The 72,089-nt window shown below is 43.5% G+C and overlaps 1 protein-coding gene across 1 annotated transcript; it reads right to left on the bottom strand.

Annotated features, from left to right (window-relative positions):
- Window positions 1-15,761: 15,761 nt before the first annotated feature.
- On the bottom strand, window positions 15,762-70,340 carry LOC143770434 (sialic acid-binding Ig-like lectin 13). The gene is made up of 11 exons (XM_077260056.1): window positions 70,181-70,340; window positions 53,565-53,686; window positions 50,556-50,900; window positions 47,980-48,273; window positions 39,063-39,092; window positions 28,540-28,785; window positions 27,410-27,451; window positions 24,733-24,984; window positions 21,231-21,333; window positions 18,618-18,708; window positions 15,762-16,586 (listed from the first exon to the last, which is right to left on the bottom strand). Exons 2-11 carry the CDS (start codon window positions 53,626-53,628, stop codon window positions 16,410-16,412), a joined length of 1,644 nt encoding a protein of 547 aa, XP_077116171.1. The 5' UTR covers window positions 53,629-53,686; window positions 70,181-70,340; the 3' UTR covers window positions 15,762-16,409.
- Window positions 70,341-72,089: the final 1,749 nt, after the last annotated feature.

The raw sequence follows: 72,089 nt of genomic DNA, 5'->3' as shown, positions 1-72,089 counted from the left end.
CCCATTAAATGTCACCTGCTTAACCCAGCAGGAAGTACAGCGGCGTCTAAAAATCACTAAAATTGACAAATCTCCGGGCCCGGATGGGATACACCCCCGAGTACTGCAGGAACTAAGTACAGTCATTGATATACCATTATTTTTAATCTTTAAAGACTCCATAATAACAGGGTCTGTACCACAGGACTGGCGTATAGCAAATGTGGTGCCAATATTCAAAAAAGGGGCAAAAACTGAACTCGGTAATTATAGGCCAGTAAGCTTAACCTCTACTGTGGGTAAAATCCTGGAGGGCATTCTAAGGGATGCTATACTGGAGTATCTGAAGAGGAATAACCTCATGACCCAGTATCAGCACGGGTTTACTAGGGACCGTTCATGTCAGACTAATTTGATCAGCTTCTATGAAGAGGTAAGTTCCGGACTGGACCAAGGGAACCCAGTGGACGTAGTGTATATGGACTTTTCCAAAGCTTTTGATACGGTGCCACACAAAAGGTTGTTACATAAAATGAGAGTAATGGGGATAGGGGAAAATATGTGTAAGTGGGTTGAGAGCTGGCTCAGGGATAGGAAACAAAGGGTGGTTATTAATGGAGCACACTCGGACTGGGTTGCGGTTAGCAGTGGGGTACCACAGGGGTCAGTATTGGGCCCTCTTCTTTTTAACATATTTATTAATGACCTTGTAGGGGGCATTCAGAGTAGAATTTCAATATTTGCAGATGACACTAAACTCTGCAGGGTAATCAATACAGGGGAGGACAATTTTATATTACAGGATGATTTATGTAAACTAGAAGCTTGGGCTGATAAATGGCAAATGAGCTTTAATGGGGATAAATGTAAGGTCATGCACTTGGGTAGAAGTAATAAGATGTATAACTATGTGCTTAATTCTAAAACTCTGGGCAAAACCGTCAATGAAAAAGACCTGGGTATATGGGTGGATGACAAACTCATATTCAGTGGCCAGTGTCAGGCAGCTGCTACAAAGGCAAATAAAATAATGGGAGGTATTAAAAGAGGCATAGATGCTCATGAGGAGAACATAATTTTACCTCTATACAAGTCACTAGTTCGACCACACTTAGAATACTGTGCACAGTTCTGGTCTCCGGTGTATAAGAAAGACATAGCTGAACTGGAGCGGGTGCAGAGAAGAGCGACCAAGGTTATTAGAGGACTGGGGGGTCTGCAATACCAAGATAGGTTATTACACTTGGGGCTATTTAGTTTGGAAAAACGAAGACTAAGGGGTGATCTTATTTTAATGTATAAATATATGAGGGGACAGTACAAAGACCTTTTCTGATGATCTTTTTAATCATAGACCTGAGACAGGGACAAGGGGGCATCCTCTACGTCTGGAGGAAAGAAGGTTTAAGCATAATAACAGACGCGGATTCTTTACTGTAAGAGCAGTGAGACTATGGAACTCTCTGCCGTATGATGTTGTAATGAGTGATTCATTAATTAAATTTAAGAGGGGACTGGATACCTTTCTGGAAAAGTATAATGTTACAGGGTATATACACTAGATTCCTTGATAAGGCGTTGATCCAGGGAACTAGTCTGATTGCCGTATGTGGAGTCGGGAAGGAATTTTTTTCCCCATGGTGGAGTTACTCTTTGCCACATGGGTTTTTTTTGCCTTCCTCTGGATCAACATGTTAGGGCATGTTAGGTTAGGCTATGGGTTGAACTAGATGGACTTACAGTCTTCCTTCAACCTTAATAACTATGTAACTATAGTCTCAAAAAATCGAAACGGATATCCCGAATCAGTTCCCTCACTGGTTTTGCTCCCAAATCATTTCCTCCGAGATGGACCACAACAATGTCAGGGGATCGATCCAAACGAGCGGCGCGACAAAATTCAGACAACAACCTACGCCATAACATACCCCGCAAACCCAACCATCTGATGACTACTTCATCCCTACTAAAACCTAATTGCCTACCATTCGGTCAGGCATCAGCCCGGAGAGAACCCCAATAAACGAACGAATGTCCAACAATCCAAGCCAACAGGGGGGTCCGACCTGGAAAAACATAACACAATTAACACCAGGCCCAAATTTTGCCCTCAGCCCTCCTGGCTTAAGGCCTAATATAAGACAAATAACAGTTCGAACTCCATCTGACAATTCTCTTAATAACCTCCGCCCCCAAGCCCAAACCGTCAGCTTCAGACGCAGCCCCAATTCTAAACGAGTGCGACCCGTAGCTATCTGGGTTAACACCAAGTAACCGCAAACCTTTTTTTAATATCTCCGTAAACTGAAAACGCAACAGAAAACCCCCACTTTGGTGTCGTAACAAAGGGCCTGACCGCCCCAACCAAAGCCCCCAGTAGGCCTCCAAACAATGTTGTGGGCACATTAAGCCACCGCCGACCCTTCCCAACACAACCCGCTTTCCCCTACCCAACTGATCAGTCTTTGAGTATCTGATCCAAAAAACAATGCCTCTTGCCCAAAAATCCACATCTTCCGCTAAAAGTCCCCCAGCCCTTCCTTTATTCGGGGACACCAATTCCCTAAAGCGCAAAGCCCGAAAAAATGCTAACAAAAAAGCCAACCTGAAAAGGACTGCCTCGAAATGAGAACAACAAATGCTCTCCAAGGCTGCGCCCAAACGCTCCAACATCCCAAAAGAAATCAAAAGTCGCCCTGCCTTTCCGAAAACCCTTCAATGCTTGCCTTATCACAAAATCCTTTGTTACATCGACCACCCCTTGAAGCTTAAAACTGAAGGCCAAACCCGCAATAAATTTATTTAACTTCGATACAGACCAACCCCAATCAGCAACCTTGCCTATCAACACTAATAACGCCAGAGTCGTATCGCTGTCAGACTCAACAGGGCCGCATTGGCCCACCCAACTTTCCCACATGTCCCATGCCACCTCATAATCTGACCATGTCCGTCTCGACACTGAAGCTTGGATCAACCGACCTCCCTGTCCGCAACAATCTGCCACAAATGCGAAGGACATCCTGTTCCTGTAGTCTCCGAGTCTGGTGCCAACTCCCGAAAATGCTCCCACTGCAAACGAGACAAAGCATCGACTATAGAGTTTTGAACACCAGGCACATGCACAGCCGAAATCCACGCATTCAATTCCAGACACCGCAACACCAATGCCCTGACCAACCTGATTACCGGGGGGGAGGAAGAAGATAGGCTGTTAATCACCAACACAACACTCAAGTTATCACAATGAAAACGCACGCGGCGATCCCTAAAATTGTCACCCCAAATAAAAACCGACACCACAATCAGAAACAACTCCAGCAACGCCAAATTCTTGGTAAATCCATTTTCGTGCCAACCCTCTGGCCACACCCCGACACTCCATTTACCTCCACAATAGGCACCATAACCAACTCCTCCCACTGCGTCCGTGTAAATTTCGCAATCAAAATCATTAAAATCCTCCTGCTGAATTAACGTCCTGCCATTATAATTCTCCAAAAAATGCTGCCAAACGAGCAAATCTTCCTTATGTTCCCTACTCCAATGGATGAAATGATGTGCCGCCCTAACTCCCACAGTAGCACCGGACAACCGACGGCAAAAAATTCTACCCATCAGCATGATTCGGCAAGCAAAATTCAAGCGACCCAACAACGACTGCAACTCCTTTAATGTCACGTTCTGTAATTTTCCAATTCTGAACACCTCCTGCTTAAGCAACAACTTATCGTCCAGCAACCTACACTCCATTTTCTCCGAATCAATAAGAATCCAGAGAAAAATTAAAACCTTGCAGGGGCCCTCCGTCTTCTCCTCCGCCAAAGGCACGCCAAATTGGCCCGCCACCCATTCCATGGTAGCCAATAAATTTCCACATAAGGCAGAGTCCGGCGGACCTACAAACAAAAAATCATCCAAGTAGTGAATGACGGAAGGAACATTAGAAACATCTCTGACCACCCATTCAAGAAAAGAACAGAAAGTCTCAAACAACAAACAAGAAATTGAACAGCCCATAGTCTAACACCTGTCCAAATAGAAACCCCCCATTCCACCAGCAGCCCAATAAAGGAATACTCTCTGTGTGCACCGGGAGCAGCCGAAAGGCTGATTCGATATCCGTCTTTGCCAGCAACGCCCCTTCCCCATATCGCCGCACCCATTGTACTGCCACGTCAAACGATGTGTATACTATGGAGCACAACTCTTCCGCAATGCCATCATTCATGGAGCACCCCTTGGGATATGACAGATGCTGGATCAAACAAAACTTATTTGGCTCTTTCTCAGGTACCACTCCCAACGGGGAAACAATCACCCCCTCCATGGACAAAGAACTAAAAGGCCCCACCATTCTCCCCAACTCCACTTCCTGCACCAACTTGGCCGTAACGGCATCCGCCTGCCAACTTGCCGACCTCAAATTCTTTATAGAAAAGGGGACCTTGTGAACAGGGCGAGGAATCCTAAAACCGTCCAAAAAAACATCCCGAATAACCTTTGCCTTTGAACAATCCGGGTACCTACTTAGATAGGGGGCCATCTTTTGCAGCCTCAATGGCGTCACCCCCTTGACCGCTACCCACTGCTGGCTTTCCCCTTGCTTTTTTGAAACATTTAGATGCCCCATGCGAAGTCCCGTTACAATGAGAACACACGTGTTTAAATTTACAGGTGCTACCGTACTTGCACTGGCCGTCGTTAAATTGCCAGCACGTTCCCGTTTTCTCTTTTGCACCCTGTGTCCCTTGTCCTCCTCCCCCTTGTCCTGACTGCTGACTGTTCCCCCCACCCCCATGAAAGGACTTCCCATACCGCACCGGGCCATCACCTTTAACCACAGACTAATGTCCTTTTGTTCCCATTTTATCTCCGGCCTACCCGCCTTCCGCTGCCGAAACTGCTCATCGTAGCGCAGCCACGCTTGGCCCCCATAAGTACGGTGCGCTTCCCCGATAGCATCAAAGTAGCAAAAAAGACCTGAGCAATTTTCCGGAGATTTCTCGCCTATAACACTTGCCAAAATGGCGAAAGCCTGCTGCCAGTTTACAAACGTCTGAGCTATCAGGTGCCACCGTCTTTTTTCTTCCTCCTCCTTTTTGCTATCGTCTTTCTTTCCTTTGTCCAAGTTAAATTTTTCCAAAGGAAGGAGGGAGAAAATCTCTACGTATTCATCCTTCCAAATCTTTTCCTTCATCTCTTTCTTTAAGTGTGCCCCTAGAGGACCCTCAAAGCACACGTATACCTCCCCTTTTGCTTCATCATCTAATTTCACCGAATCCCCTTTATCTTTTTCGGTTTGAACTGACACCGACACCCCAGCCGATTGTGCTGGTGCAAGGCCACCAGACCTCCCTGTCTCTTCAGCCCGCACTACTCCATGCCCTGCACCTGTCAACCAAGCCCCCGCAGGAGATGCCCCCACATTATCCGCCACCCCACCATCCAGTCTCCTCAAAATGTGCGACATGTCCGCCAAAAGCTCTCTAACGCCAGGTAAACCTGAGCTAACCTCCCCAACCCCCTCTCCTGCCCCCACCCCACCCAGTGCCCCAAAAAGACTAGACATATACTTATGAGGCTGCGCGTGTGCTGAGTCCCCACCAGCCGAGTCTCCGGAATCCTGCTGCTCTCCATCATCCTGGTGATCGCTCCCAGATCCAGAGTCATCATTGTTGGACTGTTGCCCCAGGCCCATGCCCCTGGCCTCCTCGTCACCAGGGGGGACCGAGGCTGGTGAAACATTCCAGTCCCTTAACCTCCTGGTGGATCGATACCTTGTGACTGCCGATTCTATGCTGGACCCTGCAGCAGATCTGGCCCCCCTGGTTTCTGCTCCCGCAGTGCGACCTATGCGTCCCGGACCCTGCTGGAGTGCAGAACTCCACCGGCCCATCGACCTGCTCTACCATCCTGCTAAGGTCCCCCGGCGGAACCAATACCGGGGTACCTGCTGCTGCATGCACTGCCTCTGTGTCCCGAGCTAACACCGACCCCGCTGGGCTCCTCACGCTGTCCGGTGCCACCGCTGTCACCTGCGCTGCTCCCCAGCGGGTCCTGCAGCCTCTGCCAGCTGCTGCAGGCCCACCGCGCTCTGTACTAGGCCACACTTCCGGTCCGGCCCTCACTTCCGGCCGCGCCCAAACTTTCGCCGCCGAGCGCTGCTGACCCGCGCTGCCGGGTGGATTCCTGCCGGAGGGGGGAGCAGGTGGGGGCACCACGCTGCATCCTGCAGCCCCCGCAGGGTCCCCGGAGGGGCTCTGCTGCCTGCATCTGCCGCGCGTCGCTACTTCGGGGGACAACCTTTCAGGAGGCCTCGTCCTCCTCGTCCTGCTTCCCCGGCTCCTGCTCTCGTTGAGCAGCGTGGATAGCTGCTCCTCCAGCCATCCATCTCTACTAGACCGAGCCTCCCTCCTCAGCTGCGCGACCAGGCCATCCACCGTGGTCATGGTGAGTGCTGTGGGTGACACGTCTTCTCAGCTCTCCTGGCAATGCGGTACTGGTATTCCCGCACTTTTCCCCAGCCCCCGCCTCCTCGCCTACTAATACGCCCTCCCTTTCCATTACCCCACCAATCCCATTACTCCTATTATTTTTAGTCAAAATTTCAACCCCTCCCCTTGGCAACGCAGTCATGGGGGCTTCCATCAAGCTTCACCCATTACAGCCCCCCCGCTTTACACTACTGATCCTAAGTTACATCCTGTATTACACCCCAGAGCTGCACTCACTATTCTGCTGGTGCAGTCACTGTTTACAAACATTGCATTACAGATCCTGAGTTACATCATGTATTATACTCCAGAGCTGCACTCACTATTCTAATGGTGCAGTCACTGTGTACATACATTACATTACTGATCCTGAGTTACATCCTGTAGATCTTTTATTATAAAAATGAAAAACATAACAACAATAATAGCAGAAAACATAACAAAAATATTAGCCAGAAAATAATCAGTATACTGAACACTGGTCCAGCCGCTCATTCTCTCCTCCCACACATATTATACAGTATATACAGAATAACTACTTTGACCTTCAGGTCCGGTCACCAAACAAAATAATAATAACAAATAAAATAAACAATGGAAAACAAAGACTATATACATGAACTTTTTTTTTTTTTTTTTTAGTTTTAAATAAAATAACTACAAATTTAACAAATATATACAATACTACAAGCTATCCTCCATTCCCAACCCCCCGCACTGACCTGAGAGCTGGTCCTGCATCTCATGCCTCAGTCCATGTCCAACGTCCATAGGCCAGATCAGGCAGTGCCAGTTTTTCCCCCAAACAACCCAGTGTCCCATAGTCCCACAAGATAAACCCACCTCCCCCCCTTTCCCACCACCCAACCTAACACCTACACCCAAATCTATATCCCCATATACAATATATACATTATATACAGCAGCACACACCACAATAATTACAAAACACGAAGCCCAAGTTCGGCGCCTGCAGCCCTACATCACTGTATAATGATCAAACAAAACAAAAATCTACAGTGTCAGCAGCAGCCCACCACCAGGAAAGGAGATGACCAGACTAGGGCACACTAAAAGAAAAGCCCCTCCAGAGGAGCGCGGCCCTCCGTGCGCCCAGTCTCCCATACTCCAGAGAGCGCACCTTCACCAGGTCACCGAGTATGGTCCTAAACACATCGTCCACTGGGAGGATTTTTCGTTGCGTCGATACTAAGCACCGTGCGTTCCACGTGTGATACCTAACCACTGCGCTAACTAGAAATAAGGTGCAGCGGTCCCGACCACCCAGGTCTCCGAATGCTCCATAGGCCCATTCCGCATAGGAGAGACCGGCCAGCCGAGACCAGCCAATGAAGGCGCCCACCCTGTTGTACACCTCTGTGTTGAAGGGACAATGAAGCAGGAAGTGGTCCATGCTTTCCAGCAAGGTACCACAATGCTCCCGAGGACAATTCCTGTCCTCAGAGCTCCTACACTTCAGATTGTCCCTCACACACAGTTTCCCATGGAAGCAGCGCCAAGCCAAGTCCCAAAACTTCGAGGGGATCCTGATAGAATTCAAAAGATGCAAACCCACCCCAAGATCCCGACTTGGGCAGTCCCTGAGCGCCAGAGGCCTCTGGAAATGGGTCAACAGAACCCTACTGTCAAGTAGTTTCCTTGGCAGAGTCCTGATCTCCCACATTCCCAGACCCCACCGACGAATTACCTTCAGAACCAAGGTAGCGTAAGCCGGAAGATGTCCATGCGGTGTGCGAAGATCCTTCACTTGCCCTCCTGTCTCCCATTCCTGGAAGAAAGGCTGAAACCATCCCCTACAGGAGAATACCCACGGAGGAGCCCTCTCTTTCCAGAGGTTTGCGATATTGATCTTAATGAAGGTATCCACAAGGAATACCACAGGGTTGACCATACCCAACCCTCCTAGTCTCCTCGTACGGTAAGTAACCTCCCTCTTGACCAGGTTCAGTCTATTCCCCCATAACAGTTGGAAGAACAAACTGTAGACCCGAGTCCAGAGAGATTCCGGCAAGATGCACACACTGCCCAGATAAATCAGTAAAGGGAGCAGGTAAGTTTTGCTCAGGTTTACCCTTTCCCTTAGGGTCAAAGACAAACCCTTCCATTGGTTCACCTTCTGAGTGGCGATCTCTAGCCTGCTGTCCCAATTTTGTTTGGGGTAATCCCCCTGGCCAAATTCGATGCCAAGGACTTTTGCAGAGACTTTGGGTCCTGGAAGGGTGTCCGGGAGATCAAAACCAGGATCTCCTCCTCCCAGCCAGAGACTCTCACACTTATCCCGGTTGATCTTGGACCCGGATGCCTCCGAGTAGCAATCTACCTCTGACATCAGCCACCCTGCCTCCTCGTGAGAGGAAGCAAACACAGTGACATCATCGGCATACGCCACCACCCTCAGAGTGGCTTCCGGTGCTGCCTGATCCATCCCGATCCCGGCCAACGGTCCACGCTCCACCTTCCTAAGAAGAGGGTCAATCGCAAACACGTACAGCAGCGGGCTCAAGGGACAACCCTGGCGAACACCGGACCCAACCTCAAAAGAGCTACCAATCCAACCATTCACAAGCGGGAAACTCTCTGCCCCACTGTACAAGGTCTTAAGCCAATCAACAAACCCCCCCGGCAGGCCATATCTCAGAAGGACGGACCAGAGGTACTCGTGATTAACCCGATCAAACGCTTTTGCCTGGTCCAGTGACAGCATGTACCCCTTCCAGTGACCAGCCCTACCCTGCTCCACTGCCTCTCGGACACAGAGCACAGCACTAAATGTGCTGCGGCCTGGAACAGAGCAATGCTGGGCCCCCGAAAGGAGTCGGGGTGCAAATTTCACCAGCCGATTAAACAGCACCTTTGCTAGAACCTTCCTGTCTGCATTGAGAAGCGCTATGGGACGTCAATTCTCAATGCAAGACGGGTCCTTACCCTTTGACAAGATGATCAGAGCAGACCTCCTCATTGACTTCGGCAGAGTGCCCGAGGAAAGACACTCATTGAATACCTCAGTCAAGAGGGGAACCAAAACGTCCTTAAAGGTCTTATAGAATTCAGATGTTAAGCCATCTGGACCAGGCGATTTTTTGGGAGCAAGCCCTTCAATCGCCAACTGAACTTCCTCTTCCCTGATCATTTCTGTCAAAACGTCAAGAGAGGGGTCTACCCCTGGTTCGGGGACAGCTTCTGCCAGGAAAGCCGACATCTCATCCCAATCAAGATCCCTCTTCCCCAAGAGGTGCGAGTAGAAGGATCTGACAACCTCCAGGATCCCTGATCTGGATCGCCTCAGGGACCCCGTAGTGTCGACCAGTCCTGTAACCACTTTACTATTCACTGACATCTTGCAGTTTCTGTAAGGGTCGGGCGAGCGGTACTTCCCGTAATCCCTCTCAAAAACCAAAGATGCGTGTCTATCGTACTGACACCTCATAAGCAAAGATTTCACTCTGGAGATCTCCTCGCGGCTACCTCCAGTTGAGACAAGATGCTCGAGTTTCCTCCTCAGACCCTGATACAGGCGGTACCTGCTCAGACTCCTGAGGCTCGAGAGCTGGCGGAAGAATCTCGCCACCCTTTCCTTGAACATCTCCCACCACTCTGACCTACTACTACAAAGATCCAGTAAGGGTACCTGGCTCTGAAGAAAATCCTCAAAGGACTGTCTTATCTCCGCTTCTTCCAAGAGAGACGAATTGAGCCTCCAAAAGCCTCTTCCCATCCGGTGGGTCTCTGTAACATTCAGAGAAAACAAAATTAAACAGTGGTCGGAGAACTCCACCTCAACAACAGACACTGCTTAAGAGACAGCTTCCTCCTTTAAATAAAACCTATCTATTCTGGACCTACAGTTACCTCTATGATAGGTGAACCCCTCGTGGCCTGGGGTGTGCCGAATGTGGACATCCACCAGGCGAGCCTCACTAGCTATACTATTAAGGGTGACGCTATCATAAGTCAGCTTGTCTCTGGAACCTCCTCTATCTCGGGGCCTCGTGACAGCATTGAAGTCCCCTCCAAAGACAACCTGCCGACTTGTAAAAAGGTAGGGCTTGATCCTCATAAAGAGACACTTCCGGTCCCACTTAGATTGGGGACCATAGATGTTAATGAGCCGGAGCTCTTGTCCCTTCATGAGGACATCTAAGATCAGGCACCTCCCCATTTCTAACTCAATAACCCGTCGGCATTCCACCGGTGCGGTAAAAAGGACCGCCACTCCGCTATACGGCTCGGCCGCAAGAGACCAATAGGAGGGCCCGAGTCTCCACTCCCTCTTAGCTTTAAACACATCTGCCATGTTTGGCAGCCTGGTCTCTTGCAAAAAGAAAATGTCAGCTTCAACCCGGCTGAGAAAATCAAAGGCCGCAAATCTAGCTGTATTTGACTTTATGCTGGCGACATTAATGGACGCCAGCGTCAACGGAGTGGGTTCCGCCATCATTGGTGATTGAGTTAGATGGCTTTCTTTTTCCCACTCCCCTTATCCTCTGCCTCAGAGGAGGAATCCTTCCCCCTCTTTAATGACATGGAGGTATCCATTTCCACGCGTTTTTTATTTTTTTCGTCCTCGTCTCCGGACTCTGGGCCAGTCCCTCCCTCCAAGGATCTTACGTTCCCAGAAGGAGGAGACTCGGCGCCCCCTGTGAGCCCCGCCGAAGCCAGAACCTCACCCTCAGCTTCCTCCTCAGAGGAAGAGATGTTTTCAAGGGCTTGGAACCGGTTAGAAAGACCAACCAGAGGGGAGTCGGTTTTTCCTTCCTTAGGTACCTTGGTCAGAGCGGGAGAAGATTTTTTATCTCCCTTCTTTCTTTTCTTTTTGGTGCCGAGCTTACGCTTGTCCTCTAGCCACTGCCTATTATCCTCATCCATACTTTCATAATGGGAGGACTCTGAGGCAGTGGCACTCTCCTCCCTGTGGATCCTCCTGACCTCCTCATCCAACTCATCATCCCTTGGGGCCTCAGCAGCAAGACTGGCATCCAGGACAGGGGCCGCCCCAGTAGCCCGAGGCTCGCCCAGCTCCCTATCCTGTCTGCGCTTGTCTAGACGCCTTAGCTGGGCAGGCATCTTTTTATTGCTTTTCTTCCTTGGCCCCTCAGCTCCCTCACCCTTGCTAGTCCCTTCCCCAGCAGAATCAGCCTCACGGCTTTCTCCCACCGGGGTCACGACTGCGTTAGCGAAGGAGCGAGGACAACGGCTGAATGGTTGACCTAACTCACCACACAGGTGGCACCTAATCTCCACACAAGATGCAACAAGATGGCCGACATCCCCACACAATGCACACTTCTGCACAGTGCAGTTTGCGCTGAAGTGTGTGGGGTCGCCGCACCTGTGACAGAGCTTCGGTTGCCCCTGGTAGAAGACCAGGATACGATCCCTACCCAGGAAGGCAGATGATGGTATGTGGGCAACCGTACCACCTGAACGCTTAAGTTTTACCATAAACGTCCAGGCCCCTGACCAGATACCGAACTCGTCACGGTTTTTCTTTGGCATCTCCACTACCTCTCCATACCGGCCAAGCCACGTCATGATGTCATAACAAGAAAGCGACTCGTTACACGTCATCACGGTCACTTTCTTGACTTGATTTTGGCGAGACACCGCCTGAACGGCAAAGTCTCGCCAGCCGGGCTCATTTTTTGCCAACTCATAGTTCGACCAGAAAAGTTCAAGCCCCTCCGGCCGAACAAAGCTGACATCAAACTCAGGTGTGGAATAGGGATGTATCAAGGCGTAGATGTCAATCGCCTTGAAGCCCATCCTCAGCAGGAGCTCCACAACCTTCGACCTTGGAGGACACGCATCACTGCCCCTCCACCGAAGACGGACCACATTCCTACGCACACTACCCGGCCCGGCTGTTGGGAGGGACCACACTGTATCCCCCCCTCTTTGCTCTCGGAAGGCCCCGAGGCCATGCCTCTCTATCCAGAAGGATAGATCAACCTCTCGACCCTCTACCATTAGTGATCTCTCTCCCTTCTTTAGAGCTCCCAGGAGACGCCGTTGCAACATGCCGTCCCCAGAGCCCAGAGACGAGGAGGACGCCCTATTTCCCCCGGAGGTGACAGCGGCATAACTCCTGACAGGTGCTGCCACCACCGGGGGGGGCAACCGGACCAGTGACCACATCCACACCAACAGCATCACCATTACCCACCTCCATAACCTCCTCACCCTCCACCAAACCAGCAACCACACCACTAGACAAAGAGTTTTCCTCATCCATACCCACCAACACATTCACTCCTGCTGGACCAGTGACAACAGGGGGTGACATTTTGGCCTCCGCATCATCAGGCACAAGGGGCTGAGTCTCCTCCACAGAACTGGAGGTGACCTCACCCCTGGTTTTATGTGTGCCCTCCGCATCATCAGTTGATATTTTCCGCTGCTTCACGGTTGCTACCAGGCGCCGCTGATCTTTCGCTGTTGTGAGGCACCGCTGATCCTTAGCATCAGGATCTTGTTGACCAGCGGCGCCAACACAGAACAGGACTTTGGAGGGAGGACCGGAACGCCCAGCCCCGGTAACCCCCTCACACTGCCGCCGCTTCTCAACTAAGTGATCAGCGGCAACAGCATTCAGGGGCACCGAGGCCACCGGAGCTGCCCCTGACACCGGGCTGCTCCCCCCTCCCACTGGGGAGCGCACCACAGTATCGTGGCCTGATTTTTCGCCCGCCGCCGGGCCGCCCTCACTGTCCAGCCTCTCGGCTGATGCACCTGCTGCTACGTCCCTGCTACTACAAGCAGAAACGGAGCTCTGCGCCTCACTACATTGCTTTGTAGTCTCCCCGCGCCTTTGCACCGGATCCATAGCAGAACCCGGGCTGGGCTGGGCAACGGGGCTTATACAGCGAGCTGACCCTGCAGCCGACTCAGGGGGTACAGGGAGGGGGGCATATACATAGCTTACCGCTTCCTGCAGCTTAGGTTTGATCTTCACCTTTTTTTTCTGGCCCCCAGGTGCCTCCTCTGGCAAATCATCACCAAGATGGAAGTTCTGAAGGCACACTGGGGACTCCAGGAGCTTGATCTCTGCCATTAGTGCCCCTCCCTGGTCGATGTCACTGTCCTCCCCAGAGCCAGCAGAACTGCGACGAGATGTCATTGTCGCCTGTCCAGCAGGGAGCTCGCTGCACGTGGCCTGTGAGTGACTAAGCAGGCTGCCAGGTGGGGCTTTCTGCTGGTCATCATCCTCCTCCTCATCATCATCATCCACCTGGCACTCAGGCTGCAGCCCCATCTGCCTTTGCTCTCTGTTATCAGCCATTTCTCTGAATCGATCTTCATTAATAAGTTTTTCCTTAAATGGTCCACTTTTTTCTCTAATGAAAGCTTTTCTGACTTCAAGCTCATTGATGTTATCCTTCAGTCTCCTTACCTCCGCCTGGAGCTGATTCTTCCTCGGTTTGGAGGAACCTGCAGCTTTGTTGCTTGTGCAGCGCAGCTCCTCTCGGAGCCTCGTGATGGTCTTGCTTGCGTCTTCATACTCACGGAGGTGGCTCATGACCCGGGAGGCATAGGTGGACACAGACTCCCGGGGGCTCTGCAGCGCCCAACCCTCTTCAGTGAGGTCGGCTTCACCTCCGTGAGCACTCAGCTTTCCTCCAGAAGGACCGCCATCTTGCACACTAGCAGGCTTCTCCTCCATGGAAGCCTTGCGGCTTCTCTGGGTCTCTGCAGACCTGGGGGGAGTAGGAGCCACATTGCTGCAACTCCTGGTGGAGCGTCTCACCCCCGAATCCTCTGATGTGCAGGCTGGTTGCTGGTTCCTTCTGCCCCCCGCCAGCCTGGTCCGGGAAGCAGAAGCCTGGGACTTGGCTCCTTCACTCATCCCAGGAAACCCACTCCCTCCCTGGGTAAGAGAGAGAGCAGGTCCCCGGGTGGAGAGGTGGTGGTTCTCAGGAGCTCAGGAGCACACTGCAGGTTCAGCAGCGACCGCACCCACAATCAGCACAGTGAGTAGCAGCTGAGCAGAGCTGCACCCACTATCCTGCTGGAGCAGTCACTGTGCACATACATTACATTACTGATCCTGAGTTACATCCTGTATTACACCCCAGAGCTGCACTCACTATTCTGCTGGTGCAGTCACTGCGTACATACATTGCATTACAGTTCCTGAGATACATCATGTATTATACTCCAGAGCTGCACTCACTATTCTAATGGTGCAGTCACTGTGTACATACATTACATTACTGATCCTGAGTTACATCCTGTATTATACCCCAGAGCTGCACTCACTATTCTGCTGGTGCAGTCACTGTATACATACATTACATTACTGATCCTGAGTTACATCCTGTATAACACTCCAGAGCTGCACTCACTATTCTACTGGTGATGTCATTGTGTACAAACATTATATTATTGATCCTGAGTTACATCCTGTATTATACTCCAGAGCTGCACTCACTATTCTGCTGGTGCAGTCACTGTATACATACATTACATTACTGATCCTGAGTTGCATCCTGTATTACACTCCAGAGCTGCACTCACTATTCTGCTGGTGCAGTCACTGTGTACATACATTACATTACTGATCCTGAGTTACCTCCTGTATTTTACCCCAGAGCTGCACTCACTAATTTGCTGGTGCAGTCACTGTGTACATACATTACATTACTGATCCTGAGTTACATCCTGTATTATACCCCACAGCTGAACTCACTATTCTACTAGTGCAGTCACTGTGTACATACATTACATTACTGATCCTGAGTTACATCCTGTATTGTACCCCACAGCTGAACTCACTTTTCTGCTGGTGCAGTCACTGTGTACATACATTACATTACTGATCCTGAGTTACATCCTGTATTATACTCCAGAGCTGCACTCACTATTCTGCTGGTGCAGTCACTGTGTACATACATTACTGATCCTGAGTTACATCCTGTATTATACTCCAGAGCTGCACTCACTATTCTGCTGGTGCAGTCACTGTGTACATACATTACTGATCCTGAATTACATCCTGTATTATACCCCAGAGCTGCACTCACTATTCTGCTGGTACAGTCACTGTGTACATACATTACATTACTGATCCTGAGTTACAACCTGTATTATACTCCAGAGCTGCACTCACTATTCTGCTGGTGCAGTCACTGTGTACGAATATTACTTACGGTACCCCTGAAATATAATGCAGACTGTGAATCAAGATGTTTTGTAGATTTATATTTTTCATAGTGAATTGTCGAGCTCTAAAGATAATATTCATTTGTACTTACAGACAGCATAAGTAATTACACACAAAATATTCCCTTTTTATTGTGACTTGTGTAGATTACAATCGTTCTTTGTGCTAGATCATTATTTACACTGCTTGTATCGGAAGTCGATTATCAAAAATAAAATCTATATAAAAAATAAATAAACAGAATTTCAGCCACAAGTCGCTAATTTATAACTAGAAGAAGAATACCCACAATAAGTGACCTACTAAATTGAAAGTGTTTCCTCCCCTCTATCAAATAATACTTAAATGTCTATTTTCTGCTGAGACTTAATTAAGATGGTCTGTGACAAATAGGTCAAAGTGTCATCAGTAATGCTTTTTAGATAAACAAGCATCAGCTGCTATGAACTCATGAGCGGGTTACATTTAGGTTAACAGCTGTGTCATCAAAGGCGGATTTCAGACAGGTAATGTGCTGTGACATCATCAATGCGTTTCCATCAGTTAAATTCCTGGTAAAACAAAAGTCCATTTCCAAAATTGTGTGACATCACAAGTTTTCGTCCAGTGACAAATTGTGACATTACGACTGTAGATCTCATCGCAATTAGTTTCAGACAGATCAGCTTAAATGTAGCACCAAATTAGTTGGGGCCAATTTACTCTTCGTGTAGACGGCCCCTCAGTGTTTGGTATTCTCTCTTGTGTAAATGCTACTTTTTTATTTGTGCATATACAATTTCCATATTTTTTGGAGCATTTGTAGGTTTCAGCTTTGAAAAATCAATAGTGGCATAATGTATGTCATCAACGTTCATATATTCGGAGGTGTTGTTGTCCTCTGGTACTGAATAGACTGAGTTGGTTCCAGTCTGTTGGGTTTGGTTTCCCTACAATAAAAATAAAATAAACTTAAAAATCAGTCATAAGCCTGGGATACTTTAACAACGGACAACAATTCAATGATAGATGTTGAATGGACAATTAAAGATCTATCATTGAATTGTTATCTCTTATTAAAGTATCCCTTATAGGGGTTTCTGTAAGTATACAACAAGCTACGAGTGGTATTTAATAAAGGTTTCTGGAACTGTTTAAACTTTTTAAAAGTAGACTCAAGACTGTTATTATGAGTGAGAATATACCAGAATGTGAGAAATTGTAAATTCATGCATAAAAGATGCATGGGCTGCCCTGCCGATGTTCACCACAGAGAGATGGGACAGATGGAAACGCCTATCACAGGTAATGATGATGACTGCGCAGTGCCTGTCATTACAGTTTTAATGTAGGAGATGACAGTTTAGTCTCATGACTGTAAACTTATAACTCACTAGTTTATTTAGGACAATACAGAGTAAATGATATAGAATCATAGAATGGTAGAGTTGGAAGGGACCTTCTGGGTCATCTGGTTCAGCCCCCTGCTCAAAGCAGGATTCACTAAATCATCCCAGACAGATGTCTGTCCAGCCTCTGTTTGAAGACTTCCATGGAGGAGAACTCATCACCTCTCGTGGCTGCCTGTTCCACTCATTGATCACCCTCACTGTCAAAAAGTTTTTTCTAATATCTAATATGTGTCTCCTCCTATTCAGTTTCATCCCATTGCTTCTAGTCTTTCCTTGTGCAAATGAGAGAAAAGATGATCCTTCTACAATGTGACAGCCCTTTGACATATTTGTAGACCGCTATTAAGCCTCCTCTCAGTCTTCCTTTTTGCAAGCTAAACATTCTCAAATCCTGTAACCGTTCCTCATAGGACATGGTTTGCAGACCGGTCACCTTTCTGGTTGCTCTTCTCTGAACTTTCTCCAGTTTATTGATGTCCGCCCAGCAGATAAAGATGGAACAGGCTTCAGATAGTCATGTATTGCTCTAGTAATGCAACTAGTGATTGAAAGCAGAGCGTAGAAGAATAACATGAGGGATGAAAGCTAGAGATCAAGATTGAGGATGAAGGAAGAAAACAATAACCTGGCCTAATTGGAAGTAAGCACACAATATAGAAAAGTACGGAATGTGATAGGCAACCAGGTGGGAGGTGCAGTTATAGAACAGAAAAATGGAAGTGCTTTTCTAAGTTAATCATAAGCCAGTGTGAAGACAATGAAATGGGACATGAGATGAAGAGCTTTGCAGGAGCCTATCTGGTTTATACTTTAATAAATTGTAGTCCAGTTTGTTGGAGACCTTGTAGGAGATGGTTGTGGTAGTAAATGTGACAAATTAGGCTTAGGTAGATGTGGACAGTTCAGCAGAAGAATGGACATCTTATGTTGACTTGATGTTTTGAGAAATAACATATAGATCAATAAATGGTTAAGAGCAAATATGGTAGAAGATGATTCAAGAATCATAAAGATATTGAAGCAAACAACATGAATGTACTAGCTTTTAGAGAAAACCTTCTCAAAACTTTTGTAATCCCTACTGATCTTGAGAACCAAGGTGCACCACTCCTCTTCAGCATGGCCACTTCTCAGACAGAGCTTGTAAGGTGCTTGTCACATTATCTGATAGTCATTCCATAAATATTTTTTGAGAACTTCTTAACTTATATGGTTCCATAATATATTTTCAGTAGTGATGAGCGAATATACTCGTTACTCGAGATTTCCCGAGCACGCTCGTGTGTCCTCCGAATATTTTTTAGTGATCGGAGATTTAGTTTTTTTTTACCACAGCTGGATGATTTACAGCTACTAGCCTGCTTGATTACATGTGGAGATTCCCTAGCAACCAGGCAACCCCCAAATGTACTTAGCCTGGCTAATAGCTGTAAATCATTCAGCTGAGGCGATGAAAACTAAATCTCTGAGCACTAAAAAATACTCGGAGGACACCCAAGCATGCTCGAGAAATCTCGAGTAACGAGTATATTCGCTCATCACTAATTATCAGCCATCAGGTCTACTTACATGAATGTGCACATCAGAGTTGGCATAGATTACGCTGGAGTCATCAGCATTCATCTCTTTCTTGTCTTCTGATTTCTTTGACAGCTTTTTCCTAAAGACAATATAAGGACATTAACCTGATGAACTTCAAGTGGACCTGTCATCAGAATTTTGCTAAGTAAACTACAGGCATTGCCAAGTTGGCACCGCTACACTGAATATAATGATACCTGGTGATGGAATTTATCTTGCGGTTGTTGTTTAATCTTGATTTGCAATTTTCAGTTAATGATATGCTCGTGCTCCGGGGTGATCTGTAGGCGTGCCTGTGGGCAGGTCTGTGGACTTCACTTTATTTGATGCTCTGTTCTCATATTCATTCTTATTGGATTAAATGACAGGTCACTGATACTTCACTGACCCTGTTTCCTATTTGAAATACTGCATATAATATTGTTGGCTTTTAAAAACAAAATTTATCTCCAGAAAAATTGTGCCAGTGGCGTTGCCTGCACAGTAGTATCTATCACTTACTGGTAGATACCACCGCGCATCTTCCACCATCATCTTGCAGGAGCCAGTTTTTTATTTTTTCTCCATAAAAATGGCATAAACTATGGTGCATGCGCAGTGGCATCTATCGGCAAGTGATGCATTCAATGTGGCCAAGCACCACCTACCAGTGGGCAGTGCTTGCACAGAGTAAGAGCATTGCTTGCCGATAGATGCTACTTCGCATGCATCACCACCAGAACCATTTTGTTGGCTGCAGTAAAATGGCAGGGGCGACGATTGAGCAGTAGCATCTACTGCCAAGCGATAGATGCTACTGCACATGCACCGCCACCATTTTTTTTGGAGCAAAAAACAAGTTTGGTTCCAGCAAGATGGTGGCGGCACATGCACAGTAGCATCTATCGGTAATCCCTAGATGCTACTGTACAGGAGCCGCTGCCACCATTTTGCCGAAGGTAAATTGTTTTCTTTAAAGCCCACACTATTATATGCAGCATGTAAAATAAAGGCAGGTCACTAACTGATCAGTGACCTGTTATATAAGCCCATAGGGATGAATATGAGAACAGACCACCAAATAAAGACCCACCCAAGAACCGCCCCGGAGCACGAGAATCTCATTAACTGATAACTACAAATATAGATTAATCAACAACATCAAAATTGGATTTCCTCAACCCAGGTATCATTTTAATCAGTATAACGGCGCCAACCTGACAATGCCTGTAGCTTACTTGACAAAATTCTGATGACAGGTTTGCTTTAAATTGAATCAATTTTTTCATGGTCATCAAGATTTGTTCCCATTTTCATAGATCTACAAATTAGGAAGAATGGAACAGCAGGCCAATTCTCTTCTATCTTCTTGTAATTTACAGAAAAACTGATGTTTTCATCAAGATTTATTCTTTTTGCATCTAGCATCAACATATTTCATATAATGATTCCCACTCACAGAAGATAATTGATGATAGTGTCATTGGCAGTCTTGGTGAATGAGTTACCCCATCGAGATGTACTCAGTGCTAGGAGTTGAGTTTCCTCTGCTGCACAGGGGAAATCTTGATCTGTGTCTGCTGCGGTCTCCCATTCTCCATTGGCCGCAGTGGAGCCTGCTCAGCGGAGACGTCGGTCCCAGCGTCTCACTAAGACTGATACTGTGCAAAGGCTTACTGCTGCCTCTCCAGGATCTGCTATTGTACCCTGCACAGATCTACGGTGAACAGGCTTTTCTGGGACTAAGTCCTGCTTTGCACACACTGAGCATGCCCAGGGTAAGGTCTCTCAGTGGAGATCAAGGGTCACATGCTCAGGTACTGCAGCCAAATCTATTGGTCCTTCTAGGAAGGTCCTGTAGGTGCGCAGGCTCTGTAGCAGCCTCTCATTGGTCCTTCTAGGAAGATCCTGTACGTGCTCCAGCCATTTAAGGCTCGCATGGCCGCACGGCCATGCGCTAGTATCTTCCAAAGTTACGTGCTTTGCGCCACTGTGGTCATGTGTTGTATGTGTTCAGGGACCCGGCTGAAATAAGCCCCTAGAATGCTGGCACCTCCGGCGAGGAGTTTTGTGTGCATGCATGACCACTGACTGCTCTCATTTGGGTAGTTAGCCTGTGCCTCTGTGAAAGTCTAACAGGGCACAGAGCTTTGCTTTCACGGCCATTCTGTGAAGCTAACAGAGCTGATTCATACCGCCATATAGTGCCACCCATTACTTAGCAGCAGGTTCTTTCCTGCACGGTGGATCCCGGGTTGCGAACGCACCAATCCCATCTAATAAATATATTCGGCGCGTTCTGCCAACCCTAACACTCAGCAAATAAAATAGAATGGTGGAAGTAACTTTACGAAAGCCATTTGCTTGAGGTTGCAGTCATAGTTGACCCATTCTGAATATTGCTATTGGTCTCCACTTTTAGGTTGATTAACTAGTTTTGATGAGAAAGCATTTTTCAAAAAAGCGTCACTCCTGTCCATAGACTGAGTCTGGGGGGACCAATAATATGGGAGATACCAATAATATCGGAGGTACCAATAATATGGGGAGTACCAATAATAATGCAAAATCATCAAATATACACAAACAAAACTCCAGTATGGTAAAATATGAGATACTTACTTTCTGAGATAATACACAACTAAGGCTCCACCAATAAGCAACAACACAATGACAACTACACAGCTGACAGCAATGATTATCCCAGTGTCGTTTCTTGGTTGAGCTGGGAAAAAATATAAATCATTAGGTACAGTATTGTTTCCAGAAATGGCTGTTTTTGGTATTATAACTCTTGAGGCTCTTAATTTTTTTCCTAAAGTCTCATAATTTTCTTCTTCCCCATCATTGTAGTTGACGAACAGATTCAGCAACAAAGAGAAGAACGTTAGAACCTACTGTGAAGGAAATTTATAATCAATCCATGATTCATTTCTCCATCCCTTAGGAAACCAGACTATAACTGAAGACAGAAACGCTAAGGTATTTCTGTTATTCTCCTTTTTATGTTAGAACTGTTTTGCATGTTTGTGTGTCATTTTATTTTTACCTTTTTTATATATTTATTGTAAACAGTGTATATTTTTATATTAAAGCTAAAAAATCTTTAATAAGTTTGTCCTTGTATGCTCTAAAAGAACCAATAACCCTTCAGAGAGTGTGTGACCTTTTGACTGTCTGATAGTTTCATATTTTGGGGACTCATCACCCCATGTGTTGGATGAGTGGTGGTAGCAAGTTAAGAAATCAGGGTGTACTGAATGTGTCGGGGTGTGACTTATGCTCACTTTATAATTAAATCAGAGATTAAGAGCTAGATTAGGTGATGGGAGATAAATTAACCCATGCAGGTGCACTCCAAGTAACGTGCTGAGCAGTGTGTATGTGACAAATTACCATGTGAAAATCACACCTGCAAATATCCTGGAAATCATTTTACATTGGAATACAAATTTTAGAAAAAGAAAATTGTCCCTAAATGATGATGATGATTTTTTTAAATCCAAATATTCTGAGGATTTTAAAAAAATTATATTTATAACATTTATAAAAAGTTTATAAATTTATACACATTTTATAAAAATTTTATTTTTTATTTTTTTATTTTATAAAAATTTATAAAAAATTTATAAAAAAATTATATTTACAATGCTCTAAATAGTAGAAAAAAGGATGGATGTTTTTAGATATACAGTAAAGAAAAAAATAATTTGTAATTTAAAAGAGAACGTCCATTCTTGATCACTAGAGGTATGGCTCCATCAAATAAAAGATCTTGATCGGTTTGTTTTCGATATTTAAACATTACATAATCCTGTTACATTGCATGTAGTTACTACAACTATAAACAAAATATAATAATTCAACAATAAGAATGAATAATGAACAAATCTTTCTACATTTCAATTCACCAGCTTCGGCAAATTTTCCAAAAGATTTGATTTGCAACAAATCAATTTTTCTTGAATCTTGAGTTTGGCAAAGACTTCAATTAACCTGAAAGCACATATATGATGCTCTGAGGTCTCAAGTGACAGTATCTAGCCCTTTTGATGCTCTTTAGTGCAAAAACAGTCTTAGTAATGTCACATACTGTATATTGCTATGGGTAAATGGATTTTAGCTGTTTATGAATGTGGATGGTAGCTGATTTTTAGTACTGGGCTGTCACACATTATCTGTAATGTTTATTCAGCGTTATATGGCTTTATCTCCTTTTCTCTATTGCTGCGTGGTGAAGTGTGACATCCTCTCACTATATTTCGTATTCATGCTGGCTATGAAATTAGTTACTGATTAGCTGTGCCATACCATGTGATGTGACAGTTTCAATTATTATGGGGAAGTCTGCACAACCTCACTTGCGGTCATATGAGCCTTCACTGGCTCATGCAATCTTTTTCTTTGTGAAAAATGGCAGTGGACACTTTCATGACATTCATGCAAATCTAATGGCAAATTGCCTCTACCCATGATCCGCCTGACTATAACTCCTGTCCTTTGCTTTGAATCTGAAACGTCAACTACTCTACATATCAGATGTCGCTAATTGACACTACTTCTTGGGTAATGATTGAGAGATTCCCTGTATTTTTTTTCCATCCATTGGCCGACCCAGTGGGTCCACATCTCCTTTTGGCTGATAATATAGGATAATTGGGTTAGGTACAATGAATCTTTCATTTTTAGGTTTAAAGGGCCACTGTAACCCCCCTCCAGCCGTTATAAAATAAAAGAGCCACCTTGTGCAGCAGTAATGCTGCATTCTAACAAGGTGGCTCTTTTAGTTTTTGGTTCAAGTATTCCGAAAATAAAGCATTTTTAAACTTAGTCAAAATAATTGTCTTTAGACAGGGAGGTGGGTCCTCACTCCCCAGCTTCAACCACTACACTGCCGTCACTACAATCTTCAGTGGCTTTCGGCGTCGCCCCCTCAGCGCTGTTTACGCTTCCAAACCGGCGCCTGCGCTGTGTACTACTGTGCTGCGCAGCCAGGCTTGCAGACTGCGCCTGTGCGGCCGCCCTACTTGTGAATCCCAGCCCTGCACTCTGCCTAATGCATAACATAGTGCGGTGCTGGGATTCAAAAGGTGGGTGGCCGCACTGCCCGCACAGGCGCAGTCTGCCAGCCTGGCTGGGATGTCAGACGGCCAGAGCTTACTGCGCAGTACACAGCGCAGGCGCCAGTTTTGAAGCGTAAACAGCACTGAGGGGGCGGCGCCGAAAGCCACTGAACATTGGAGTGACGGCAGTGTAGCGGTTGAAGCTGGGGAGTGAGGACCCGCCTCCCTGTCTAAAGACAGGTATTTTGACTAAGTTTAAAAACGCTTTATTTTCGGAATACTTGAACCAAAAACTAAAAGAGCCACCTTGTTAGAATGCAGCATTACTGCTGCACAAGGTGGCTCTTTTAGTTTATAACGGCTGGAGGGGGTGACAGTGGCCCTTTAAAGTAGAGTAAAAGACCATAGATAACAAAAAACATTGAAGTATTATATTTATTTGTTACCCATATAGCAAAACATAACCTCACATTTAAAGAACAATGGTCTACAGCAGTGGTCCCCAACCTTTCTGACCTTGAGAGCTACATTCAGCTTAAAGAGAGGGTTGCGAGCCACATTCAGCACTGAGAGAGGGTTGCGAGCCACTTCCAGCTCTCACCCCCTTCAAAGTAGTGTCAACCAAAGCCCCCATTACAGGTATAATGATAACCAAAGCTTTTGCACAGAAATTACTCCAGAGCAGTACACTGAGATCCAGGGGTTCCCACAATACCCCCATTCAGTATTCTCCCAACACACTGTCACATCCAGCTTTGAGCACCTTCTGTAACAGGTAGTACAAACTTCCAGCGTACCATACCTAAAACATCGCTAAACCCCTAAGACCAGTAAATATGCATCTAGATCTGCAATTCTATGCAGGGCTACTCACAAAATTCACCATTTTGAGATATGCTCTTGATACCTGTTTACAAGACCTGGACCTAATGCATCAAGCTGGCAGACAGTCGCGAGCCACAATTCATGGGGCCGGGAGCCACATGTGGCTCCCGAGCTACAGGTTGGGGAGCCCTGGTCTACAGTATCATGACACCATAAATTTCTTTCTATTTACTTACGGGTCACCTTGATGATGATGGAGGAATTAGAAGTCCCATAAATATTTCTGGCCACACAAGTGAACTGTCCTTCATCACTGAGAGATACTTTGTTAAAGGAGAGATGACCTTGGACAGCGGTAAACTTAGTATTTTTTGAACCAGTTGGTATCCAGGACAATGAAGCCTCCGGAAAGCTTTTTGCGGTGCAGACTAAAGTTGAAGTGGTGCCTTCCATGATGTATATCATGTGCTCGTCACCTGTTCTACAATCTGTGATTAAATAAAGAAAAATGCATGTGCAAATAGTTATTTTTTACATTTTCCCTATTTCTTATTCTTTTTGACCGATTGTCATCAAAGTACTGCAGTGCGCAGGTGCCAGGGGCTCTTTTACCTTTACCGGCACCTGCGCACTGCAGTACTTTGCTCTGCCCTCAATAGGGTAGAGAAGTAAGCCTGCGCAGGAGCCAAAGAACCTGTGTGGATGATGCAGGGTCGTGTCATCCACAAGAAGCAAGCAGGTGGGTGATCATAAGAAGATGGGAGGCATTGGACCAAGACCAGCGACACCCATCGGACCGGACCGCACCACTGGTGTGCATAATAAAACTTATTTTTCAGTTCTTCCCAGTCGGGTGGGGGGCTTAAATACAGCATTATAGAATGCTGTGTATAAGCCCTAAAAGGTGATGGTCGTATCTTATATTGGCCAAAACTGCTGACAGGCTCCCTTTAATCATTTCCTCCTTTCAGAAGATCAGCTTTAACATGAGCAGCATACTGCTACATGGAGGTATAAATAACATGAACAAAATTAAAATCTACCAAGAAGTTGTGCAAAGATCCAAGATTTTGAGACTCAAAACTATTTTTAACCATTGAAAAAATAACTATACATGGACTAAAGGCCAAAATTCAATTTTCAATAACTCAACATTTTACCAATTTTAACAAAAAAAGTTTGTTGTCTTTAAAGCTTCCAAAGCTAAACATGTTTTTATAAAAAAAAGCTAAACAACCACTGTTAAAAGACATTAATCATGGTAAAAATACAAGGCAAAGCAAAAATTAAACCCTGAAACACAAAAATAATCTCCAATGCAAAAATGATTGGCAGCACAATTGAAAACATCAAAATAATTCACATTACATAAAAATAAATCTAAATACAAAAGTAATCCATATAAATAAAATTGGTATAAAGGGGGTCGGCACAAGGTATTATAGGAGGTGCTTATAAACAATGTCATATATCACAAAAGTAATTTTCAGCACAAAAAAAATAATCTAATCACAAAACGTATCTACAACACAAAATAATCTAAATCACAAATCTAATCTATAGTACAAAAATAATCTTAGTACAAAACTAATCTTCACCCCCCCCCAAAAAAAAAAACCAAACATAAAATACACAATTAATCTATAGCTATAAAAAATCTACAATACAAAAATAATCAAAAACAATTAATTTAATTGGGAGGCCAAAAATAATTTAAAACACAAAAGTACAGATTAAATATAATTGTAAACTACAAAACTATCTTACAGCACAAATCATTAAAATTACAAAATTAAACTGTATAATAATCTAAATCATAAAATAATTTAAATAAAAAAACTAAACTATAATACAAAATGAATCAGCATAAAAACTATTTAAAATACAAAATTACTCTATATCACAAAAAATGTATAGCATAAACCAAAACCTAAAATACAATACAAATCTTCAGCAAAAAAATAATTTAACACCTAAAACAAATCTACAGCACAAAAAAACTAAATTACAAAACTAACTACAATATTCTACAGCACAAAAATAGTCTAAACTACAAATTCAATTTACAGTAAAAAGTCATCTAAAAATACAGAACAAACTTGATTTAGAATACAAAATGAATCTGCAGCAAAAGCAAAAATAATCTAAATCATGAAAGTTACCAAAGCATAAAAATAATCTAAATGTATAAGTATTCTAAAAAAAAAAATTCTAAAAGACATAATTTATCTACAGGGTAAAATTGTTTAATACAAAATTAATCTAAATCACAAAACTAATCTAGAGCACAAATTATTATAAATAGAAAACTAATCTGCAACAGAAAACAAAATTTAATACACAAAACTAAAGACCAAAAATAACTTAAAACAAAAAACTAATTTTGCAGCACGAAAATGTCTAAAGCAAAAAAACAAATTTGCATCTGAAAAAATTAAAAACACAAAATAATCTAACACAAAATCTTAATCTTTAGCACAAAATTAAGCTATAAAAGACTAATCTAAGGCACAAGAATAATCTAAAATTCAAAACTAACCTCAGAAAAATAAACAATAGCATAAAACTAAACTAGAACAAAAACACAATCCAATAAACAAAACTAATCTGCTTGAGAAAAATAGTTGAAAACAAAAATGTAATTTAAAGGGCTAAAACATTCCAAAGAAAAAACTAACCTAAATACTAAACTAATGTTAAGCACAAAAACAGTATAAAATAAAACAGCAATGTATAGCACAAAAATAATACAACATAAATAATTTAGAGCGCTAAAATTATCTACAACACAAAAAATAAACTAAAACACAAAATGATCTGAAACAAAACTAATCTAGGACAAAAAAATTGACACAAATCTGTAATACAAAATTAATCTACAGCAATATAAAACAAGAAAACTCATTGTTATACCTTCAGTCGTTGCACACTTTATATTGGGCGTTCTAGGAGCATCTGAAATAACAAATACATTTTATAAATATTTTCATACATATAGATACATACAGGTACATTAGTGGTGGAAAGGGTAAAAAAACCTTTATATTAAGTGTGTTTGGTTAAGAGGGTTCATGTGAGTTTGTCCCCGGTTCCAAACACATTTTTCTCCTCTCTGATGTCCTAGTCGAATCATTCAATCATTTATCCTCTTGACCAGACATCAGCACCCAAGGTTATCAGTAAAAGTGGGTGAGTTATTGCATTTGTCATTTAAAGGGATGAATGATAAAGTAATATAGTACCAGAAAATGACATATTTAAATCAGGTTGGTTGTTTTTTATGTCAGTACATATTACAAAAATCATAAAACAGGTCAATTTGTACCCTGTCAAAATGAGAACACAATGTAGTTTGACTTTTTTTTGCAGCTCATCTGCTTTACTGTATAGACTGGGATAAAGTCAACAGAGTCATGTCTTGTTTTAATTAGAGAGTAAGTCAGTAGTCATCTTTTATCATTAAAAAGCAAGGTCAGCACATTCATCTATAGAGTGTGGGGTCATCAGAGCAGAGTTGTATATTGCTACTAGAGGATGGGGTCAGAAGAGCCATTTATTATAATTAGATGTTGGAACCATTGCTCATATATTATTACTAGAGGGTGGAGTCAGCAGAGTCATCTATTACGATTACTACAGGGTGGAGTCTGTAGTATGATCTATTATTTTTATTAAGGAGTGAGTTTAGTAGAGTCATTTATCACTATTAGAAGTCATCTGTTATTATTAGAGAGTGTGTTCAGCAGAATATTCTATATTACTAGAGTATGAGTCCATATTATTACTAGAGGTGTTTATTAAAATTGGAAGGTGGAGTAGAAAGAGTCATCTAAATAGTCTAATGAAGAGGAGGTCTTATACTCTATTCACTGTTTACTTCCCGCTGATGCCAGAGCTGCCGGCAGTCGGTCTCCCACCGATCTATTATCAATGGCCAAACCAAAGGATCAGTCATCAATATAATGTTAGTGGAAATCCTTTTTAAGCTGAAATTAAATAAGTCCAGATAATTAGTTATCTTTAGGTCTTGGCAGTCTACTCACAGTGAACAATTATATCAATGTTTTTTTCGGAGATCCCAAGGTTATTCTTTCCCTTACACAAGTATTTCCCAGCATCACTAGGACTAATATTGGTAAGGTTGTAGATAAGCCATTGTCCAGTAACTGCTTCTTTTTTCTCATTTTCCACTAGCAAAGTAATTTCGGCTATAGGGTTGCTGTCCACTGTGCAGTTTATCTGTGCACTGTTTCCTTCTTTGACTATAAAAGTATTATCTTTAACACCACCTAAAGGAAACAAACAAAAAGACAATGAAAGTCACAAATAGGAGAAATATGTGATGGAATGTGACACAGGAGCCATTTTGATATAGCATTTTAAGCAAGAGCAAAAAGTAGATTCACTACAAGTATCAATTCCCTTTGGTCGTGTCTTTATTGGACTTTTATTTGGTAGTATCTCCTGTGAAGGAGCAGTGCTGGTTGGCAGGTACCTATCACCGAGGTGACTAGCCTCGGTGATGAAAGTCCTAGAATTGAAAGCTCCATTAATGTTAAGTTACTGAGAGGTATTTTGCTAACAAAAGAGATTTTGGGTCCAGGATTTAGGAATGACCAAAGAGCCTGGGTGGGAATGGTTGCTCCCATACACTCCAATACTGGCCTTGCAGGTCTTATAAAAGGTAGCTGAATTGGCTCAGGTGTGTCTGAGGTAGTGGAGCTGGAATGAGAACTCTAATCGCTAGTGCCTCACTTACAGTCAAAGTAAATCTGCAATATTACTGTGACTTCCCTGAGAAAGGACTGTGTTTTTATTATTGAATGCTTTCTTTTAGCTAGCTAACGAAAAGCTGTTTTATATACTTTTGAGAGTTACTAAGCCTAAAACAGTTTTGCACTAGAACCAATTGCTTGTGTGTACCCCTTAATGCTGCTAGAAAGCTTAAATCCCTACACTTCCCATAACAAAAAACATTGTTTCCTGTCATTTCTAGTCACTGTCTCAAATTCAGTATACTTCTGTTCACATTCCAAAATGGTCATCTAGGACCTAGGTACCAATTTTTGTCTTCATTGTAGGCACTAATGTTTGACATATTATCACCATAGACTAATAAAAATCCATCCCCAACAAAGAAACAAAGAAACCCAGAAGTAAATCATCTTGTCCATTGTCAGCCCATTTGTCCGATAAAGAGTGTAGTTCATCTTCATTATTTGATTGCTAGTAGACCAGTCCAACATGGATTAATAAGATGATCATTTACAAACTTCTAACAACAATAATGCCACCTTTACATGAATTTGTTTAAGAATGTCAAATTCTAGTGACACGATAGTAAAGCACTCAACAGATTGCAATTCCCCTGGATTGTTCTCATATCTATATATTTAATTGTCTAAGGGTCTGTTTGTCTGTAACCGAAATCCTACGTCGCTGATTGGTCGCGCCCGGCCAGCATCGACCAATCAACATTCATCAATAAACTACATACATATACTAGAACGAGAATAACATGGAGGACAGCCTGTGAGGGAGAGAATAACATGGAGGACAGTCTGTGAGGGAGAGAATAACATGGAGGACAGTCTGTGAGGCCAGTCTCACACGTCCAGATAATTCCGGTACCGGAAAAATCGGTACCGGAGTTATCCGTGTCCGTGAGCTCACGTGGCACATCAGTGTGGCACACGTGCGGCAGCTGTGTGCCACCCGTGTGCCGACTGGGTACCACACGGACTGTGCACGAGACAGCGCTAGAGATAAGCGCTGTCCCCTGCATCTGGTGCTGAAGCCAGAATTCATTCCTTCCCCCCAGCAGCGTTCGCTGAAGAGAAGGATTGAAAAGTCTTCTTTTTTTTTTTGTGTGTGTGTTTAAAATAAAGATCCCGGTCACCGCCCGCCTCCCACCCCCTGTGCGTCCGCCCGCTGGAAATCAAATACTCACCTGGCTCCCTCGATGCTTCCTCTCAGCGCCGCAGCTTCTTCCTGTATGAGCGGTCACGTGGTACCGCCCATTACAGTGATGAATATGCGGTTCCACCCCTATGGGAGGACAGTCTGTGAGGGAGAGAATAACATGGAGGACAGTCTGTGAAGGAGAGAATAACATGGAGGACAGTGTGTGAGGGAGAGAATAACATGGAGGAAAGTCTGTTAGGGAGAGAACAACATGGAGGACAGTGTGTAAGGGAGAGAATAAAAATTTTCCCCATTTTTAAGTTTATCATATGGTAACATAAATGGTGTCTTTGAAAACTATAAGTCATCCTGTAGAAAACAAGCTGTCATACAGCGATAGATGACTAATAAAGTTTTGACTCTTAAAACAAAGACAGGAGAAAAACAATGGCAGCGATTAGTGATGAGCGAACACTAAAATGTTCGGGTGCTCGTTGTTCGAGTCGAACATCTCCCGATGTTCGAGTGTTCGTTTCGAATAACGAACCCCATTGTAGTCAATGGGAGACTCGAACATTTTTCAGCGGGACCAAAGCTCTGCACAGGGAAGGTCGCCTAAAAACCTGGGAAGCTCAGAAAATGATGGAAACAACACTGGAATGGACAGGAAACAGCAGGGGCAGCATGCATAGTTGCCTCTGAGGCTGCCCAAATGCACCATTACGCCAAATTATGGCCAACAGCTTTGTGGTGACAGAGTGACCCACTTTGATGAGGTAGCAGGTGAAACACACCGAAATTGAGCCTGACACAGCATGGCAGCTATGGGCACGGCATGCGGAGGCAGCATCAGGCCGGAGAGCGGCACAGTGACGGACCCTTGAGGAGGCGGCAGCAGCATCATTCCTTACACATTGAGGCCACAGAGTGGCACAATTACATAGTTTGGAGGTAGCGAAGACCCAGCATGTGGAGGCGTCAGCAGCGTCAGCACGGAGAGTGGCACGGTGACGGACCCTTGAGGAGGCGGCAGCAGCATCATTCCTTAATCCTTACACATTGAGGCCACAGAGTGGCACAATTACATAGTTTGGAGGTAGCGAAGACCCAGCATGTGGAGGCGTCAGCACGGAGAGTGGCACGGTGACGGACCCTTGAGGAGGTGGCAGCAGCATCATTCCTTTCACATTGAGGCCACAGAGTGGCACATTTACATAGTTTGGAGGTAGCGAAGACCCAGCATGTGGAGGCGTCAGCACGGAGAGTGGCACGGTGACGGACCCTTGAGGAGGCGGCAGCAGCATCATTCCTTACACATTGAGGCCACAGAGTGGCACAATTACATAGTTTGGAGGTAGCGAAGACCCAGCATGTGGAGGCGTCAGCAGCGTCAGCACGGAGAGTGGCACGGTGACATGACAGACTTCAGTTTGAGCTGCTTTAACACGGTGGCGAGTGGAAATCTGTAGAAATCCATGCTTTATTCATCTTGATAAGCGTCAGCCTGTCAGCGCTGTCAGTTGACAGGCGTGTACCCTTATCGGTGATGATGCCACCAGCTGCACTGAAGACCCGCTCTGACAACACGCTAGCGGCAGGGCAAGCCAGCACCTCCAAGGCGTACAGTGCCAGTTCTGGCCACGTGTCCAGCTTTGAAACCCAGTAGTTGTATGGAGCAGAGTGATCATGCAGGACGTTGGTATGGTCACCTAGGTAGTCCTTCACCATCTTTCTGTAAATCTCGCCTCTACTCTGTCTAGACTGTGGATTGGTGGCATACTCTTGCATGGGTGACATAAAACTGGCAAAGGCCTTGGAGATTGATCCTCTGCCAGCGCTTGACAAGCTGCCTGCTCCCCTCCTCTCCCTCGCTTGTTGGCCCTCAGAACCACGTCCTCTGCCGCTAGCGGTGTCAGATGGGAAGGCTATTTTCAGCTTGTGCACCAGGGCCAGTTGGTATTGATGCAGTCTCATACTCCTTTCCTCTATAGGAATTAGAGTGGAAAAGTTGTGCTTGTACCGGGGGTCCAAGAGGGTGAACACCCAGTAATCGCTGGTGGAAAATATTTTTCTCACGCGAGGGTCACGGGAAAGGCAGCCTAACATGAAGTCAGCCATGTGCGCCAGAGTCCCAACACGTAAGAATTCCCCCTCCGCAACAGGCCGACTCTCCATTTCCTCCTCCTCCTCCTCCTCCAACTCCTCCTCCTCAGCCCAAACACGCTGAACTGAGAAGAGGGAATGGGTACCGTCTTCAGTCTCGCCCACAGTCTCCTCCTCTTCATCCTCATCTTCCTCCTCCCCCTCCTCAGTTACACTCTGAGAAACAGACTAGCTGATGTTCTGGCTCTCAGTCAACTCTTCTTCCCCCATCTCCTGTGACAATCGATGCGCCTCAGACTTCATGCTGAGCAATGATTTTTTCAGCAGACAAAGCAGCGGGATGGTGACGCTGATTATGGCGTCATCCCCGCTGACCATCAGTGTTGACTCGTCAAAGTGGCTTAACACCTTACATATATCAGACATCCACGTCCACTCCTCATTGTAGATTTGAGGAAGCTGACTAACTTGACTACCGGTTCTGGTGGAAGTGGTCATCTGACAGTCTACAATGGCTCTGCGCTGCTGGTAAACCCTGTTTAACATGTGTAGGGTGGAATTCCATCTCGTTGGCACGTCGCACAACAGTCGGTGAGCTGGCAGTTGTAAGCGCCGTTGCACTGCCCTCAGGGTGGCAGCATCAGTGGTGGATTTGCGGAAATGGGCACAGATGCGTCTCACCTTGGTGAGCAAATCTGACAGATTGGGGTAGGTCTTGAGGAACCGCTGAACCACCAGATTGAACACGTGGGCAAGGCATGGAACGTGTGTGAGTCTGCCCAGTTGCAGAGCCGCCACCAGATTACGCCCGTTGTCACACACGACCATGCCTGCTTTCAGGTTCAGCGGCGCCAGCCAAAGATCCGTCTGAGCCGTCATGCCCTGTAACAGCTCCTGGGCAGTGTGCCTCTTGTCACCTAAGCTCAGCAGTTTTAGCACCGCCTGCTGGCGCTTGCCCACTGCGGTCCTGCTGCGACTGCAGCTGCCGACTGAAGGTGGCGTGTCCACGGATGGAAATTTACAAGTGGTGTTTGTGGAGGAGGAGGAGGAGGAGGAGGAGGGGGGAGAAGTATAGTAATCCTGGGAAACAGTCACCGAGGTAGGCCCCGCAATCCTGGGTGTGGGCAACACATGAGCTGACCCCGGTTCAGACTCTGTCCCAGCCTCAACCAAATTAATCCAATGTGCCGTCAGGGAGATATAGTGTCCCTGCCCCCCAGCACTGGTCCACGTGTCCGTGGTTAAGTGGACCTTTTCTGTAACCGCGTTGGTCAGGGCACGGTTGATGTTCTGAGACACGTGCTGGTGTAGTGCTGGGACGGCACATCGAGAAAAATAGTGGCGGCTTGGGACGGAGTAGCGAGGGGCAGCCACCACCATCAGGTTGCGGAATGCCTCCGTCTCCACCAGCCTGTAGGGCAGCATCTCCAAACTCAGGAGTTTGGAGACGTGGACATTTAAGGCCTGTGCATGTGGGTGGGTGGAGGCATATTTGCGCTTGCGCTCAAATGTTTCATGCAAAGACAGCTGAACACTGCGCTGGGACACATTGGTGGATTGTGGGGGGGATGGTGAAGGTGCAGGGGTGGTTGCATGGCGGGAGTCGCTGGTGCCGGGCTCCTGGGCTGGGGAGTTACTGGCAGAGCCAGCATGTGACACAGGGGAAGGAGCAGCGGTGCGACCAGAAGGAGGTGAACGGCCTTGATTCCAATGAGTTGGGTGTTTAGCACTCATATGCCTGCGCATGCTGGTAGTGCTTAGGTTGCTAGTGGTGGCTCCCCTACTGAGCTTGGTGTGGCACAGGTTGCACAACACAGTCCGTCGGTCCTCCTCACTTTCTTTAAAGAAGCTCCAGACTTTAGAACACCGAGGCCTCGACCAAACTGGTTCACTTGTTGAACCTCTGTCTGATGAAATTACTCTGGCCCTGCCTCTCCCTCTGGTCGCACGTCTACCTCTTGCAACGTTTTCTGATGTTACACTTGCCTCCCCCTCCGAAGCACTCTCTTGACTAGGCCTAACAACCCAGCTGGGGTCAGTCACCTCATCATCCACCGGCTCCTCCTCCTCCCATTCATCAGCCTGCTCCCCCCTGGGAATTACTGCACTGACAAGCACCTCACTGTCTGACACCCGTGTCTCATCCTCAGACACCTCTCCACAGACTATTTGTAAATCCCCACTTTCATCACCCACAGACTGGGAAAGCTCTCTATTTTGGGCATCGGGACAGACCCACTGGTCAGGTTGCTGCTCAGCAGTGCTTTGTGAATCTAGGAAGGGTTGGGAAAACAGTTCCTGGGAGTATGCAGGATTTGAATCACTAATTTCCAAGGAGGGGCCAGGCTGGGCGGGAGGAGGTTGAGCTGAAAGATCCTGAGGTCCACTCCCTTGGCTAGCGTTGGTGGACTGCGTGGAAGACTGGGCGGTGGATAAACTACTGGATGCATTATCCGCTATCCAGTTGATCACCTGTTCGCACTGCTGGGGATCCAATAGGGGTGTGCCACGTGACACTGTAAATTGGGACAGGAAGCTAGAAAAGGGTACTCTGCGGCGTTCCAGTGCTCCATCAGAAGCAGGTACTGTGTCACCCTGCCCAGGACTACGGCCTCTGCCTGCAACCTCACTTTGACGCCCACGACCACGTCCTCGTCCTCGTCCCTTACCCCTGGGGTTCACCATTGTAAAGGTTATGCTAGAAAAGCTAGTTATGAAGGTGAAATACACTCTATTTGTCCAAACAGAGGATATATTGCGTGTTGCAAAAAGGACTATTCGGTAAAGAGCGTATTTTATGCAACCAAACCTTGGTTTACAGCAAACTGATGTGTATCAGTAACAGATATAAAACTGTGTTTTATATTTGTGGTATTTCTTCAGATCAAATACCCCTTCTTTATGTAACTATTAGATATGGCGTGCACAAAACTGGCCACAGGCCTAGTCACTAAATACAGAGCTTATTTTTGGACCACAAAACTTGGGTACCAGTAACAGATATAAAACTGTGTTTATATTTGTGGTATTTCTTCACATCAAATACCCTTTATTTCTTTAACTATTAGATATGGCGTGCACAAATCTGGCAACAGGCCTAGTCACTAAATACAGAGCGTATTTTTGAACCACAAAACTTGGGTACCAGTAACAGATATAAAACTGTGTTTATATTTGTGGTATTTCTTCACATCAAATACCCTTTATTTCTTTAACTATTAGATATGGCGTGCACAAATCTGGCAACAGGCCTAGTCACTAAATACAGAGCGTATTTTTGAACCACAAAACTTGGGTACCAGTAACAGATATAAAACTGTGTTTATATTTGTGGTATTTCTTCACATCAAATACCCTTTATTTCTTTAACTATTAGATATGGCGTGCACAAATCTGGCAACAGGCCTAGTCACTAAATACAGAGCGTATTTTTGAACCACAAAACTTGGGTACCAGTAACAGATATAAAACTGTGTTTATATTTGTGGTATTTCTTCACATCAAATACCCTTTATTTCTTTAACTATTAGATATGGCGTGCTATAAAAATGCAATTTTTATCTAATGCGGTTTTTTGGACACACAAAACCTTGGATTAGAATGTAGGGTATTCTATACTATATATATATACTATATATGTGGCAGAATTGCGTATTCTGTACACTGCGCTTATGTGTACGCTAAACAAATATTTTTGGGCCAGGTGTGGTATATCTGTATCACTCAAAAATGCATTTTTATATCTTATGCGGTTTTATTTTTAGGCCGCAAATATTTCCTTTTTTAATTTATTAATTATTGTTATTAATTAATATTATTATTATTAAATGAGGTGACAGCGTGTGCTGTACCACTCTACGGAGTCTGAGGCACTACAAGTCCCAGACAGCAGCACAAATGAGGTTACAGCGTGTGCTGGAGTCTGAGGCACTACAAGTCCCAGACAGCAGCACAAATGAGGTTACAGCGTGTGCTGGAGTCTGAGGCACTACAAGTCCCAGACAGCAGCACAAATGAGGTTACAGACAGCGTGTGCTGGAGGCTAAATGGAGTCTGAGGAACATCCAGCAGCCGATATTCTAATAGTGCGGCGTTCGCCCAAAATGGCGGACGCCGCACTATAAAGCCCAGCCTAATGCACACACGATCCCTGCCTAATGCCTAATGCCTATAAAGATTGACTTGGAGACTGAGATTGAGACTTGGCACTGAGACAGTGAGTGCGCAGCTAAGATGGCGGCCGCTGCACTCCTGGTCCCAGCTGCCACACAGCTAGCCAGCAAATACAAGAGAGGACTAGTAGTAGTAAACGTAGATTAGCCCTGACAAGGGCTGTTGATTTCTGCACCCTGCCTGCCTGATTAATTCTGGTCTTTGTCCCTGCTCTAGTCCCTATCAATTCCCAGTCCCCCCAGCACGTCTGTCCCTATGCTCTTTCACACTGCAAATGGCTGAAAGCGCCGAACATAATGAAAGCAGTCTATTGGCTGGTCAGGTCACCTGATCTGGCCAGCCACTCACTGCTCTCGTCTTGTACATGTCCCTACGTCATGCTAGTAGCTTAGAAGGCTCACCTAACATGATTGGCTCCTTGAAAAACCGCCAAAAATGAGAAAAACAAAAACGAGATTTCACTCGAGTACCGCGAGATGTTCGGCCGAATACCGAACACCTTCGAACGCCCTAATGTCCGATCGAACACCAGGTTCGAGTGAACACGTTCGCTCATCACTAGCAGCGATGTTTATATGAATACTAGCTGGTGGGCTGATTCTAACACATCGGGTATCTACTATATAATTGTCTAATTCTGTCTGTTTGTCTGTAACAGAAATCCCGCGTCTCTGATTGGTCTCGCCAGCTGCCCGCAACCAATCAGCGACAGGCACAGTCCAGCCGCGAATTGGTGTGGGATTTAAACCACACTTCGCTGATTGGTCGCGCCCGGCCGGCCGCAACCAATCAGCGACAGGCGCAGTCCGGCCGTGAATTGGACCAGGATTTGAACCACACTTCGCTGATTGGTCGTGCCCGGCCGGCCGTGACCAATCAGCGACAGGCGCATTCTGGTCGCGAATTCACCTGGGATTTGAACCAAGGTTCAAATCAAATCAACGAAGGTTGATTGGTCGCGCCCAGCCGGCCGCGACCAATCAGCGATATTGCCACGGGATTTAAACACCGCTTCACTGATAATGTATTTTACCCGGAAAATTCTGTGTATTCATTGCATTATTCTTAAATCTTCATAAATAAACTACATACATATTCTAGAATCGGGCCACCATCTAGTAGATAACATAACAGCATAAACTTCTCCCTCCAGAGTATCACAAAATCATTTTCTATTTTTCATTTCTTTTTTTCTTTCTATTTCAAAATTGGACATTTTTCACCACCTATTTCGGGATATGTGGAGCCAAAAGGAATGGTAATAAAGGACACAACTATATAATAAGCACAACGTGATGACAGCAAGAATACCCCTTGTGACAAAGTCACTGGTGAAGTGCTGGAGGGGAGATATGTTTCACTACACATAATGGTGTCAGTGTGGATATCCATAGAGCGGGTGGGAGGATGTGGTCTGGGGCTTAAAGAGCTGGACCCCAGAGGCAGTCTTGGTCCAGCAGTAGCAAAGGAAGGAAAAAAGTTCCAGCACCAGGCATCTCTTCATTAATGAATTTCTGGGTTTCAGGTGCGAGCTCCCATTAATTTTGACACCCAAATAATATCAGCTTTCCTACCTAAATTTGAGACACAAAAATTTTCCCTGAAGGAGACACCAGGGTTGCCAACCGTCCAGAAAGTCCAGGACAGTCTATGAAAAGATTGTAAGAATAACCGTAAAAAAAATATTGATTTTTGGGGGGAAATAAAGAAACTTTTACAGATTATTTTCACTTTAACAATCATTGTTTCACAGCTCACAGTGATTGTAATGTCTTCATATAAAAAAATATGGGCTGCAGACACGTATTACTTGTAAGTGAAGTTGGCATCCCTGGTGGCACTACAGGGGAATTTTAGTAATACATAATGGTTTAAAGAGAACCTTTCACCAAAGTGGAATAAGACATTTTATTCTTTTTATAACACTTCTCTGTTGCTGAGACTTTAGTAATGAAAGTATTTGATACTCAAACAGTTAAATTTTTAAAGTCTAAGTGGGCATTACCAGAGAGATTTCACTGGGGGCGTGTCCTTCTTCCTCCTTTTGATGCTGAAAAATCATAAGCAAGCAGCAAAATACTGCAGAAAGAAGAACATGCCCCTATAATAGCTTAAAACAGGTTCGGTATGAGACATAAAGTAACAAACAGTCTGCTTTCCTCACTGGAGCATGTTGATATGTGCTGGAGCACAGTAGACCTGAGTGTGAATAGCAAACGCACAAAATTTGGTGAAAAGTCGTCTGTAAGTTAATTAATACATTAGCTCTCTGCCTAGAATACAGAGGAAAGCCGTACTAGGATGTCGGCTGTACAATAAAATATCCCACGCACAAATTATTATTCACCTTGATATGACCACATATATTAGAGTAAAATGTTGTTACCTCTAGTGGTGATGATCACAATGGGCGGGTCTACAAGAGAAAAAATGAAAATAAGCTGAAAATGAAGAATATCACATTTTCCTTAACCAGTTGATTAACAAATATTTGCCACCCTTCATAGCAGGAAACATTTAAGCAATATGGTTTAAGACATCTAAATTATTTTCTCATTTGCTTAGTAAAATATTTTCTGTCTCTTTTTAGCATGACACATTGTTTTATTGGGAGAAAATTGAAAAAATAATTATTGAAAAGAAAATTAACAATTGATTAAATCGGGTTTTGCGGGTTTCTTTACATTATTTTAGCTGTAAAAAAAGCATGCGCTTCATTTTTTTTTCTCAATCTGCTCACTGACGCTATTTTAGACACAAAAAAACCTGCATTTATGCTTCACCTTCCTATATAATCGCACATCTGAACTCTGGTCAACACATTCTGAACTTTTAGGAAGAGAGTTTAACAAGGCTCCTTTTTAGCAGAGGCAAGATTACAAATGACTAATAACACCTCTATAAACAGATGATAACACAGAATCCACCAATCACAACAGGTGATGTCACAGCTCACCTCCTTCTCCTGTACAATGACTGATAACACCTCTATATACAGTAGATAACACAGGATCCACCATTCACAATAGGTGAAGTCACAGCTCACCTCCTCCTCCTGTACAATGGCTGATAACACCTCTATAAACAGATGATAACACAGAATCCACCAATCACAACAGGTGATGTCACAGCTCACCTCCTTCTCCTGTACAATGACTGATAACACCTCTATATACAGTAGATAACACAGGATCCACCATTCACAATAGGTGATGTCACAGCTCACCTCCTCCTCCTGTATAATGACTGATAACACCTCTATATACAGCTGATAACACAGGATCCACCATTCACAATAGGTGATATCACAGCTCACCTCTTCCTCCTGTACAATGACTGATAACACCTCTATATACAGCTGATAACACAGGATCCACCATTCACAATAGGTGATGTCACAGTTCACCTCCTCCTCCTGTACAATAACTGATGACACCTCTATATTCAGCTGATAACACAGGATCCACCATTCACAATAGGTGATGTCACAGCTCACCTCCTCCTCCTGTACAATGACTGATAACACCTTTATATACAGTAGATAACGCAGGATCCACCATTCACAATAGGTGATGTCACAGCTCACCTCCTCCTCCTGTACAATAACTGATAACACCTCTATATACAGTAGATCACACAGGATCCATCAATCACAACAGGTGATGTGACAGCTCACCTTCTCCTCCTGTACAATGACTGATAACACCTCTATATACAGTAGATAATACAGGATCCACCATGCACAATAGGTGATGTCACAGCTCACCTACTCCTCCTGTGTAATGACTGATAACACCTATATATATACAGCTGATAACACAGGATCCACCATTCAAAATAGGTGCTGTCACAGCTCACCTCCTCCTCCTATACAATAACTGATAACACCTCTATATACAGTAGATAACACAGGATCCACCATTCACAATAGGTGATGTCACAGCTCACCTCCTCCTCCTGTATAATGACTGATAACACCTCTATATACAGCTGATAACACAGGATCCACCATTCACAATAGGTGATATCACAGCTCACCTCTTCCTCCTGTACAATGACTGATAACACCTCTATATACAGCTGATAACACAGGATCCACCATTCAAAATAAGTGCTGTCACAGCTCACCTCCTCCTGTACAATGACTGATAACACCTCTATATACAGTAGATAACACAGGATCCACCATTCACAATAGGTGATGTCACTGCTCACCTCCTCCTCCTGTATAATGACTGATAACACCTCTATATACAGCTGATAACACAGGATCCACCATTCACAATAGGTGATGTCACAGTTCACCTCCTCCTCCTGTACAATAACTGATGACACCTCTATATACAGCTGATAACACAGGATCCACCATTCACAATAGGTGATGTCACAGCTCACCTCCTCCTCCTGTACAATGACTGATAACACCTTTATATACAGTAGATAACGCAGGATCCACCATTCACAATAGGTGATGTCACAGCTCACCTCCTCCTCCTGTACAATAACTGATAACACCTCTATATACAGTAGATCACACAGGATCCATCAATCACAACAGGTGATGTGACAGCTCACCTTCTCCTCCTGTACAATGACTGATAACACCTCTATATACAGTAGATAATACAGGATCCACCATGCACAATAGGTGATGTCACAGCTCACCTACTCCTCCTGTGTAATGACTGATAACACCTATATATACAGCTGATAACACAGGATCCACCATTCAAAATAGGTGCTGTCACAGCTCACCTCCTCCTCCTATACAATAACTGATAACACCTCTATATACAGTAGATAACACAGGATCGACCATTCACAATAGGTGATGTCACAGCTCACCTCCTCCTCCTGTATGACTGATAACACCTCTATATACAGCTGATAACACAGGATCCACCATTCACAATAGGTGATGTCACAGCTCACCTCCTCCTCCTGTACAATAACTGATAACACCTCTATATAAAGCTGATAACACAGGATCCACTATTCACAATAGGTGATATCACAGCTCACCTCCTCCTCCTGTACAATAACTGATAACACCTCTATATACAGTAGATAACACAGGATCCACCAATCACAACAGTTGTTGTCACAGCTCACCATCTCCTCTTGTACAACGACTGATAACACCTCCATATACAGTAGATAATACAGGATCCACCATGCACAATAGGTGATGTCACAGCTCACCTCCTCCCACTGTACAATGACTGATAACACCTTTATATACAGTAGATAACATAGGATCCACCATTCACAATAGATGATGTCACAGCTCACCTCCTCCACCTGTACAATGACTGATAACACCTCTATATACAGAAGATAACATAGGATCCACCATTCACAATAAATGATGTCACAGCTCACCTCCTCCTGTACAATGACTGATAACACCTCTATATGCAGTAGATATCACCGGATCCACCATACACAATAGGTGATGTCACAGTTCACCTCCTCCCCCTGTACAATGACTGATAACACATCTATATACAGTAGATAACACAGGATCCACTATTTACAATAGATGATGTCACAGCTCACTTCCTCCTCCTCCTTGTCTATGACTGATAACACCTCTATATACAGTGGATAACACAGGATCCACCATTCACAATAAGTGATATCACAGCTCACCTCCTCCTCCTGTACAATAACTGATAACACCTCTATATACAGCTGATAACACAGGATCCACCATTCACAATAGGTGATGTCACAGCACACATCCTCCTCCTGTATGACTGATAACACCTCTATATACAGCTGATAACACAGGATCCACCATTCACAATAGGTGATGTCACAACTCACCTCCTCCTCCTGTACAATAACTGATAACACCTCTATATACAGTAGATAACACAGGATCCACCATTTACAATAGGTGCTGTCACAGCTCACCTCCTCCTCCTATACAATGACTGATAACACCTCTATATACAGTAGATAACACAGGATCCATCAATCACAAAAGGTGATGTCACAGCTCACCTCCTCCTCCTGTACAATGACTGATAACACCTCTATATACAGTAGATAATACATGATCCACCATTCACAATAGGTGATGTCACAGCTCACCTCCTCCACCTGTACAATGACTGATAACACCTCTATATACAGTAGATAACATAGGATCCACCATTCACAATAGATGATGTCACAGCTCTCCTCCTCCTCCTGTACAATGACTGATAACACCTCTATATACAGTAGATAACACAGAATCCACCAATCACAAAAGGTGATGTCACAGCTCACCTTCTCCTCCTGTACAATGACTGATAACACCTCTATATGCAGTAGATAACATGGGATCCACTATTCACAATAGATGATGTCACAGCTCACCTCCTCCACCTGTACAATGGCTGATAACACCTCTATAAACAGATGATAACACAGAATCCACCAATCACAACAGGTGATGTCACAGCTCACCTCCTTCTCCTGTACAATGACTGATAACACCTCTATATACAGTAGATAACACAGGATCCACCATTCACAATAGGTGACGTCACAGCTCACCTCCTCCTCCTGTACAATGGCTGATAACACCTCTATAAACAGATGATAACACAGAATCCACCAATCACAACAGGTGATGTCACAGCTCACCTCCTTCTCCTGTACAATGACTGATAACACCTCTATATACAGTAGATAACACAGGATCCACCATTCACAATAGGTGATGTCACAACTCACCTCCTCCTCCTGTACAATGGCTGATAACACCTCTATAAACAGATGATAACACAGAATCCACCAATCACAACAGGTGATGTCACAGCTCACCTCCTTCTCCTGTACAATGACTGATAACACCTCTATATACAGTAGATAACACAGGATCCACCAATCACAACAGGTGATGTGACAGCTCACCTTCTCCTCCTGTAAAATGACTGATAACACCTCTATATACAGTAGATAATACAGGATCCACCATGCACAATAGGTGATGTCACAGCTCACCTCCTCCTCCTGAATAATGACCGATAACACCTCTATATACAGTAAATAACACAGGATCCACCATTCACAATAGGTGATATCACAGCTCACCTCCTCCACCTGTACAATGACTGATATCACCTCTATATACAGTAGATAACATACGATCCACCATTCACAATAGGTGATGTCACAGCTCACCACCTCCTCCTGTACAATGACAGATAAAACCACTATATACAGTAGATAACACAGAATCCACCAATCACAACAGGTTATGTCACAGCTCACCTTCTCCTCTTGTACAATGACTGATAACACCTCTATATACAGTAGATAACACAGGATCCACCATTCAAAATAGGTGCTGTCACAGCTCACCTCCGCCTCCTATACAATGACTGATAACACCTCTATATACAGTAGATAACACAGGATCCACCATTCACAATAGGTGATGTCACAGCTCACCCCTCCTCCTGTATGACTGATAACACCTCTATATACAGCTGATAACACAGGATCCACCATTCACAATAGGTGATGTCACAGCTCACCTCCTCCTCCTGTACAATAACTGATAACACCTCTATATAAAGCAGATAACACAGGATCCACCATTCACAATAGGTGATGTCACATCTCACCTCCTCCTCCTCCTGTACAATGACTGATAACACCTCTATATACAGTATATAACACAGGATCCACCAATCACAACAGATGATGTCACAGCTCACCTTCTCCTCTTGTACAACGACTGATAACACCGCCATATACAGTAGATAATACAGGATCCACCACGCACAATAGGTGATGTCACAGCTCACCTCCTCCCTCTGTACAATGACTGATAACACATCTATATACAGTAGATAACACAGGATCCACTATTCACAATAGATGATGTCACAGCTCACTTCCTCCTCCTCCTTGTCTATGACTGATAACACCTCTATATACAGTGGATAACACAGGATCCACCATTCACAATAAGTGATATCACAGCTCACCTCCTCCTCCTGTACAATGACTGATAACACCTCTATATACAGTAGATAACACAGGATCCACCATTCACAATAGGCGATGTCACAGCTCACCTCCTCCTCCTGTAAAAAAACTGATAACACCTCTATGTACAGTAGATAACACAGGATCCATCAATCACAAAAAGTGATGTCACAGCTCAACTCCTCCTCCTGTACAATGACTGATAACACCTCTATATACAGTAGATAACACAGGATCCACCATTCAAAATAGGTGATGTCACAGCACACATCCTCCTCCTGTGTGACTGATAACACCTCTATATACAGCTGATAACACAGGATCCACCATTCACAATAGGTGATGTCACAGCTCACCTCCTCCTCCTGTACAATAACTGATAACACCTCTATATACAGCTGATAACACAGGATCCACCATTCACAATAGGTGATGTCACAGCTCACCTCCTCCTCCTGTACAATGACTGATAACACCTCTATATACAGTAGATAACACAGGATCCACCATTCACAAAAGGTGATGTCACAGCTCACCTCCTCCTCCTGTACAATGACTGATAACACCTCTATATACAGTAGATAACACAGGATCCATCAATCACAAAAGGTGATGTCACAGCTCACCTCCTCCTCCTGTACAATGACTGATAACACCTCTATATACAGTAGATAATACAGGATCCACCATGCACAATAGGTGATGTCACAGCTCACCTCCTCCTCCTGTACAATGACTGATAACACCTCTATATACAGTAGATAACACAGGATCCACCATTCACAATAGGTGATGTCACAGCTCACCTCCTCCACCTGTACAATGACTGATAACACCTCTATATACAGTAGATAACATAGGATCCACCATTCACAATAGGTGATGTCACAGCTCACCTCCTCCTCCTGTACAATGACTGATAACACCTCTATATACAGTAGATAACACAGAATCCACCAATCACAAAAGGTGATGTCACAGCTCACCTTCTCCTCCTGTACAATGACTGATAACACCTCTATATGCAGTAGATAACATAGGATCCACTATTCACAGTAGATGATGTCACAGCTCACCTCCTCCTCCTGTACAATGACTGATAACACCTCTATATACAGTAGATAATACAGGATCCACCATGCACAATAGGTGATGTCACAGCTCACCTCCTCCTCCTGTACAATGACTGATAACACCTCTATATACAGTAGATAACACAGGATCCACCATTCACAATAGGTGATGTCACAGCTCACCTCCTCCACCTGTACAATGACTGATAACACCTCTATATACAGTAGATAACATAGGATCCACCATTCACAATAGGTGATGTCACAGCTCACCTCCTCCTCCTGTACAATGACTGATAACACCTCTATATGCAGTAGATAACATAGGATCCACTATTCACAGTAGATGATGTCACAGCTCACCTCCTCCTCCTGTACAATGACTGATAACACCTCTATATACAGTAGATAATACAGGATCCACCATGCACAATAGGTGATGTCACAGCTCACCTCCTCCTCCTGTACAATGACTGATAACACCTCTATATACAGTAGATAACACAGGATCCACCATTCACAATAGGTGATGTCACAGCTCACCTCCTCCACCTGTACAATGACTGATAACACCTCTATATGCAGTAGATAACATAGGATCCACTATTCACAGTAGATGATGTCACAGCTCACCTCCTTCTCCTGTATAATGACTGATAACACCTCTATATACAGTAGATAACATAGGATCCACCATTCACAATAGATGATGTCACAGCTCACCTCCTCCTGTACAATGACTGATAACACCTCTATATACAGTAGATAACACAGAATCCACCAATCACAAAAGGTGATGTCACAGCTCACCTTCTCCTCCTGTACAATGACTGATAACACCTCTATATGCAGTAGATAACATAGGATCCACTATTCACAGTAGATGATGTCACAGCTCACCTCCTCCACCTGTACAGTGACTGATAACACCTCTATATACAGTAGATTACATAGGATCCACCATTCACAATAGATGATGTCACAGCTCACCTCCTCCTGTACAATGACTGATAACTCCTCTATATACAGTAGATATCACAGGATCCACCATTCACAGTAGGTGATGTCACAGTTCTCCTCCTCCCCCTGTAGAATGACTGATAACACATCTGTGTACAGTAGATAACACAGGATCCACTATTCACAATAGGTGATGTCACAGTTCACTTCCTCTTCCTCCTTGTCTATGACTGATAACACCTCTATATACAGTGGATAATGCAGGATCTGCCATTAACAAAAGGTGATGTCACAGCTCACCTCCTTCTCCTGTATAATGACTGATAACACCTCTATACACAGTAGACAACACAGGATCCACCATTCACAATATGTGATATCACAGCTCACCTCCTCCTCCTCCTGTACAATGACTGATAACAACTCTATATACAGTAGATAACACAGGATCCACCATTCACAATAGGTGATGTCACAGCTCACCTCCTCCTGTACAATGACTGATAAATCCTCTATATACAGTAGATAACACTGGATCCACCATTCACTATACACCTCTATATATATTAGATAACACAGGATCCACCATTCACAATAGGTGATGTCACAGCTCACCTCCTCCTCCTGTACAAAGACTGATAACACTTCTATATACAGTGGATAGTATAGGATCATGAATCACAATGAGTGATGTCACAGCTCACCTCATCCCCCTTCTGTAAAATGACTGATACACCTCTATACACAGTAGATAACACAGGATTCACCATTCAAAAAAGTTGATGTCGCAGCTCACCTCCTCTCTCTCTGTTTACAGTGAGCTTTGCACACGCTCATTACATGCTTCAATACAAAAAAGGAAATCGAGGCTGGCTGCATGGGGCTATGTCAATTGGGTATCTGCACTAAGTTAAGCAATACAAAAAAGAGTCTGAGGCCATTTATTGCTGCTAATGTGCGTGTCTTTCCTGAAAAGAATGTGAGTCTAAAACAGAATCAGTCTCCAATGTAAAAACTGCAAGCTTCCTAATTTTTAATACAGATTGTAATGTAAAAAAAGTGGCCAATTGTTTTTATTTAAGATGGAATTAACATAAAACTTTTTAAGCTGTTCGGCCATTTTCTGATGACACATTGCCTTTAAAAACAGAAAGTGCAACTAAAGTACATTTGGAAATGCGTTTCTCTTTCCACTATACTTGGGATTGATGCTCTTTATTAGAGTAAGTTTACGTTACCAACGAAGACACTGGAGTAAAACCTTGTACAGAGACTTACACGTGACATTTAGTGTGATGGTTTCTTGTGTGACCGCTTTGCTAGACGGGAAGGCGACCTTACACCCCAGTGATTTCCCATTGTCGATCCTTGCAGGTGTGAAGGTGAACTTAGAGAAGTGAATGCTGGTGCGATTTGGGTAAGAATTGTTATAATTCAATGATACTCCAGGTTGACTGGTCCATGTGAAGCTAGGAGCCGTCCCAGCGCAGACACCAGGACTTTTACAGGTGACAGTGGCTTCTTTACCAGCCTCTAATGTCCCCACAGAGATCTCAGGTTTGTCTGTCAAGTCTAAAAAGAATTGGAGAAAAGGTGTTAGGTCATTGGAATTTGCCAATAAATAAAGTAGTAGCACTGCCTCATTAGTAATGTGTCTAAAGGGCAAAAAATGGCGCTGCTGCTACCGGACTTTACTGGTAATTTGTACTATCACCACTACAACTATTGCACTGACGCTAAAACATCTTGGGCCTCATTCATATATCCGTTCAAGAAAATCAGTCCAAGTTTCATAAAAGTGTTTTTGGTCAGAGTTTGGCCCAAGTTTCATGAGTTTTTCAATTAACTCAGCAACACTACTACTCCTCTAGTGGTACTAATGGATCTCCCCGGACTGACTATCGCCATCTCTACTGAGAGCAGCACTACAGAAAGTCAGTCTGGCTCTAAATGGATATTACTTAGAGGATTTTCAATCTCCTGATATGTAAATATGACTGTTACTAGTAGTATTAACCCCTTCATGACAGGAGGTATTTTCGTTTTTGCGTTTTCGTTTTTCGCTCCCCTTCTTCCCAGAGGCATAACTTTTTTTTTATTTTTCCGTCAATATGGCCATGTGAGGGCTTATTTTTTGCGGGACGAATTGTACTTTTGAACAACATTGGTTTTAACATATCGTGCACTGGAAAACAGGAAAAAAATTAAAAGTGCGGTGAAATTGCAAAAAAAGTGCAATTCCACAGTTGTTTTTGGCTTTGCTTTTTTACCAGGTTCGCTAAATACTAAAATTGACCTGCCATTGTGATTCTCCAGGTCATTACGAGTTTGTAGACAGCAAACATATCTAGGTTATTTTTTATGCAAGTGGTGAAAAAAAATTCCAAACTTAGTTACAAGAAAAACAAATAGCGCCAATTTCCGATACCCATAGTGTCTCCATTTTTCATGATCTTTGGTCGAGTTAGGGCTTATTTTTTGCGTGACGAACTGACATTTTTAATTATATCATTTTGGTGCAAATATGTTCTTTTGATCGCCCGTTATTGCATTTTAATGCAATGTTATGGCGACTAAAAAAACGTAATTCTAGCGTTTTTACTTTTTTACTCTACGCCATTTAGTGATCAGGTTAATCCTTTTTTTATTGATAGATCGGGCGATTCTGAACTTGGTGATTGGGGCGAAATGGGGGGTTCTTTGAATGTTTATATTTTTATTTTTTTAATATTTTTTAAAACTTTTTTTTTGCTTTTGCCATGCTTCAATAGCCTGGAGACTAGAAGCTGGCATAGCCTGATCGGCTCTGCTACACATAGGCAATGGTCAGATCACCTGCATGTAGCTGAATTGCTGACTTGCTATGAGCGCCGACTACTGACTAAGGCGCCAGAAACGCGTCAGGATGGTTCCTGCACCACATCATCCTCGTATGGATTTTTAAAGATATGTATTTGGAATAAAACTCGAAGGTTTTGAATTATTAGATGTGCCTGTCCACTTCTTTTTTTGCATTGGATATTTCTAGTTGATCAGCAGCTTTGAAATGGCAAAATAAAGACAGGCGTTTCCTAAAATGGAAGTACAATGGAAATTTTCTCTTCTCTTTACGAGCCAAATTGATACTTTGTGTAGCTGATGCAAATGGACCCAATTGATTATTCTGGGGTCAGTCGAGGTTCTATTTTGTGCCAGTTTTTAGAATAGAAGAAGCAATTGGGCATAGAGAACTTCTTCTTCTGTAGGTGTCCACCATCATTTTCATTGTTCTGCCTCTACAATGGAACCCAACAATGGAAATGAACAGCGCAGATGTGATCATGTCTAGTGATAAACGAATGTGCTCAGATACGGCATTAATCGTGCTCGGGTGCTAGCTGAGAGTCTCGGGTGCTAACTGAGAGTCTTCGGCGCACTCGAAAAATGTGTTTGAGTCTCGGTGACTTGAACATATTTTTCAAGCATGCAGAAGACTCTCGGTTAGCACCGAGCATGGATGACACCTTGTCTGAGCACATTCACTAATCAGTAATCATGACCCAAAATGAGAGTAATGTACTTCTGCCATTTTCTCTGCTCAACCTTCAACTTCTTAAATATTCTCCATGATATCAACATTATATTACGCTGGTGGTAAATGAGTTTTACAAATGTCGGGCTCATCACATTTTTCGTAAAGGGATTTCACCAGGATACAATGATTCGGATGTGTCTATTAGTTGGCCATTATCATTGGATTTCCATAGGATTGCCGGTAAACCTAATTATAGGTGACTTCACAATACACATAAGAAACAGATCAATTAACATTTCTCCTATGAATCATCATTTAACAACCGGATTCTTTAATTTACCTGTTACAGTCAGGCTCGACTTATTAGTTAAATAATTGTACTGTACCGATCCATTAAATCTGAAATAATAACTGTTTTCATCACTTTTCAGAACATTGTTAATTAAAAAGGAACAGTCTCTATCGGAGATTTTTCCAGTAAAGAACATTCGTCCTGATGAGTTGTTAGTAGAGGCCACAATCCCTGCCGGACTTTCATTTATTTTCCAGAATCCTTTGTCCGATGGGTCTATTTTAATATTACGGTCTATGGTGAATGTACATGGGATGTATACGCAGAGTCCAACTTGTGCCGTCACTTTAGGCGGTGTAGTTACGGTATAATCTGGATTATTACAGCCAATGTCTGTAGAGAAAAAAATATATATGATCAGCTATGTAGATTATAAAGGTAAGGGGAGTAATTAAGGTCCTGGGGCAAAATCTAATACCCCATATCTTATTGTCCACCATAGTTGCCAACAGTTCTGAATTTACCAAAAAAGTCCTGAATTTTTGGAAGCAAGTAAAACAAATTCTCACATTCATGGTTCTAAAAGGGATGGGATTTACTAAACCCGGAACAAAAGGTGCCAATTAATCTTCAGTTGTGGGCACTCCCAGAGAGGCACTGGCAAAAACATCAAGGTATCTATCTATATATATATATATATATATATATATCACATTATATTTTTTTTCGCTAACTCATATGAATTGTAATTCAAATTCCATTAAAATAATATAAGCAATGGCATGGCTGTGATTAGCCAGCGCACCACGTAAATAAATAAGTAATGTAAAAAAAATTAGCCAAGGGACCTCTATTTGGATTATGACGGCACCGGAAGTAGTCGGAGAAACGCGCGTCGGGGTGAGGGGATACCAGGAGCACTCTCTCCACAGGTAACTACTTTGATATATGGCATCTACGTCACCTTTGTATGGATGGACATAACTTCCCTAGACTATTAGAGGTTTGGGTCAGCTAAAAATAGCCTACACGGTCAGCTCTGGTCTCACCATATTCAGGAGCATGGTACTTAGATTGTTTGTTATTGTGATTTCATTCTTGTCCATATTACCCTGACAGTTTTATATTCATGCTGCTTAAATCTTATTGATCCTATCATGTTATTATTAGTGTTGAGCATTCCGATACCGCAAGTATCGGGTATCGGCCGATATTTGCTGTATCGGAATTCTGATACCGAGATCCGATACTTTTGTGGTATCGGGTATCGGTATCGAAACAACATTAATGTGTAAAAGAAAGAATTAAAATAAAAAATATTGCTATACTCACCTCTCCAACGCAGCCTGGACCTCACCGAGGGACCCGGCAGCGTTCTTTGCTTAAAATGCGCGCGTTTCCTTCCTTCCGTGACGTCACGGCTTGTGATTGGTCGCGTGCCGCCCATGTGGCCGCGACGCGACCAATCACAGCAAGCCGTGACGTAATTTTCAGGTCCTTCTAGGCATTCAGTATTTTAAAATTACATTCCGGCTTTGTGATTGGTCGCGTCGCGGTCACATGGGCGACGCGACCAATCACAAGCCGTGACGTCACGGGAGGCAGGAAACGCGCGCATTTTTAAAATTACGTCACGGCTTGTGATTGGTTGCGTGCCGCCCATGTGGCCGCGACGCGACCAATCACAGCAAGCCGTGACGTAATTTCAGGTCCTTCTAGGCATTCAGTATTTTAAAATTACGTTCCGGCTTTGTGATTGGTCGCGTCGCGGTCACATGGGCGACGCGACCAATCACAAGCCGTGACGTCACGGGAGGCAGGAAACGCGCGCATTTTTAAAATTACGTCACGGCTTGTGATTGGTCGCATCGGCCATGTGACCGCGACCAATCACAAAGCCGGAACGTAATTTTAAAATACTGAATGCCTAGAAGGACCTGAAATTACATCACGGCTTGCTGTGATTGGTCGCATCGCGGTCACATGGGCGGCACGCAACCAATCACAAGCCGTGACGTAATTTTAAAAATGCACGAGTTTCCTGCCTCCCGTGACGTCACGGCTTGTGATTGGTCGCGGCCCATGTGACCGCGACGCGACCAATCACAAAGCCGGAACGTAATTTTAAAATACTGAATGCCTAGAAGGACCTGAAAATTACGCCACGGCTTGCTGTGATTGGTCGCGTCGCGGCCACATGGGCGGCACGCGACCAATCACAAGCCGTGACATCACGGAAGGAAGTAAACGCGCGCATTTTAAGCAAAGAACGCTGCCGGTTCCCTCGGTGAGGTCCAGGCTGCGTCGGAGAGGTGAGTATAGCAATATTTTTTATTTTAATTCTTTATTTTACACATTAATATGGTTCCCAGGGCCTGAAGGAGAGTTTCCTCTCCTTCAGACCCTGGGAACCATCAGGGATACCGTCCGATACTTGAGTCCCATTGACTTGTATTGGTATCGGGTATCGGTATCGGATTAGATCCGATACTTTGCCGGTATCGGCCGATACTTTCCGATACCGATACTTTCAAGTATCGGACGGTATCGCTCAACACTAGTTATTATCTTATTCTTATTATATTCATGCACATTGATTAATATTATGACTGCGTACCTACTATAGGCTATCGCTATATTTGTACCCACCTGTACTCTCCTCCATGTGTTGCTATTATTATTAACTTTACGCCCCCCATTTTTTGGCAAAGTGCTTGGCGTCCCCATAATGGCATTCCTGCTTTTTTATGTTTTGTCTTATAAATATTGTTTAATAACATTATTTGTTTTATTCATACTCCGTGGGATCTCTTCCATGTCCTGTATATATTTATATAGGATTAGTTATTGCATTATGTATGAAGTGCCCCTTTGATATTTGGATACCTGTTGATCTAGCCATTGATAAGTGCACAATTACCCATACATAAGGTTTATTTTACATATATAGATATTGTAGGGGATTTCAACAGAAAACACATAGCGGCATGTCACAAGGGGTTACAGGGGAATTATAAATGGAGCAATATATAATATCTTGGCTTATGTAATACTTACAAGAAAACATCTGTAATAGCAGGAAGGTAAGAACCCAACAATACACATGACTGACCAACATCATCCTGACATCCAGTCTTGATCAGTCGTGATTCACTGCGGTTCCATCGAGCACAAGGTCACTGCAACAGAATATAAAAATGTAACTCTATACATTAAGTGCATTATAGAATGAAAGACAATGCCAAAAATACAAAGGTTTCCTCCAATCATCTGCCCTGTTCAATATTTCCCATGGGTGGTCAGTAAACAAAGTAACAAGTATATAACAAGGTGTCGATTTAGGGATTAATAGAATAGAAAACAGCTACAAATGTGTCTTTCCCATTGGAGGACCCGGAACATGGATTATAATTCATTTCATTAGTCGGCATGTAATACTTAATTTGTCCTGTGGAGGAGCTGCAATGGAATTGAATACTTGCTACGGCATATTCCAGAAGATAACTAATCTTGGTGATTCTTTAAATTATATAAGAGAGACAGCATTTTTAAAGGGGCTTTCTGGTTTAGAAATCCCATTTTCCTTTTCATAGTAATATATGAATATTTCTAGGTTATTAGACTGGATGCTCTTTACATGAAGGGGAGAGATGTTAAAAAGAGTCTTTCCCTTTCTCATTGATTTGGATTTAACCTCTCTCCACATCATCCAGATCATCGTGGGACATGTGCATTAATGGATTATCGTCGGACAGGTGAGAAATATGGTGTTTTATTATTTTTTGTCATTTAGAGTGGGACATGGGCTTCAATGGATTATTGATGGAAAGGTGAGTATAACTTTGCTTTTTTTTTACTGTAGGTGAATAATTGTTTTTTGTGAATAAATGGGTAAAATAATTTGTGTATTTTTTACAATCTGACTACGGGGTTTAGCAATGGGGGCATCATATCAACTCCTCTCCATTACAAAGCCCTGGGCTTGATGTCAGCTGCCATAAACCATCTAATATCAACCTCAAACATATTACCCCACTTGCCACTGCACTGCACCAGGGCAAATGGGAAGAGCTCTAAAGGGCAGATCACTGTGAGCGACCCAAAGAATTGCGGCAACCTCAATGAGATCACTGCCAGCACAGTGATAATATTCCATCTGTGCTCGCGGTGATCTCAATGAGGTCACTGCAGTTCATTGCCCCAGGTCACAGTAAACTACCTGTGGGAATGCAGTGACAGGCGGTAACCTCTATACTGTCACGGCTTCTCACTGAAGTTGTGCTCACAGCAGCTCATTGTGTCATGGTTTTCAGAATGAATGGTTGCATTATGGCTCAGTTCATTTTGAAAATCAGATGTCGCAGAGATGGATTAATGCATGGGTCTGTATGGATTATCTTCACTTTGGACAGATGAGGGATATGGTTGTTAATTTATTTTTTTTTTTCACAGGGCACATTGGCATCGGAGATTATCTTCACATCTGACAGATGAGGGATATGGTTGTTTATTATTTTTGTTTTTTACAGGGGACATGGGCTTCAATGGATTAGACATAAAGGTGAGTATAACTTTGCTCTTTTATTTTTATTTAAAATAAAGGATTCAGTGTGTTTATTTCAAAACTTACTATGGGGTTAGTAATGGGGCTGCCTTATAGACGCCTCTACATTCCTAAGCCCTGGGCTCGATGTCAGCTGACAATACAAAGATGATATCAACCCCACAAAAAATACTCCACTTGCCACTGCACTAGGGCAAGTGCTAGATTTGGTGCATCTTATGGAAGCGCAATTTCTGTGTCGACTGAGGGATGATGTTGGTAGTCTGGGAGGGGCAATATCTCTGGCCCTTTCCCAGACTATTAATATCAACTCAAAGCTGTCTGTTTAGCCTTTGCTGATATGAATTTATAGGGGGACCCGCCTCATTTTTGGGGGATTACCATGAAGATTGAGCAAACAGCTGTGAGCTGTTATTAATAGCCTGGGAACCATATGGGGGTAATGTCCCTTGTCCTAAATAATTAACATCAGCCCCCAGCTGTGGGCTTTCCCTGTGCTGGTTATGAAAGTTAAACAAGAGCCCATGCCTTTACTTTGTATAATTCTTTACACAAAATGTATACAGTGGGTGCTGAATACATCCTTGTCACCTGGTCATGCTGATCTCATGGAATCCAAACAACAATGATGGGAGCTGCTTTCAGCAGCACACAATTTACAAAAAAAATAAAAAACAGGCACGTATTTTCTCTTTATTATTTACATTTTCCCTCGTTTTTATTTTTTAGTAATCTACAAATGATATAAAAGTTAGTTTTCATGTATCGCGATAAGAAAGCAAGAATTAGTTAAATAACTGAGCAGGAAAAAATGTAAAGATCTTAAAATAAAATCCTCTAAAAAATGTTATGGGTTCTCACTATTCCTCCTATCAGGCTGTCTGTTTGCAGTGTACGACAGATCTGCCGTCCAATCAAGGGATGGGGCATGTTGAGCTGTCAGAGCTTTTAGTGACAGTTTAGTCAGTTTTATTGTTTTAATTTTAACAGTAATAAATGGGAAAAAGAGGGTCAGGGAGTATTTATTTCAAATAAAGGATTTTATTCATGCTGTGTGTTTATTTCAAAACTTACTATGGGATTAGTAATGGGAGCATCTTATAGACACCTCTTCATTGCTAACCACTGGGCTTGATGTCACCTGACAATACAAAGCTGATATAAACTACTATGCTGTTATCCAACTTGCCACCTTCAAAGGGCAAGTGAGAAGAGTGAGGCTACAGGCCAGATTTGGTGCAACTAATGGACGTGTCATTTCTGAGGCGACTGAGGGCTGATGTTGGTAGCCTGTGAGGGGGGGGACAATATCCCTGATGTCTTCTGAGGCTATTTATATCAATCCAGCCTTTACTGGTTTAATTTAATAGGGGGACCCTACGTCATTTTTTTTCTGGGGTCCCCCATAAACTAACCAATAAAGGCAATTAATAGCATGGGAACCTTTTGGGATATTGTCCCCTTTTCCCAGATTATTAACATCAGTGCCCAGTTGTTTGCTTTCCCTATGCTGATTATGAAAATTATGCAGGAGCCAGTGCCTTTTTTAAATTTAATTCTTAATTTTACACATGATGTACACAGCGGGTGCTGACTACAAGTCCCATCATTGTCGCCAGGTCACTTCAGGGAGACCAGACGACAATAATGAGAGCTGCCTTCAGCAGCGGGTGCCTGGGATCCACGCGAACTGTACTACTTGTTCTCAGGCGCTGGTACATGTTATCCATGTGCACGTGTGCCGCACACATTTTGTCCGTGCTACTCCAAAAAAAGGACATGTCTGCGGGCACCACAATTGAACACAATGAGTGTACATTTTTCCGTATTTGCGGTCCTTAAAAAACAGACTGCATATGGACACAAAAAATGGATGTGTGAAGGTGGCCTTAGATTGCTGTCAGTTGTAGCTTTGCTCATGAGGTCTGTGTGTGCTTTGTGCTCCTAGTCTTGTATTCTGATCTTTGTTGCTCATCCTTGGATTTGCCTTTTACCATCCTTTTGCATGATCTGCTACCTTGTGGTACCCTCCTGGCTTTTGACCTTGGACCTCTCTGACTATTCAACCTCGCAGCTTGTCCATGAGTAGTGACTAGCGTCACACTGGTAACTTGCCAAAGAAAAGCACTTTGCAAACTTACTTGATACATGATAAATTGAAACAGACAATTGATGGGGAGTTTCAGTGGCCGGACCTGTCTAAACAGGTTGCACAGCCAAAAAGGCTGCACAGCTTTAATTAAAGGAGCTGGCTTCAACCGATTTAAAGGGCTCCTGAACTAGAGATTTCCTTTAGGCTAAAGTAATTCCTGCCCAGTGTTATGTACAATCTAACCAAACAATAAATCCCCCAAAAAACATTAGTGGTTTCGGAACTTGGGTGCATGTTCTAATGAGATTAAATGAAGATAAAAATGGGAAGCAAAAACAACAAAAATACTAAAGCAGGTGACACATAAAATGCTTCAAAAACACGTCTTAAAAAAGCAATACTTGGGTATTCAATGTAACACGGAGCATGAGTCAGTGCAGTTATTTCGAAAGATACTAAGCACGGTACACAAAATACATACCGTCCAATATCCCAGATCTTGTTACCCGCATATCTTCCTAATCTTATTATCTATAAAGGTCTTTATATTGTTGGGATTTACTGTTGTGCTTCCTCCTTGTGCTCTCAATAAAACTGTCAAAAGTTTACTCATGCTCTGATTGCGTTATGAGCTGATAGTATGTGCAGACAAACAAAACCAGAAGTTCCGAGTCTGAGTGTGTTGCTCAATGTATAAGTTTGCATGAGAGCATTTTCACTTGTGGCCCTTCCTCCTCCTAACACAGCAGATCAACAGCCGTTACTGTTTATTCTTGTACACAGGGGCAGTATTATAGTAGGTAAGAAAAAAGAGGAAACCTGTGTAGTCAGCAGCTATATTCTTGCAAATAGGAGCAGTATTATAGTAGTTATATTCTTGTACATAGGAGCAGTATTATTGTAGTTATATTCTTGTACATAGGGGCAGTATTATAGTAGTTATATTCTTGTACATAGGAGCAGTGTTATAGTAGTTATATTCTTGTACATAGGGGCAGTATTATAGTAGTTATATTCTTGTACATAGTGGCAGCATTATGGTAGTTATATTCTTGTACATAGGGAGCAGTATTATAGCAGTTATATTCTTGTACATAGGAGCAGTATTATAGTAGTTATATTCTTGTACATAGAGGCAGTATTACAGTAGTTACATTCTTGTACATAGGGAGCAGTATTATAGTAGTTATATTGTTGTACATAGGAGCAGTGTTATAGTAGTTATATTCTTGTACATAGGAGCAGTATTATAGTAGTTATATTCTTGTACATAGTGGCAGTATTATAGTAGTTATATTCTTCTACATAGGGAGCAGTATTATAGTAGTTATATTCTTGTACATAGGAGGCAGTATTATAGTAGTTATATTGTTGTACATAGGGGCAGTATTATAGTAGTTATATTCTTGTACATATGGGCAGTATTATAGTAGAAAAGAAAAAGCAACGAAGATCAGCTCACCTCCTCTCAGTCGCAGCGCACGGATCATGCAGTGCTGCAAGTAGAATGAAGGAAAAAGCAGAAGTCCAGCGTGGGTGATGTCCATAAAAAATACCTTTTATTCCATTTTCGTTAAAAGCACATAAATCCAAAGTCCATCTTCATATCCATAGACACAAAAATGGGTGATTCATACCAGTAACAGTCACAGGCTTAAAGTGCATTAAAATCAAACGCGTTTCAACGGTCTTGCCGCCTTACTCATTGTGAGGCGGCAAGACCGTTGAAACGCGTTTGATTTTAATGCACTTTAAGCCTGTGACTGTCACTGGTATGAATCACCCGTTTTTGTGTCTATGGATATGAAGATGGTGTCACGGGGAGACTTGGTGAGCGAGAGCTAATAACCTGGGCCCCTGCAATTTCCCTCAGACTAGGGAAATCCTGACTGACCGTCTACCTGGAGTTTACACTGATGGTGTGCATGTCCAAGCCTCGACCCTCGTCCTGTCTCCTGTTTCAACCCTAGGCTGAAACCTCCGCCCACCACCCAGTGAAGATGTAATACACCAATACCCACAGTTAGCACAGACAAGGATAAAGGAAAATATACACCACGCCGCAGTCACTCAGGAATTCACTATAAATGTGCAGGGCAAAATAAATACAAATATAGGAAGGAGTAAATAAGACAAAGGAAAATACACCACCAGCAACGAATCTCCAACAACCAGCTCTCCACTCCAGACCGAGATAACAACGCACAAGACGGAAGCTATAATCGGCGACGCCCAATGATCAGGAGAACTATTTAAAGGCAATGGGCATGGCCCAGCCTCCAATCCGAGGATCAGGTAAATTAACCCCGGAACAGCTAGATAAAATCTAGCCGACGCCAATGAGCACATAGTGGTCAAAAGTGGAATTACCGCTGTATGTTGAACGACCTGGTCTGAACAGCGTCCGACATGACAGTACCCCGCCTTCTACGAGGGACCCCAGGGCCCTCACGGCCCATAGGACCCGGCTTGTCAGGATGGCGACGATGAAAAAACCTGACTAGCCGATCTGCCTGAATGTCCGAGGCTGGTACCCAGGACCTCTCCTCAGGCCCATAACCACGCCAGTGTACCAAGTACTGTAAAGTGCGGCGCACTATACGAGAGTCAACCACCTTGGAGACTTCAAATTCCAGGTTACCATCCACCAAGACTGGAGGTGGCATAGGAGCCGCGTCCACAGAACCCACCACCTTCTTTAGAAGAGACCTGTGGAACACGTTGTGTATCTTATACACCGTAGGGAGCTCCAATCTGTACGCTACTGGGTTAATGACGGCGGTGACCCTAAATGAACCAATAAACCGTGGACCCAATTTAAGGGACGGTATTTTGAGTCATGTTTTTTGTGGATAACCACACCCAGTCATCCACACTCAGGTCCGGACCTGGCACACGCCTACTGTCAGCCACATGTTTGTACCTAGCACCCACACTCAACAGGCGCTGTTTAACTCTCCTCCAGACTGACGACAATTGTGCTCCTAACTGGTCCTCCTCCGGAACGCCGGAAGAGCCCCTCTGACTCAAAGTGCAAAATTGAGGATATAGTACGTAAACACAAAAAAACTGAGACTCCCCAGACGACTCCTGGCGGTGATTATTGATGGCAAACTCAGCCAAAGGAAGAAAGGTAGACCACTCCTCCTGGTTATCAGAGACAAAGCAGCGTAGGTACTGTTCCAAATTTTGGTTCATACGCTTAGTCTGACCATTTGACTGAGGATGAAACGCCGAAGAATGAGACAACTTGATCCCCAGCTGTGAGCAAAATGCTTTCCAAAATTTTGCCACAAACTGAGACCCCCCTATCAGACACGATGTCAGATGGAACTCCATGAAGTCTGACCACCTCCTGCACAAATACCTGAGCCAGAGTCTTAGCGTTAGGCAACGAAGGTAAAGACACAAAGTGCGACATTTTTGAAAACCGATCAACAATCACCAAGATGACCGTGATCCCAGCTGATGAGGGCAAATCAGTGATGAAATCCATGGAGATTTCCGTCCATGGCTTACTAGGTACCTCAAGAGGAAGTAGTGTGCCGACAGGACGGGAGCGGGGCGTCTTAGCCCTAGCGCACGTGGTACAAGCTGACACGTATGATACCACGTCCTGTCAGATCTTGGGCCACCAAAACCGACGTGACACCAACTCCAAGGTACCTCTAACCCCTGGGTGGCCAGCCAGGACAGCATCATGATGCTCCGCCAAAACCTTCAAGCGGAGATGAAGCGGTACAAAAGATTTGTTGATGGGAAGCTCAGATGGTACCTCCTCCTGAGCCTCGGCAATCTCAGACTCAACCTCGGTAGTGAGAGCCGAAACCACAACACCCTTTTGGAGGATGGGTACTGGATCCTCCCGAGGTTCTCCCCCCGGAAAACACCTGGACAGAGCATCCGCCTTAGTGTTTTTAGACCCCGGTCTGTAAGTGACAACAAAATGGAACCGCGTGAAAAACAATGCCCAGCGAGCCTGCCTGGGGGACAGATGCTTGGCTGACTCCAAATACAGCAGATTCTTATGATCGGTAATAACAGTAACGTGATGTACCGACCCCTCCAAAAAGTGTTGCCATTCCTCAAAGGCCAACTTAATAGCCAACAACTCCCTGTTGCCGATATCGTAGTTACGTTCGGCAGATGACAGTTTCTTGGAGAAATAGGCGCACGAACGCAAACCACTCAAAGATGAGCCTTGAGATAGTACCGCTCCCACACCAACCTCAGACGCATCGACTTCCACAACAAAGGGTTTTGATACGTCTGGCTGCACAAGAATGGGGGCTGAAACAAAACTGTTCTTAAGAAATTCAAATGCGCGCACAGCAGCCTCAGGCCAAACGGAGAAATTGGTATCCTTTTTAGTCATGTCAGTTAGCGGTTTAGCAATGATGGAAAAATCCTTGATAAATTTCCTATAGTAGTTAGAAAACCCAAGGAACAGCTGAAGTACTTTCAGGTTATCAGGATGTTCCCAATGCAGCACCGCTTGCACCTTAGCGGTGTCCATTTTAAAACCAGAAGCAGACACAATATAACCCAAGAACGGCAACTCTTGAACAAAAAATACACATTTCTCAAGTTTAGCATACAGCTTATTCTCTCTGAGAAGCTGTAACACCTGCCTGACATGATCTAAATGAGCATCACGGTCGCAAGAATATATGAGAATGTCATCTAGGTACACGATAACGAATTTCCGCAAAACATGTGAGAACACATCATTGATGAAATGTTGGAACACTGCAAGTGCGTTAGTCAACCCAAATGGCATCACCAAATTTTCAAAATGACCCTCAGGGGTATTAAAAGCTGTCTTCCACTCATCACCTTGACGGACTCTTATGAGGTTGTACGCCCCCCTGAGGTCAAGCTTGGTAAACCACTTAGCACCTGCCACCTGGTTGAGCAAATCTGGTATCAGTGGCATAGGGTATAGATCATGAACCGTAATCTGGTTCAACTCCCTGAAATCCCAACACGGGCGTAATCCGCCATCTTTCTTCTTCACGAAGAAGAACCCTGCTGCCACCGGCGAGGATGACGGCCTGATGTGCCCTTTGCTCAAGCTTTCAGCAATATAATCTTTTAACGCTTGTCTCTCCGGACCGAAGATGTTAAACATCCTTGCTTTAGGCAATTTGGCCCCTGGTTTAAACCTGATAGAACAGTCATAGGGACGATGTGGCGGCAACTCTGAACAACCCTTCTCAGAGAACACATCCACAAAATCCAGAAGTGACTCCGGAATGCTTGAAGTCACAACAGACACACATGTGGCCAGGCAATTCTCCTGGCAGAACTCGCTCCACTGAATTATGTCCTGAGTTTTCCAGTCAGTTAACGGGTTGTGCATAGACAACCAAGGAAAACCCAAAACCACCTGAGCAGGAAGATTCCTGAGCACCTTACATGTAACCCGCTCGGAATGTAGAACCCCAATGTGGAGTTTCACCTCAGCCACAAATTCAGTAATCTCCCTCTGAGAGAGAGGAGCAGCATTGATGGTGACCACGTGGATAGGATGAGACAGTTTTTCAATCCTAAAACCTGCTGTGCGCGCAAACTCCTCATCAATAAGATTTGTGGCTGAACCACTATCCACAAAAACAGTAATTGGCAGCTCACTGCCAGCGATAAAAACCTTAGCAGGGAGCATGCATTGAGAAACCACCATGGAGGATATACATAAGCTCAGATTGGTCTCCTCCACACCCTTTGAGCTTAGAAGTTTTCCGCCGTTGCGTTTTTCTTAGACAGAAGAGGACAGATGTTAATAAAATGACCAGTTTTACCACAGTAAAAACAGGCTACCTGCTTCCTGAGCTCAGGGGCTCGAGGCTTCACATATGACACCCCTGCGATTTGCGTAGGCTCCGTGGGCTCACCTGCAGCAACCTCACGTGAACGTAAACCTTCTCCCATAGGCAGTGTCTCATGCTCCCCCTGACGCAAACGGCGATCAATGCGGACAACCAGACTCATAGCAGAATCTAGAGAAGCAGGAGTCTCGTACATCAGAAGGGCTTTTTTAACCCTTGCAGAAACCCCATAAATAAACTGACTCCGCAATGCTGGATCATTCCATTGTGTATCGATCGCCCAGCGAGGAAATTCAGAACAGTAATCCTCTGCAACTTGCTCCCCCTGGCGAATAGAGCGTATCTTAGATTCTGCTAGAGCCATTCTGTCAGGTTCATCGTAGATTTTTCCAAGAGAGGAAAAAAAACTCTCCACAGAGTCAAATGCAGGAGAATCAGATGGGAAAGAAAACGCCCATGCTTGGGGATCCCCGCTTAACAATGACAACACCAGGCCCACACGCTGAGCCTCATTACCCGAGGAGATCGGGCGCATACGGAAATATAGTTTGCAAGCTTCACGAAAAGAAACAAATTTACTGCGTTCCCCAGCAAATTTTTCAGTCAAAGGAAATTTAGGCTCAGCAACTCTTCCTGTCGCTCCAGCTTGCACATTAGATACTGCTAGTCCCTGTTGCTGTACTGCCCCCCTCAACTCAGTGACCTGTAGGGACAGCGCCTCCAACTGGCGGGTTATGGAAGTCATGGGATCCATGACAAAACACAAACAAAAAAAAAAGAACCCCCCTTTTTTTTTGTTGTTGTTGGGCCGATTATAATGTCACGGGGAGACTTGGTGAGCGAGAGCTAATAACCTGGGCCCCTGCAATTTCCCTCAGACTAGGGAAATCCTGACTGACCCTCTACCTGGAGTTTACACTGATGGTGTGCATGTCCAGGCCTCGACCCTCGCCCTGTCTCCTGTTTCAACCCTAGGCTGAAACCTCTGCCCACCACCCAGTGAAGATGTAATACACCAATACACACAGTTAGCACAGACAAGGATAAAGGAAAATATACACCACGCCGCAGTCACTCAGGAATACACTATAAATGTGCAGGGCAAAATAAATACAAATATAGGAAGGAGTAAATAAGACAAAGTAAAATACACCACCAGCAACGAATCTCCAACAACCAGCTCTCCACTCCAGACCGAGATAACAACGCACAAGACAGAAGCTATAATCGGCGACGCCCAATGATCAGGAGAACTATTTAAAGGCAATGGGCATGGCCCAGCCTCCAATCCGAGGATCAGGTAAATTAACCCCGGAACAGCTAGATAAAATCTGTTGTGAATTCTGCTCTTGGGTTCCCTCCGGTGGTTGTTGGTGGTAATACATTTGTCCCTGGGTTGCAATCCTGAGCAGGTGTCCCTGCTGATTGCAGCTCTGACTAGGTATTTAGGTGTGCAGGATTCATTAGCCCTTGCCAGTTGTCCATTGTTCTTGGAGGTTTTACATCTCTGTCTGGTTCCTCCTGCCCTGCTGTCAAATCAGCAAAGATAAGTGTCTGGGTTTTGTTTCTGCAGTACACATGCTGTGTGCTTTAATTTCAGTGCTATTCATTGTTTTTTCTTGTGCAGCTTAGACTGTGTTTGGATTTCTTCAGTCAAGTTGGATTCTCAGGAGATGCAGATATACATTCCATGTCTTTAGTTAGATGGTGGAATTTTCATATTATCTGCTGTGGATATTTTTAGGGTTTTAATACTGACCGCTTAGTATTCTGTCCTATCCTTTTCTATTTAGCTGAGTGGCCTCTTTTGCTAAATCCTGTTTTCTGCCTGCGTGTGTCTTTCCTCTAATACTCACAGTCAATATTTGTGGGGGGCTGCCTATCCTTTGGGTTCTGCTCTGAGGCAAGATAGAATTCCCATTTCCATCTATAGGGGTATTTAGTCCTCCGGCTGTGTCGAGGTGTCTAGGATGTGTTAGGTACACCCCACGGCTACTTCTAGTTGCGGTGTCAGTTTAGGGTTTACGGTCAGTACAGGATCCACCTTCTCCAGAGAAAGTCTCATGCGGCTCCAAGGTCACCGGATCATAACAAAAATCTAGCCGACGCCAATGAGCACATAGTGGTCAAAAGCGGAATTACCGCTGTCTGTCGAACGACCTGGTCTGAACAGCGTCCGACATGACAGATGGACTTTGGATTTATGTGCTTTTAATGAAAATGGAATAAAAGGTATTTTTTATGGACATCACCCACGCAGGACTTCTGCTTTTTCCAGTATTATCTATATATATAATTGTCTAAGGGTTTTTCCGTCTGTCTGTCTGTCCTGGAAATCCCGCGTCTCTGATCAATCAGCGACGGGCACAGCATGGTGACGATGATGTCATAAAGGTTGCCTCGACCAATCAGCAACGGGCACAGTCTGCCGCGAATTCTGGAATCATCATTGTCCATATACTATGGGGACATGCATATTCTAGAATACTAGATGCGTTAGAATCGGGCCACAATCTAGTAGTAGTTATATTCTTGTACATATGAGCAGTATTATAGTAGCTATATTCTTGTACATAGTGGCAGTATTATAGTAGTTATATTCTTGTACATAGGGAGCGGTATTATAGTAGATATATTCTTGTACATAGGAGCAGTATTATAGTAGTTATATTCTTGTACATTGGGGCAGTATTATAGTAGTTATTTTCTTGTACATAGGAGCAGTATTATAGTAGATATATTCTTGTACATAGGAGCAGTATTATATTAGTTATATTCTTGTACATAGGAGCAGTAATATAGTAGCTATATTCTTGTACGTTGGGGCAGTATTATAGTAGCTATATTCTTGCACATAGGAGGCAGTATTATAGTAGTTATATTCTTGTACATAGTGGCAGTATTACAGTAGTTATATTCTTGTACATAGGGAGCAGTATTATAGTAGTTATATTCTTGTACATAGGAGCAGTATTATAGTAGTTATATTCCTGTACATAGTGGCAGTATTACAGTAGTTATATTCTTGTACATAGGAGCAGTATTATAGTAGATATATTCTTGTATATAGGAGCAGTATTATAGTAGTTGTATTCTTGTATATTGGGGCTGTATTATAGTAGTTATATTCTTGTACATAGGAGGCAGTATTACAGTAGTTATATTGTTGTACATAGGGGCAGTATTATAGTAGTTATATTCTTGTACATATGAGCAGTATTATAGTAGTTATATTCTTGTACATAGGAGCAGTAATATAGTAGTTATATTCTTGTACGTTGGGGCAGTATTATAGTAGTTATATTCTTGCACATAGGAGACAGTACCATAGTAGTTATGTTCTTGTACGTAGGAGCAGTATAATAGTAGTTATATTCTTGTACATAGGAGCAGTATTATAGTAGTTATATTCTTGTACATAAGAGCAGTAATATAGTAGTTATACTCTTGTACGTTGGAGCAGTATTATAGTAGTTATATTCTTGTACATAGAAGCAGTAATATAGTAGTTATATTCTTGTACGTTGGGGCAGTATTATAGTAGTTATATTCTTGCACATAGGAGGCAGTATTATAGTAGTTATATTGAGTACATAGGAGGCAGTATCATAGTAGTTATATTCTTGTACGTAGGAGCAGTATTATAGTAGTTATATTCTTGTACATAGGGGGCAGTATTATAGTAGTTATATTCTTGTACTTAGGAGGCAGTATTATAGCAGTTATATTCTTGTACATAGGAGGCAGTATTATAGTAGATATGTTCTTGTACATTGGTACAGTATTATAGTGGTAGTTACATTGTTGTACATAGGAGCAGTATTATAGTAGTTATATTCTTGTACATATGAGCAGTATTATAGTAGTTATATTCTTGTACATAGGAGCAGTATTATAGTAGTTTTATTCTTGTACGTAGGAGCAGTATTATAGAAGTTATATTCTTGTATATAGGAGCAGTATTATAGTAGTTATATTCTTGTACATAGGAGGCAGTATTATAGTAGTTATATTCTTGTACATAGGGACAGTATTATAGTAATTATATTCTTGTACATAGGGAGCAGTATTATAGTAGTTATATTCTTGTACATGGGGGGCAGTATTATAGTAGTTATATTCTTGTACATATGGGCAGTATTATAGTAGTTATATTCTTGTACATAGGGGACAGTATTATAGAAGTTGTATTCTTGTACATAGGGGGCAGTATTATAGTAGTTATATTCTTGTATATAGGTGCAGTATTATAGTAGTTATATTCTTGTACATATGGGCAGTATTATAGTAGTTATATTCTTGTACATAGAGGGCAGTATTATAGAAGTTGTATTTTTGTACATATGAGAAATTAGAACCTATAATTGTCACACCTTCCCTCTCTTTATGCTTTTGCTAGTACAAGATCATTGAGAAATGCTGTACTTTGTTTTTTCACATTAAGGGAAGAATGCCCCTCTTCTGCTCTCCGGTGATCATAACTGCTAAAATGTGACTGTCATAGGCAGTGGAAATTCAAAAGCCACTTTTTTTAAAGTCACTTCTTCCAGTTTGTGGTTTGTAACTTTCAATAACCAATATCTATAGAACTCTCCCACTGAATAAAGAACGACCCCTTAATGGCATCAATAGGTAACTAAGATTTTTCTGCATCTGCTTTCAGCAAACAATATCATGTCCTCTAAGTATGGGTTTTCTTGGGATATAATTTTAGGAATACATACGGTACATGACTAATGTAATTCTGACAATCCCTATGCTGACAGAAGTTTGATTTCTGTTCCTTCCTCTTAATGTCAATGTTTAAGATTCTATTTATCGTGGCCGCTATTCTTAGATGGTTTATCTTCTAGTTCCTCTTTTTTTGGAAGCGTGCTTTTCTTACTATTTGGCTGACGGCACCTGTTTGGGGGAATAAAAGCTGTGATATCGTAATTTCACTTTCTTGGTAACAGAGATGTGATGTCTGTATCCGCCATAGTGGTCCCACGAGGAGATTTTGTAAAGTTTTAAATATAAATGTGTAAATGTTTATATGACCACCATTGTTTTCCAGATAAAACCCTTTTGCGCTATCTTGTCCCACACCTATTTTTCCATGGCACTATGGATGGCACTGTCAGGGGGACAGTGTGGCTGGAATTGTTGGAGGGCACTGTATAGTATCATAGCAGATGGTATTATTAGAAAAGGCACTAAGATGGGAATTGATTGAGGTACGGTGAATGGCAGAACACTTGGCATTAGGCAATGAAGCACTCATATAACATGTGGGGAAAAAATGCTGTTCAGTTGGTGGATGGGTCTCAGAGGATGGTGAGGAAAACCATGTGTTACGGGTTTACCATAGCAAAGAGGGGCCACAAGACTGCATTGTCTCCGATTTCTTGAACTCCTTCATTGATTAGAAAAACTTAACCTTAATGTTAAACAGTGCATGTTTCTAATAGCAGTTCAGGGGTTAATCTGCTTTGATGGTCTCAGCTGTTCAGTGTTGGCCACTCCACTCTGCTCTATATACTCACCTCTCGCAAACAGGAATTACCAGTGTTTATTTCATGTTACCTGGTTCTGGATTTGGAGTTGTTGGTTGTTTGAGGAGGCGTTTGAAGTGGTGTTCAGAAGACTATTGCTTGGTGATTTGTCTGTGTGCAAATGCTAAGCCTCTCCTACTTGGTTTTTCTTCCCTTCCCTCTCGGTGTTTTACTCTCTTGTTTGTGAGTGCATATTTGTATGAATGTTTTTTTCATTTATCCCTGTACGTTTTCCTTTGTTAGTCTGGTTTGTGTATACTTATATACTACAACTCCCCATTTCCCTGGGTGGGGGAGGGGACAGATTAGGGCTGCTTTAGAAATTCAGTAAGGCACATGGCCCTGACCTCTTCACCATCAGAAGCAATCTGTGCTGCAAGGATAGCTAGGGCGCCCCTAGCTATATGGACGGAGCCCCTATCCTTGTGATATCCTTCGACTGTGCTGTGACATCTTGTTTTACTAAAAAGAAGAAAGTGGGCATTGCTAAATAAATTCAAAGAGCTACTGATGGGCAAACAAAAGACCTATGGAAATTAAGAGAAAAAGTGACACATCGTAAACTACTAGCGCACATCATATATCTTTAGAAAATCAGCTTTATTGCTAGATGATAAAATAGACCAAGAATAAAACATCCACTCATTAAAAACACTAAACCCTATGGACACCAGACAGAATATACTGGATTTACTGTGACCCAATCATAATAAGACACCAAACTGGCAGGAAAATAGGTGGAAGAGTAAACAAGTTAAAGGGTTACTCCACTACCTTAATATTGATGCCTTATCCTATGAATTGGTCAACAATAGCAGATCGGTGGAAATGTCCCCAAGCATCCTCACTGATCATCTCTTTTCTAAGCCGGATTTTAGCAGATGCAGAGCTGAGTAGTACACAGTTACTGAGGGGGAAAAAAATGGAAATTTATAAGAAAAAAAATATTTTTATTTTGTCGCCATTTTCTGAGACCTGTGATGTTTTCATTTTTCGGGACCTGTGATTGGTGAGAGATAGTCATAAGCTGATGTTTTCACTGATACCATTTTGGGCTAGATATGATGCTTTGATCGCCTGTTAAAAGTAATTCTGGTGTTTTGTTTTTTCTTGTTACGCCGTTTACTGATCAGATTAATTTATTTTATATTTCGATAAATCGGGAGTTTCTTTAAGCAGCCACCCCAAATTATATATTTTTATTGGTTTTTAAAATTTCTGCAATTTGTATGTTCTCTCCGTATTTGTTTGAGTTTTCTCTGAGTCACCGGTTTCCTCCCACTCTCCAAGGATATAGTGATAAGGAATTCCGAGTGTGAGCCTCAACATCGACAGAGATGATGTAAAGTGCTGTGAAATTAATGGCGCTATATAAGTGAGTAAAATAAATAAAGGACCCTGATGCCGTCTCTGCCATTGACATTGCTAAAAGGGCATTATGACCTCTGATTTATACGTCACCTGGACCTCCCAATAATATGACATTTCTGGGTTTCCAAAAGGGCAGTGTGATTAGAAGGTTGGGTTTAGTGGATGTTGTGTAGAGGTTGTCGAACTTTTAAAGGTCCCAATAAAAGCCAAATACTAAGTGGTAAGAGCTACACCCCAAGTCTATGGAATACCATGGGACACAGATAGGTTCTACCAACCATTACCTTTCGAAATGATAGTTCTCCTTCCTTCAGTGGATGTCCTGCTACCACCTTAGGCAACGCTGGAGAACACAGCCAATATGGGGACCAAATTACAGCCTTAGGGTCTTCAGACAGCGACTATTCAGTTCCCTCTGACAAAGTTTTCAGTTCCTTGTAGACTGACGGCCAATGATCGTGTGTACACTTGGCAAACAATTCACAAGTTCTTAGTAACAGTGACAACAGCAACTTGGGAACAATGAGCGCTTCTCACTGCAGGAAAGTCAGATGATGACGGGTAACATATTGGGGAAATTTCTAGTTTTCACTTAACAGTTCCAAATTTAGGTCTCGGGAGACAATGATCTTTATTAGTGCTGGTTTTAGGAGGGAAGTCCCACGTTTGGTCTCTGAACTTTTTTTTAATGGCTTTAAAACAAGTCCTGCTTTAACAAATATGCAACAAGTTCCCTTTAGTGGTGGCTTACAGGAGCTTTAGCAGCAGAATAATCTATTCTTGAAAACAATTCACAATGTCTTTTTAGTTTTCAATATAAATTGACACTCACTTTGGGCATAGTAGATATTTGATGCCAGTTTAGTCCTTTTGATCTTTGTTCCCCTTTTTGTGGCATGAAACTCCGATTTTTTTGAAACTGCTAACAAAAGATCAATTGACTCTTGGTCAAGGATAATATTATAGAGGATGCAAATAAATCCAACTCATTTATTCATACTGTAACGATATTGATCATACTGGAAGAACTCACAAATAGCAATTATCAGCCATTCCTCAAAGCATTATGTAGTCCTATGTAAACTAAGGTACCCATATACATGTGTTCTCCATGAGGAATGTGGAGTAAAACTGAACATACTGTATAAGAGCCAGGTAGGACTGGTTTAAATACCGGCACTACAGGTCTTTATTAGATGCACCTGGCAGGCATTAACTTAAAAGCAGGGCCTCTGGTCACTAGGTGTATCAATCTGCTGGATGTTGCACAGAGTCTAGTGTTCTGCTGGTGAGTGACCAGCCAAAATGTATAGCTGGGAGAGAGACATGCCGGTGTCTCTCACTGAATGGAGACTGCACGGATCAGCTAGGACAGCTGAGCAGTCTGTGTGTTGGAGCTGCAGAGAAATATGTGGTAGCTTAAACCTGTTCAGTGTGAACTGTGCATGGAGTTGGTGCTGGAAGCTGCTGGAGCTAAGATTGAAGATGATACCAAGACATGGTAGGATTGCACCTCTTATTTGAGTAAAGTTTGCTGCGGGAGCAAAGACTGTAATCAGTTGGGGTGAGCCCGCACTGACATACAGCTCTGGGAAAAATTAAGAGACCACTGAAAAATGTTCAGTTTGTCTAATTTTTCTCTTTATAGGTATATTTTTGAGTAAATTGTAAATTGTTCTTTTATTCTATAAACTTCTGACGTGTCTCCGAATTTCCAAGCAATAAATTTTGTATTTTTTTTCTGAAAAGGAGAAATGGTCAAAATAAAAAAAACAGGGCTTTCAGACTTCAAATAATGCAAAGTAGGGTTGAGCGAAACGGGTCGACCATTTTCAGAAGTCGCCGACTTTTGGCAAAGTCGGGTTTCATGAAACCCGACCCGACCCCTGTGTGGGGTCGGCCATGAGGTCGGCGATCTTCTGAATCTGGTATCGGAATTCCGATACCGAGTTCCGATATGTTTGCGATATCGGAACTCGGTATCGGAATCCACATTTAAGTGTAAAATAAAGAATTAAAATAAAAAATATTGATATACTCACCTCTCTGATGCGCCCTGGTAGTAACCGGCATCTTCCGGTCCTAAGAATGGCGCTTGAAAGACCTTTCGAATGCTTCACGGCTTGTGATTGGTCGCGGCGGCCAACGTGACCGCTGAGCGACCAATCACAACAAGCCGTGACTAGTGTTGAG

The sequence above is a fragment of the Ranitomeya variabilis genome, chromosome 4 (assembly GCF_051348905.1).
Source record: "Ranitomeya variabilis isolate aRanVar5 chromosome 4, aRanVar5.hap1, whole genome shotgun sequence".
Lineage (NCBI taxonomy): Eukaryota > Metazoa > Chordata > Amphibia > Anura > Dendrobatidae > Ranitomeya > Ranitomeya variabilis.
This window is presented reverse-complemented; position numbering and strand designations above follow the sequence as displayed.

Bases quoted from the DNA above. Each gene is read 5' to 3' on its own strand.
- LOC143770434 (XM_077260056.1), bottom strand. From the start codon at position 53,628: ATGATGTTGGTCAGTCATGTGTATTGTTGGGTTCTTACCTTCCTGCTA. The intron at 48,274-50,555 runs GTAAATTAAAGA...AATTCTTTTTAG, and splicing joins GTCGAGCCTGACTGTAACAG to ACTTGACAGACAAACCTGAG. The intron at 21,334-24,732 runs GTAAGTAAATAG...ATTTTTTCCCAG, and splicing joins CATCATCATCAAGGTGACCC to CTCAACCAAGAAACGACACT.